The sequence below is a fragment of the Monomorium pharaonis genome, chromosome 1, assembly GCF_013373865.1.
Source record: "Monomorium pharaonis isolate MP-MQ-018 chromosome 1, ASM1337386v2, whole genome shotgun sequence".
Taxonomy (NCBI): Eukaryota; Metazoa; Arthropoda; class Insecta; order Hymenoptera; family Formicidae; genus Monomorium; species Monomorium pharaonis.
Genome location: NC_050467.1, coordinates 29,006,630 through 29,078,718, shown reverse-complemented (window position 1 = coordinate 29,078,718; position 72,089 = coordinate 29,006,630). Strand labels below are relative to the sequence as shown.

General features: G+C 40.7%; 4 protein-coding genes across 4 annotated transcripts; 3 read left to right on the top strand and 1 right to left on the bottom strand.

Annotated features, from left to right (window-relative positions):
* The first annotated feature begins 35,137 nt into the window (after positions 1-35,137).
* Positions 35,138-38,911, top strand: LOC118646768. Its single transcript, XM_036290398.1, has 2 exons — positions 35,138-36,252; positions 36,349-38,911. The coding sequence occupies exons 1-2, from the start codon at positions 35,138-35,140 to the stop codon at positions 38,909-38,911; spliced, it is 3,678 nt and encodes a 1,225-aa protein (XP_036146291.1).
* A 477-nt stretch (positions 38,912-39,388) lies between these two features.
* LOC118646767 lies at positions 39,389-39,790 on the bottom strand. Its single transcript, XM_036290391.1, has one exon. The coding sequence runs from the start codon at positions 39,788-39,790 to the stop codon at positions 39,389-39,391; it is 402 nt and encodes a 133-aa protein (XP_036146284.1).
* A 6,104-nt stretch (positions 39,791-45,894) lies between these two features.
* On the top strand, positions 45,895-47,098 carry LOC118646762. The gene is made up of 2 exons (XM_036290377.1): positions 45,895-46,189; positions 46,245-47,098. The coding sequence occupies exons 1-2, from the start codon at positions 45,895-45,897 to the stop codon at positions 47,096-47,098; spliced, it is 1,149 nt and encodes a 382-aa protein (XP_036146270.1).
* Positions 47,099-55,187: 8,089 nt separating this feature from the next.
* LOC118646760 lies at positions 55,188-55,690 on the top strand. Its single transcript, XM_036290374.1, has 2 exons — positions 55,188-55,431; positions 55,518-55,690. The coding sequence occupies exons 1-2, from the start codon at positions 55,188-55,190 to the stop codon at positions 55,688-55,690; spliced, it is 417 nt and encodes a 138-aa protein (XP_036146267.1).
* Positions 55,691-72,089: the final 16,399 nt, after the last annotated feature.

Here is a 72,089-nt window from a genome sequence, read left to right as displayed (position 1 = left end):
CCTCACAAAAAAATGAGCAAAAAAGTATCTAAACATAAGCAAAAAATAAATAACCGTTTCCTCCATCTGCAACCCATACCGTAGCACGTCTAGCACAATAAAAAAAAATTATTTATCTCTTAAACTCAAAGGGAAGATAACCTACGCGATAGGTCGGATCCCTTCGATAAAATTGAAAGAATGTGGGAAGAAACAGAAACTTTCGACAGATTACTCAACGTATCATTGGGCAAAGAGGAAAAACTATTTCTCCAATAAGAAAACTTAGAATTCACCTATCACACAATCCTGAAAAAGAGTCCTACCGGTTAGAATATTTAAACCACCCACATCTGGAACCTCCCTCTGTAAGACTCTGTATATATAATATCAAATCTTAAAGAGCAGTCAGTAATGGTCAGTAATAGTCAGTTGAGAGTAGTTAGTTGTGAGTTCAGTTACGTTTAAAGTTTTAGAGTTACGTTTTTAGAGTTAGTTAGTTAGTAATCATGTAGAATTAGTGCGCAAGTAAACTTTAGTGCCGTTCCATCCGGTCAAGAAATCCCTTTGATTCCGACAGATTTGCTCGAGAACCAACAATGAGTAAGTCCCACAATCATAAATTCTTTTGTTTTTACGTTACTCATCTGCTCCCTTCCGTTTTAATTCTTTAAGACACTCTCCTATTATTTATAAATAATTCCCTCACACTCACAAAAACCTGAGGTTCCCGGGTGCGAATCTCAAGTTCCCGACACCACCTCACAACCTTGAGGAACCCTCGTGTGATCCTCAGGATATCCCGTCACCATACCACAACCCTGAGGAACCCTTGTGTGATCCTCAGATATTCCGACACCATGCCACAATCTCGAGGAACCCCCGTGTGATCCTCGAAACGTCCCCGCTCCTCCTGTTTCTCTTACTTATTCCTAGATATGTTCCATCCCACTCTCTTCTACGTTATTCTTTATCCTCTTACAATTTCAAGCATCTCTGTTCTTTCCATGTAACCATTTAATAAACTTTTCATCTATTTCTTTGCTCCGCGTTTACCGTTAATATTATAAATAAAAAAAATCTTTTGTTTCCCTTTCTCCGTCCACCATATACTTATTTAATATTTGTACAACTATATACATACTCACAATGCATTTTAAATTCGATTATACCGTTATTACAAATTGTCAAACCACGACTTCAGCGCTTATTTGTATTTTATTTTTATTTTTATTTGTTATTAGAAAAAATACTTTTGTTAATTTTATGTGAAACTTTATCATTTATTTTAACGACCTCGCCTATTTCGAACAAAGACTGCATCCGATCCCGAGTTAAAGCGATTCAATTCGTTGACTCGAAACTTGGACCAACGGACGTACGACTCGAAACGGGTTATAGCGGGCCTGTCGGCACGTTGACCTATATTTTTGAGTCATAAAAAGTGCGTTCGACCCGAGGCACATACCCTCTCTTAAACTGTGTGCCTACGGAAATTCTACACGTTTTGTTACGTTCTTCCCTGCCTTACCTGTTCTCCCTGAAATATCCTTCCTACCGAATAAAGAGTTAAATCTTATAAGGCTGGACGTAACATCTTCTTTAACACATATTTTTTTCAAATCAGTTGGAGTGGTGGAACATGGTTAAAAATAATAATTCACCCCGCGCCGTTGTGCCGCGCCGCGCCGGCTGGGCGATTGGGCCGCGGCGCACGGCAATTGTTGTCATGTTGAACTTACATACTAGTTACAGTGTTGCAATGTTTAGTTGCCAAGAAAAATTATGATATAATAATATAAAATATAATAACACATATAATATTTTCAGGACGTCTGCAGTTAGTCTATGAAACTTATCGTTTCGGCAGTTTATCACGAGGAGATTGCAGTACGTTTTTAAATTCCATATGTTCGGGGTGCTTTTTTAATGTGAGTCCTCTCACCTCTCACATTATCTATCATTGGAGTGCTTTTTTAAAGTGAGTCCCCTCGCCTCTCACATTATTTATCATCGGGGTGCTTTTTTAATGTGAGTCCCTTCGCCTTTCACATTATCTTTTTGGCGAGTGGACTCACATTAAAAAAGCACCTCGATGATAGATAATGTGAGAGGCGAGGGGACTCACTTTAAAAAAGCACCCTGATGATAGATAATGTGAGAAACGAGGGGACTCACATTAAAAAAGCACCCCAATAATAGATGTGAGAGGCGAGGGAACTCACATTAAAAAAGCACAACGGTGATAAATAATGTGAGAGGCGAGGAAACTCACAATAAAAAAGCACCCCAATGATAAATAATGTAAGAGGCGGGGAGACTGACTTTAAAAAAGCACCCCGATGATAAATAATGTGAGAGGCGAGGGAACTCACTTTAAAAAAGCACCCCGATAATAGATAATGTGAGAGGCAAGGGAACTCACATTAAAGAAGCACCCCGATGATAGATAATGTGAGAGGCGAGGGGACTCACTTTAAAAAAGCACACCGATGATAAATAATGTGAGAGGCAAGGGGACTCACATTAAAAAAGCACCCCGAACATATAGAATTTAAAAACGTACTGCAATTTCCTTGTGATAAACTGCCGAAACGATAAGTTTTATAGGCTAACTGCAGACGTCCTGAAAATATTATGTGTTATTATATTTTATATTATTATATCATAACTTTTCTTGACAACTAAACATTGCAACACTGCAACTAGTATGTCAGTTTGTAACGAGCCGTTATCCGCGACCGGGATAAGCCGGTAAAGACATATGAGGCCGTTACCCTCTACCTCGTGTAGGCATTCCGCTCCTTACTTTCCTGCCCCTCTCGTCATCCTGTGGAGGGTATAAAAACCCTCCACCGATCGAGAAAAGGCAGATCTTCCCGATCAGCGGACTGAGCTGGTCGTACCTCCGAGTGGATTGAGCCTGGCCTCCTAGAGCACGGATTGAGTGCGGACCTAACCTAAAATTCCCGTCGACACGCAGTGAGTGTCTCCCGAGTCGCGAAGTGAGCGACGACACACCGGCACGATCCTCGTTCCGGCCACGAGGTGAGTGGTCCCGCACCACCGCCGGGGACCCCAGAGTGAGGAGATAACCGACACCGCGAAGATCATCCTTGCGGGATGATCACCGACCGCGCGAACAGCTGATACCGGTAAACAGCTGACTCCGCCGAAGCACGCGCTCCGCCGTCTACCGCACCGCGAGCACCGCGCAGCCGCGCACCGCCGTAGCCAATCGCGGCGCCGAGACGATCGACGCGGCCAATACCAGCGACGCTCCGTACCACGCCGGCGCGACCGAAACGAAAGACTAATCCCGACACCGCCACCGCCGACGCAAGCGCCGCCGCACACCGGGTAACGGTAACTGCACTGCCTCGAACGTGCAACTTCCGAGACCGGCCGCAACCGCCAATCGCAACACCGACCGCCACCGCGACCAATCAGAGCATTGTACGCGCCCGCGCCTCACGACATTCGCTCCCCGCAGAACGGGGCAATATCTGTACATATTAGAGTAGGGCATTGTATTATAGTAGCGTAGGACATTCTTAATAGATATAATAAATCGCATTATTAACAGCATATAACACTCGTCTCTTTACTCATTGAGTCCACCGCCCGGACCCTTAATCCCGCGGCTATCCGCGCTAACAATTTGAAACACGATTCACGGTTCAACATGACAACAATCGCCGTGCGCCATGGCCCGGTCGCCCAGCCGGCGCGGCGCGGCACGGCGGCGCGGGGTAAATTATTATTTTTAACCATGTTCCACCACTCCGATTGATTTGAAAAAAAATGTGTTAAAGGAGAAAATTTAGAAATTTTTTTGTGAAAATATAAAAGTGGTATCGCAGAACTATCACTCCCCAAAAAATTCATAAAAAATTAAAAAATTTTTTTATCGGGTTTTTTTTACTAAAAAAATTACTTAAAATTTTTTTAAACTTGTCTAAACGATGTTTACATTTTTTTTTTCATTAAAATCGGTCCAACCATTTTCGAAAAAAACCATTTTCTTTATTTTTCTTTCCCCCTCCATAACTCCCCCAAAAATGCAATTTTGTAGCTAATTTTTAGGGAAGTCTTACATCTCAAGGGTGCCAACTAATGATATCAATTTGAGCTCGATTAGTGCGGGGGCAGATTTCACCTGCTTATTCCGCTACGCCCTTTATTGAAAAATTAAAAAAAAAATCATGAATATTTTGCCAATGATTCAGAACCCAGATTTCTTACCAATGCACGCACACTGTTAAAAACAGAAATTAAAATAATGAAACAAATTATTGAGCCTGGTTACAACATCCACATAGGATTGCAAAATTAATTATCAAAAATTGCTTCAAAATATCTAAAAACTGTAACTTCTTTCAAATTATTAGTAAACGGATTTGACGGATTACCTCTTTAAAAGCTCACCTGATCAAGTTTATCCGATATTATGCACAATAGTATCTATTCCAGAGTTACGTAAAAAGTATTTTCCATCGGAATTTATTACGGAAAAAAAAAACCTGTAAATTTAGAGAACTTTTTAATAGCTTTTATTACAGAAATTAATAGTCTCTATGACAATGGCTTACATTTTGAGAATCACATTGCATGGTTAGATGATAGGGGAAGGCGGCGCAAAACGGGGATCGTAACATTCAATGCCAATTTGTGTATCCAAAATGCATAAGTTTTTTCGGAAACACTGCGTTTATGTTTATAGTAACACATTTACAAAAATTTAGAACGTTTCAAATTGTGAACGGAAACTATGTGAAATATCCATTTTACAAATAAGTTACATTCTCCCCATTTTGCCCCAGGGGTGGAGCACAACGGGGACCGACTTATATTAGCAATAAACGTCAATTTATTTAAAATATTCAACTCGTTACAGAGGCACAAAAGCCCGCAATAAAAAAATAATAAAAAGAAATAAACTTTTATTTCACTCAGCCACTAGCTAATCTGTTCTAAGTCGAAAGTCGACTCCGAACTCTCTTGGCAGCAGATGGACCCTGGGTTGGAGATCGACCTCGACTTTTCTTGGGAGCCGATGGACCCTGGGTTGAAGGTCGACCTCAATCTTTCTTGGAAAGGTCGAGAAGCTCCCGAGAAACTCCCTGTTTTGCCCCTCGCCGTTTTGCCCCCATGGCATATTTTCAAGTTACGATCTGTTTTGCAATTGCAAATTAACATACAACAAGTAATAGCAATATCAGAGTTTCAAGGAGCATACTTTTGAATAGCAAAACCATTTTTGGTATGAACGGAGAGTTTTTAATACTTACTTGCACTTCAAAATACGAAAAAATTACATTAAGGCTTCTAAAATACTACATATCACTGTTAGGCCATAGAATATCGAAACGAGTTGAGACGCATAAAAATATCCCGGAGGCCTTTTCTAACGAAGTTCAAGCTATTGCCATCAGATGGCACTTCGTTGTTAAAAAATTATTCCTAACTTACCATTTTGCCCCGCTCCCCGTTTTACTCCGCCTTTCCCTATCTATTTTGTTTGCAATGCCGTAAAAAGTTTTGTAATGGGAAGTGTTTCGCATACAGGTTTTTATTCCTGTACTTGATGTACTATTGAAGGTACGACTTCGGATAATCGAAGGGTTTTTATTAATTTAGAAAGTCCTGCTCGCACTAATGAGGATTTTTTGCAATAGAAAGATCTAAATTTCCGTCGCCTACATACACCTCTTATTAATATTAGGGATTTAAATTTTGTACATTATTTTATTCTCGACTATTTACACTTGCAATATCTTGGCATAATGCGTTCAATGCTAGTTCAATCAATATGTGGTATCAATGAGTAATTCCTCATAAACTTTTGGCAGCACAAATTGAATTTGTATCAAATCTTCTTCGACGAGAAGGACCCTACGTTCTTCCTGGAGAGGATCGACGAGCTTAAGATAGAATACGATTACGACGACCGCCAGCTGCTCCGCGGGCTCCCCGAATTACTTAAGGGGAAAGTTCTCCTTTGGTATCGAAATAACCGCTAAAACTGGGGGACGTGGAACGATTTTGTTCGCGAATTCCGCGAATACTACCTGCCCCATCGCTTCATAACGCAGCTTCGTCGCGAGATCCAGGCCCGCACACAGAAACCTGGTGAAAAATACCGCAAATTTGCCACCGAAATTTTGACTATGATGCGGCGTGCAGGGGGGTACTCGACCGTCGAACAGTTCAACATACTATATGAAAATATGAAACCCCGTTATAAACTGTACGTGCGCCGCGAGGAAATAAATCGGCCCAATGACCTGTTGAGATGCGTTGAAGATTACGAAGCACTCGAAGAACAGTGCAAAGCCCGGCAGACAACGCAAAAAGAAACCGCCATCGCCGGAGCGAGTTATGACAAAAACGAATACTGCTGGCAGTGCAAGCAATGGGGGCACCCGCGATTTGATTGCCGGTGCATTCCGCGTAAGTTCTGCTTGCAATGCGGGAAAGACGGGGTGCTTACGAAAGATTGCCACCCGCCGGCGGGAAACGCCGTCAGGGCCGAGGGAAACGCGGACGCGCCCCGTCCTTCACTATGGCTACGAGGCCATAAGCGCCTCAAATTCAGGCGTTATTTAATGGGAGGGGGGATATAACAAATCTCCCGTCCGCCGGCATCATCGACCGCGCACGGCCCGGCCGAACACCCGACGGGCTGCGACCCGTTCTAAACTTTTTCCACGAATAACGAGACGATCTTCGTTTCCGTTCCGCGTATTTCCCCGTTGCTCTCCCAGCCTCCACAAGAGGGATCGAGCACGGAGAAAACCGAAGATCCACGAGGATTTCCGATCTTCCACCCGAGCGGGTATAAAAGACCGCTCCGGTGGAGGCTGCGAAACTTCTCGATCCGACCGTATCCTGGTACACCGATTCCGTTAGAATACGCCAAGAGAAGCTTCTTGCGAACCGGTAGTGTTCAGTGCCCGGCTTAGGGTAGAGCGTTCTCTGCTTTAGCCAAGAGTTCTTGGTACCGCTCGCATCTAACTCTTAATTTTTTATCTTAATTTTCCGGCTCGACATATTAAGGTGGAGTGTTCTCCGTCTCCTCCGAGAATTCTCGGGATCAACGCCGATATTCCTAGAATTCGGTAAAACTCGGTAAGCGCAACGTCGAACGTCAAAAAAAGACCCGTCTTGCGTCTCGTACCGCGCACAACTGATCTCGGGCATCGGCAATTACCGGCTGCCGCACCGCGCCACGAAACTCGAGCCTCTCGCCTCAGGGCATTGCCCGCTGGCTCGTCGCCGCACACTACGACCGTTGTCGAATACACACATGCGATCAGCGAACAGCTGTTTCTGAGAGTTGCGTTTTTCTGTAAACTTTTTGTACATATTGTAAATACGTTATCTTAGTTTAAATATATTATAAGTTTTCGATTTAAAGAAACGAGTCTATTGTCTTAGGAATTTTTAGTAGGAAATATAAAAGAGTTTTAATTAGAGGGCTTTAAGGGTGATGCGGGGCGCGGGGGAACGTTGCGGGGCGCGGCGGGGAATGACGTCACGCGGTGCGGGGGAACTTGTAGGCGCGGGGCCTGATGTCACGGGGAAGAGGGAAAGTCTAGGTAGGGATAATTCCATGTCTTCGAGAGATTTATGGGAAACTGCCCATGTAACATAATAATAAAGGATACACCTGTGGCATTTTAAAGTCAATAAATTTTGGGTAGGCGGTCGATTCCTATAGCCCTTATCGGCGCCTGACTACTCGCTCGAGCTGATCACGCACGGAGCATATGACACCGAAACCGCCCAGCGCTGAGCGTCGCGAGAAGAAGGTACGGGATGGTGATAAATGTGGAAATCACACAAAATTAATCACTCAAATGTATAATGATTTACTCTCTTTAATATACTATAATTTCCATTAATCACAAACGAGTTAGAATATACTAAAAGACGCGAGATAGCGGGGCGCAGAACAAACGAAAATCTTGAACCCTCGTAATTGCGAAAGATCGGCGCGACGGAAATCTTGTAGAGTGTCGTATTCACACTTTGCCGGAGCGGAGATCTTGAGCGCGTTTGATGAAGATTTCGCGGATCGCAAGAGGGTATCGCGACCGCGAGCCACCGCTATCACGCGCGTCACCACAGTATGATTGATCGAATCTTGAGTGATCACGATAATTAGTTCCGATCGGAAGCGGTCCGCAGTGCAGTAGGCACCCGACCGGCAGAGAATGCACGGATGCACCGCGAGACAATATGTTGTACTGGTCGCGAATATAAGAGAGATATCGAGAGATATGCGTGTGTTCAAGAGATGCAAAAGGGCGCAACTGATCACGGGCGAACGCTTAGGCGAAAATTTCGGCGGGACCGGAGTACAATCCCATTGGCTAAGCGCGATTAGTCAACAGATTTTCACGTGTCGCACCCGAAAAACGCTGGCTCGCGTGTCAAGCAACAGCTGAGAGCAGCAGCCCGACACGAAGACTCGCCCGACACGAGCAATAAAATCGCAAACAGTCCTTTTCATTCTTTCGTGCGCTTTGACTTGCTCTTATAGCGCGTTCTGCACTGAACATGTTTTATTATCCTAGCATAGGATCACAGTTGATGTGAGACCTTTGACGAGAAGAATCAGAATAAAGCGTGACTTGAAAAACTGGCTGGTCGTTTTAATAACATGGAAGTTGTAAATATCGTGAACAATGTAGAAATTATAGATATCGCGGACAATGTGGAAATTGTAAACAATGTGAATGATGGTGAAATCGTTAATTTTGAATACGACGATGAAGATATTAACATGAGCGATGTAGATATTGATGACATTTTTGAAAACGCGAGTGTTAATGTCAATAATGTTGTAACCGTGAATCCTGTGTGACGATTGGCTACGGATAGCCGCGGGATTCAGGGTTCTGGCGGCGGGCTCGAATAAATGAGAAGACAGACCGGTATTCGATAAAAGCGTTTATTGATTAATAATAACAACCTTGTGCTAATATGTACAATTCCCTGCGCTAATATATACAGTATGGTCCTCGCTGTGTGAGGTGTCCGCGTGTCGTGTGCTATGGCGACGATGTCGCAGTGCTCGTGCGCTTGCGCGTGCTCGGTACCGACGCTCTGGTTGGTTGCGGCGGTGTGCCTGCGGTCGGTCGGTGCGCAGACTGTGATGGCGGCGGATCGCGGCGGTGCGACGGCGCGGTGCGGTGATGTGGCCTTAAGGCCTGGCGCTAGCGGCGCGACAATGTACAGTGGCCAGCCTGACTGGCGACTCAGCGGCGTGTAAAGCGGTGCGGTTGGCGGCGCGGTTCGCTACCTGGTCCCAGCTGATCGGCGCATCAGCTGTTCGGTCAACGCTATCGCTTGTCACCCCGCGTGGGTGACAAATCGCGGTGTCGGTTCCTCCTCAATGCGGAGTCCCCGGGACAGGACGACGCGCGACCGCTCAGTTCGCAGCCGAGAGCTCGAGTACGGAGCGTGGCGGTGTGTGGCCTCTCAATACGCGGCCAGGAAGGCACTCACTGCGTGCCAGGAAGGATCAAGTGCTAGGTTATGAGAAGCTCTGTTTCTTATCGCGAGTGAAGGGTTTATATACGCGAGTGAAGGGTGGTGAGGGAAGCAGAGAAGAGCGGAGGGAGCGTGCGAGGTAGGGGTAACAGCCTCCATCCTAGCGGCAGCGGAGGAACGGCTAGTTACAATGTGATGGGCGATGAGGACGAAGAGAGCGTAGTATCCGAGGACAGCGATTATACGAGTGATTGCAGTGAAGAGCTTAATGATACTATCGAGAAACACCTAACACATGCGGAAGTGAGTACGATAACCAAACGTACGAAACATTGCGCCATATATTTTTATTACACTATAGGCGGTACTTATTCAGCGTGTGCCGAATGTATAATGCGAATAGCGGACACAGATTTTAATATAATACACGCCTTTTGCAAACACGTAACTGATGCGTTCGGTAGGCTAGACGGCAAGTACTGTTCGAATTGCAGACAGTCTATATTTGTGCTAATTCCATGCAATATGTGCCCAGTGTGCAAACAGTAAAGACTGGTTTTAGTATAAAAATTATCACACGATTATTCATCGCGTGCAAGTGTTTCGTAAAAAACTGCGATTACTAAAAAGTGCTAAAAAAGACATTATTTTAAAGAACATAAAACATTTTGTTCAAAAGGAACGTAAACTCTTGGAGCAAGCCGGCAGAATCACTTCTTTGGTTGAGTGTTTCGCGTGGTTGCAGCGATATGATGAGTTTATACAGCAGCTCGAGGAAAATAGTCGTGTGAAGCGTCCTCGGCTCGCCGTAGATAATAACACATAAACAATCGTTGGTGGCAACTCGAGGGTGAAAAGACGCGATTACAAAGACGTTTCGTGCACGTCGTGGTAATTACGCGAGTGATAACGCGAAAAGACTCGTGTGGCGAGAAATAGATACCGCGTTCGAGAATCGCGTTCTGAACGGTGCGATAATTAACGCAGACCATATCAATCGCGACAGTTTCTCGAAGACGCCGATGGTATTCTGTTCAAGCGTGTGCGGGACGTTATAGAAAAACACAACAGTGTGAAAGTGAACACCGCGTTCAACGGTGTGTTTGTGAACGGTAAAAAACGCGCCAATAAAAATATAAACACTAAAAATTGTGAACTATTCCGAACGTCGAACTTACACGAGTGGTACGAGCGGCACGTTATCGAGCCTACGTTGGCGTCGCTCGAAGAGTTTCAGGAACGCGATAGCGGATGGGCGCAGTCACGAATCTTAAATTTGACTTTAATTATAAACAAGTACAATCCTCTGCATGGGGGTGTCACGTGACATTACCGGGAAAAATAATGGCGAAAAGAACGGTAGTGAACATAAAATCGAATGACAAAGCGTGCTTGGCGCGGTCAGTGATCGCCGCTCTGTATTCTGTGGAAAGAAACACAGGGTTGTAGTTATCTTACCCTCATTATACGACGGTTCTAAAGTTCGAGGACATCAAGTTTTTCGTTACATTAAAGAACATCGGGAAAGAGAAACTAAATGACGTGTCGATCAACGTCTACGGGATCGGAAAGGAGGATAAAATTATTCCGCTGCAGCTCTCCAACGATAAAAAAGAGAAGCATGTCAATTTATTATACGTGCAAGATCCGCGCGAAGACAATGTGGGTTATTTTGTCTGGATAAAAAATCTATCCCGCCTGGTGGGTTCACAACTGAGCAAACATAATAGAAAAAATACATTTGCGATCGGTATGTATATTATATAAAGATAAATACTCTCGTATTATATAAAAATAAATACTTTCTGCAAAATTAAAATTTTTTTTCTATGTAGGTGTTTGCACTATTTTTTATTTTGCGAAAAGCTGCAATCGCACGCTGTAGACTGCCAGAATATAAATGACTACGCCATCACATTGCCGACTGAAAAGGACAAGTGGCTAAACTTCCGGAATGTTAATCACAAGGAACGAGCGCCTTTCGTCGTCTACGCTGACCTGGAATGCGTACTGGAGTGGCACCGTGGTGCTGTTTGGAAGCAAATTATCGCAAAGATCAATAATTGAGATTGTATTAAAAAAGTATAGACGATATTGTGAAAGTATATTTGTAACAAAATTTATCGTGATTAGCGATTAATCAGTGAAAAAAGTATTACATATTTGATCAATCTTCATTTAACATTTAACGAATACTACTATGACAATTTACATTCCAAAAGAATTTCTATTGTTGTACATCACCGTCGTACATCAATCTCAAAAGAATTTATAGACTGCATATGTGGTACAAGAATTCGTATAAAGAAATCTTGGGATCAAAGTTTAAAAGAGCATCTTTTAAATTGTCTTCGGTCAGACATAATAAAAAACAATATACGATCGTATTAAAGATTTCCATCTACAAGAATGTTTCAGAATTGACAAAGTCATTTGAGATAATGTACATTATATCGCGTTTGTACATCTTTTATTTATTACATTTGTTTTTACAGACAAGAAAGTATTTTTATAATTCGCAATGGCGCTGGTACTTATTAGTGTGCTAAATGTTCGAGAATTTCAGTCGCGTCTTGCAATAAGTCATTTGTTAGGTCGTTTGTCAAAGTCGTCTGTTGTGTATGAGTGTTTTGGATTTTGTTTGTGATTTTTTTGTTTTGATTATTTTGGGATTATACTTAGATCTTCGCCTGGATCTGTTGCTTGGTGAGTTAATTTATTCATCGATAAATAGTTTAAAGCGGTTCGCGTATATGCGTATTTTCCTCCGTCCCGTTTTTATTGTGTAGTTAACGTCATTGTGTTGTAACCGTGAATCGTGCTTTCAAATTATTTGCGCGGATAGCCGCGGGATTTAGGGTCCGGGCGGTGGACTCAATGAGTAAAGAGACAAGTGTTATGTTCGGTTAATAATATAGTTTATTATATCTAAGGTGAATATCCTACGCTACTATAATACAGTGCCCTACTCTACTATGTACAGATATTGCCCCGTATTGCGGGGAGCGAATGTCGCTCTGATTGGTTGCGGTGGTGGCCGGTCTCGGAAGTCGCGGCGCTCGTGGCAGTTGCTGCTGTGCGGTGTGCGGCGGCGCTTGTGTCGGTGGTGGCGGTGCCGGGATTGGCCCTTCGCTTCGGTCGCGCCGGCGTGGTACGGAGCGTCGCTGGTATTGGCCGTGTCGATCGTCTCGGCGCCGCGATTGGCTACGGCGGTGCGCGGCTGCGCGGTGCTCGCGGTGCGGTAGACGGCGCAGCGCGTACTTCGGCGGAGTCAGCTGTTTACCGGTATCAGCTGTTCGCGTGGTCGGTGATCATCCCGCGAGGATGATCTTCGCGGTGCCGGTTATCCCCTCATTCCGGGGTCCCCAGCGGTGGTGCAGGACCACTCACCTCGTGGCCGGGACGAGGATCGGGCTGGTGTGTCGTCGGTCACTTCGCGACTCGGGAGACACTCACTGCGTGTCGACGGGAATTATAGGTTAGGTTTGCACTCAATCCGTGCTCTAGGAGGCCAGGCTCAATCCACCCGGAGGTACGATCAGCTCAGTCCGCTGATCGGGAAGATCTGCCTTCTCTCGATCGGTGGAGGGTTTTTATACCCTCCACAGGATGACGAGAGGGGCAGGAAAGTAAGGAGCGGGGTGCCTACACGAGGTAGAGGGTAACGGCCTTGAACGTTTTATTTATTTACTGGATAGGACGGGAAGAACGCACTGTTTTATGGTTTTATGTTGAACCCTTTATTTTGCCACTATCGGTACAACGACCATCTTAGATCTCTGGTTTGGTTCGCACTGGTGCCAACAGATGCAAAAGTAAGATTACGAATCGGCGAGAAAGCGCCGCGTCGGTCGCGCCAAGAGTCCTGCATCACTGGTCAAAGCGCGCAATATTCAAACATTACAATATAACGCAACAAGGCGCTGGATATTAATCCAGAACTCACATAAATCAGACAGGCCTCATATGTTTTTACCGGCTTATCCCGGTCGCGGATAACGGTTCGTTACAGTGTTTCTCGATTATCTTGTACGGTTCGATCCATTTTGCATCCAGTTTTTTTGATCAGCCGCGTCTTACCGTCTTGTCACAAAGTAGGACTTTTTTTCCGACCTAAAAAATTGCTGGCTTTGAATTTTTGTCGTATTGCTTCTTCGCCTTTTGCTTTTCCTCTTCTGCCTTTCTTTCGCTATTTTGCTTGAGGCTCTCAGTTTTTCTCGTAATTCCTGTTATAATCGGGGGCAGCGGTGGGATCCACTGTCGAAAAACCTGGAAGGAAAATACTCCTTAACGGACACAGAGCCAAGAAGAGAACAGCCAAGAAAGAAAAGCGTGGAAGCCGATCAGAGCGAACCTGCGTATAACCGGGGAGGGTACCTCCGCGGTCACTGGCCTTTGGTCAATGCACTTGCTTAGCCAGCAATTGCTAGCTATGCAGATTCCATCCCAAAATTAGGAGATTTTGGGTGTTGTTTATTAAGCAACCGGTGCATTGCCCGGTGCGACGCCCGATAGGCCATTTGATACCTTATATCGCTTGCGACATTTCTTGTGTGAGTGCATCACACTCACAACAGTGTGAAGGGGAGTGTTAATTAATATTACAACGTTATTATTCATTAATGAGTATCAGATCGTTTGGATTTTGCTTATATCTGCTGTACCCCCCCCCCCCCACACACACGGGATCAGACTTTTTCCACGTCCACGCCGTTGATTCTGAGTAACGCCAAGAGCAGTATTATACACACGTGCGCGCACGCACGCACGCACGCACGCACGCACGCACGCACGCACGCACGCACGCACGCACGCACGCACGCACACACACACACACACACAAACACACACACACACACACACAGAAACAGAGAGAGAGAAAAAGAGTATCACAAACATTTATACATGCAAATATATATGTATGTATTGTTGTGCCTTGCGGTACAACAAATGATTTTTGCCGTACCTTGCGGTGCGACAAAAAATCTTTAGAGATTCGTTGCCCAAGGAGTAGGAACTCGCGGAAAAAGGCGGCTTTTGTTGGCAGGGTTCTCAAATCACTGATTTTAAGTGAATTTAATAAAAAGGTTTATTCTGTTTGTAATGTACAATAGCGGCGGTCGGCGAAGGTGCCGCGTCGAGTTACACTTGATTAGATACGGCGCGTGACTCGGAGTTAACGGGTCGTCTCTTCGCTCGCTCGAGGTTTGCTTGTGGCTAAGTCCCGAACTCGTGCGTATTTTACTCGCGCGGGCCGTACGTATCGGCTTGATAGCTTATCACTGATCCCACGGGCCGCTGTTCGGCAGCAGCTTAAATAGTGTCGCGGATTTGATTATTAGTGGGGGCATCGGGCCCTCCGCATGACCATATATGGTCATTCCCGCACGCATCCGGCGCGCGGGAAATATTCGCGAGCTTAGCCACAATTGCCAAAATGCAGGTATGCATTTCCGGTGGCATGATTGTTGCTAAGCTGGCTTCGCTAAATTCCTTAAGGTGGCTGGTGCGTTGACCAGTGCGATGACCGGCCGGCAGCGCACGAGGCATATGTCACCTGACACCTTGTGATAGCGAGCCTTCCTCGGCGAGCTATATGATAATTTTAATATTAATATTCTATATTATTTTATAATATAATTTTATTGGTTGCGAGTGTTTCGCTCACAACAGTATACATATGCGAGCAAGTTGACAAGTGCACGCAGTAAACCTTAAAATAGAAATTTTCAAAAATTTTTATTTCCCAAACTAGACATAGAAGGAACGCAGAAATTATAATTTTTCATTAGGGCCATAAGTACTACAATATATAAAAAATTTAAGGAAATTGACCAAGCTTTTTTTTTCATAAATTGTGAGGGGTCCTTTGGAAAAAGCACACAATCTAGCATCCAATTCTGAATGCTTAGTGTAGCGATATTTTACAATTGAAGATTTCATCGCAAACTGTAATTTTTGTGATAAGACACGCAAAAGTTATTACATGAAATTCTCAAATGAACATCTGAGATGTCACCATTCCGAAAAAGTACAAAAATTGCTCCAAAAATTTCGAAAAGAAATTAATGCTATTGCATTTTATTATAAATTTGATATGGACACACTTGAGATGACATGTACTCAATGTAAAAAAAGTTTTAATTATTCGATGGAAATACGTGAGTTAACCTCACAAATGAGGTTGTATTAAAAAAGTTGTATTAAAAAAATTAATGAAATTGTATTAAAAACACAAAAGACGCAATCTGATACGGAGCCGACAACGTACGCGTACCAGCATCAGGTATTCAGTATCGGATATTACGTGCAATGCTCGTATGACAACGCGTTATCCATGTACCGGTTTCGTCGCGATAAAGATTGCATCACGTGGTTTGCCAAGTGTTACATGCAGGACGAGCACGCGGCCAAATTATGAAATCGCGGCTACTGCCCTGTACTCTGAGGTGATTATGACACGTGAAACTGGACAAATTTACAAAATTAACAGACCGGATCTTCAGAGATCGCGACGATAGTAGCTTCAATAAAGTCAGTTGGAAGATCGTCGCTCTGTTCAAGATAACGCAGGAATCCTTCAAATATGCTAATACAGGCGCGACACTTGTGTAAGATACTGCGGGTGGCTAATAATACATTACAAACCGAGCAGTATTCTTGGCAGTCACCGAACCCGATATGTATGTAGTGGCGCAGTTTGTATGTGTAAAGCAAGTGGGTCTCGGGGGGAGCTTGGAGGTAGCAATTATCGCACAAGTAATAAGTTTTATCAATACGATGTTGATAGAACAATGACGCGGTGCAGCATGCAGTGCTTATCCAATCAAAATAGCCGCGCGTGATAGGCATCGGCTTGACCAATCCGGGAGACGAATAGTTAATAGAATTAGTAGGGCACATTTTCACGGAACATTGCGAACGCGAATGGGAATTTATTATTATTAGAAATGTGTGAGTTGTTATCCTACCTTTAGGTGACTCTCTTGATTGGCTGTCAGCTTGGTCGGCTCAGGAGGCGTCGTGTTGTGGCTACCCCTCGGTGTAGACCCTTCTGTGATTGGACGGTCGCAGGAAATGGTCTTCACAGTTATGGTGAACTCGCGTGATATATGTTGAACGTGATTTAAGGAATGTTGAAATTGAATAACGAATTCGAGTCACTGAATCTATCAGTTTATTATAAAAGTAAAATTATTGGTTACAATTACACTTAAGGTTAAATTAGAATATAAAGTTAAGTAGCTAAACAATTATACTAAATTAATTATTTAAGACTTGAATTAGAATTAGAAGTAGAATTAGATTTGGAATGGAATTGGAACTTGAACTAGAAAAGTGAACCGCTCGCGAGAACTGATTACTTCTAACTGCGCGCCTTATTCTAAGACATGGCGTGGGGACGCCGCTTAAGATATCCCCACTCCCATACGCGGGGTTGCGTTACATTGGCCTATCCGAGGGTAGCGTCTGGTGTCATTATGCGCGTCATGCCTGGCGCTATTAAGTGATTTTACTTGTTAATGGGAGGAAAAAGAAATGTCCATAAATTTGGACAAATGGTTAGGACGTGACACCTCCCCCCATAGGGTAAAAATGTTGGACGTACTGTTCAACATTTTTTTACATGGTTGCAAGTACCTTAAAATTATTACATGTTTATTATTTTACGCTAAAAATTTAATTTTTGAACGCTTTTCTTTTTTATCATATTAGTTTAATAACAGTTAAGAGCTATTCATATTGATGTTATATTCTAAACATTAAAGTTTACTAAATAATAAAATAGGATAGTACAGGGTTATATATGCTTATTTAAATAAAATTAAGATATACATATATAATGAAAATATATATATATATATTTTTTTTTTATTCTACCTTATATGACGCGATGCTCTTCAGTTTTATCGAGTCGATTATGCAACGCGCTATAGGGGCGCGCGTCCGTTGTTTCCACTTCCTCAGGCGCTCTTGGTCGTTGATCCGCTGCTGCTGGCTCTGGTGCCCTCGTAAAATCTAGCTTTATGTGCCGACTGTCGGTCGCTGCCCGTGCGTTCAGGATTATGTACTGCTTGTCCTGCTGAGTCGTCTCGGGTTTCGTTGATTGTCCCGTATGGAGGAGTAAGTTTGTAACAGAACTCCAGATGGCTCCAAGTAGATGGAGGTTCCATCCATAAACGGAGTGCAAAGCATATCCGTGAATTAGGGTGTCCATTACTAGCTTCACTAAGCGGGCGATGATGAATATGGCAAGCACCCCAGCGCTTGCTGAGCCAAAAGTTATGAATCCGCGCCATATCCGCTGACCAGCATTTTCAGCGATGCGGTTGAGAGATTGTTCGTCCAGTAGATTCAGCATTGAGATGCTTCCTGCCGGAATTGTTTGTCCCATCGCTCCTCATGCAATGGTATTTAGCATTGATGGTTTTTCCACAGGAAACATAATGTGATTTCTCAAACGATCGAGGTCTTCTGCCGTATATATTCCGCTTACTGCTAAAGAGTCCGGGCTGATGTACTTCCAGGTTGGTCGCGTCAATGGTTGAATGCTGGACGGAGCCGATGCTTCAACCGGCTTGTTATTGATGCGGAACCAATTTTCTTGCACCTTATACATTGTTGGAAGAAGATCGCTGCAATCCTTCGGAGTTCCCTTTCGAGTCAGGATGCGCGAGCGCGGGAGTAGAAAATATGAAGTGTTTTTATGCGTGACCGGAAGCTCTTGGAAACATTGTTCGGTATGTCGAATCTTGCATTCAACCGGAATACACTTAATTAAATGGATGACCTCTCCTGCGGTAACAGCGGTATAACCAGGTGATCGCATGATTCGGAAGGCCATCTCGTCCGGCGCGATGCTGGAGAGTGAAAGCGCGTTCTGCAGGATCTGTCGTTCCAGTGCGCATTTTTGCTCCATAAGGTCCCGGTAAAGACGAGTAAGCTGATACCTCATATGCTTTTCCACATACACAAACTTAGAATTAACGTATGTGAAAATATCAAGGTTGTCCACGGCTATCCTCGCGCGGGTTTTAAAGGTGTGTCCTCGCCGCGTCTCCAGTATCTGAAGTTTCGGGTGCTCCGTGCGATATAACGTGTACCCGCAAATGTTTACTTCGTCAGTCTTCGTGAGCGCAAAGGTGGTATCCTTAGCGGTCACTGTATAAACAGTAGGAGAGATTTGGCCAGGCTTCGGTGACAACTTGTTAGCTAGGCCCTCGTACAAAACGTCGTATTCGTCTAGATGACAGCTGTCAACAGGAACTGCGGTCCAGTAGGTCTCGGATCCGTCGGCATCCATGCATACTCGATCGGTCGCGGAGCATCTGGTGTCAGTTAAAACCATCGGCTGACGCGTTTTCAGGCGCACTAATTTCTTCAATTGACATTCCCGGCATTCCCGTATATATGCTAGTACATCTTCCTTCATTCGGGGCCACTGATACTTGTACCGTATTCGATGTAAGGTTTTAGTGACTCCCTTATGACCTCCTATTGCTGTAGCATGGTTCTCTTCTATAATTTTAATTCGATCTTGTGTCGGGGGTGTGATTATTTCGTTAGAGCAAATAATGAGTCGCGTGGGAGAGTCGCTGAATCCACGAATAAGAAATCCGCGCACCATTCTTCGTGAGCGAAGAACCAACCATTTCTCCACGGTACGTCGCCCACGCAACTACTTGACAAGAATACCGATCTTAGCCCGAGTTCGCGTGTGACATCATAGAGGGAAGCTATCGTTTCCTTTAACGTATTAACTTGCGTGAGTGTGGAAATTCGATCCTGCACAACGAGTGCTATTATATATTTTCCTTTTCTTTTAACGACTTTAGCGCGTCCCACGACACCGTCAGCAAGGGTCGGCAGTTTATCATGCTGTTGTAGTAAACGCGATCCTGCGTCGCAGGGTTCCCCTCGTTCGTTTATGAAGACGACAATATTATCGTTTCGGGATAATATGTTATGACGTGTTTCACTGACTCTGGCGCGTCTGACTGGGTCCTCGTCGTCTGTCATGCCAGAAGAGGGTTCGTCCGTTTCATCTGTTTCAGTCGTAAAGTCGTTATTGTGGTCGTAAAGAATAGGATCGTTTATTGGTTCAAGCATGTGGTCAGGGTTTATGGGCACTTGAGTGGTTTCCTTCGGAAAAGAAACGGGAGATTCTGTGAGTTCTGGAAAATCTCTTGACGCCTCAGGCATGGGAACAGCTTGAATTTCTGTCCCTGATGGCGAGCGGAAAATTAACACACTTGGTTTTTTAGAAGTAAGAGGATATATTTTTTGAGAGGGTGGATTCCGTGACAGCGCGTCTGCATTAGCATTTATCTTTCCGGCTTTATATATGACTTCGTAGTCATATTCCGCTAGTTTTAATCGCCATCGAACGAGACGTGATGTCGGATCTTTAACAGAATGAAGCCATACAAGAGGCTTATGGTTAGTGACAAGGAGAAATCGGTGTCCATATAAATAAGGACGGAAATAGTTCACGCAATGCACGATCGCCAAGAGTTCTCTTTCTATCGTCGAGTAGTTTTGCTCCGCGGAATTTAACAATCTAGATGTATACGCGATCGGTAAATCCTTCCCAATTTCTCCTTGGCTTAGTATACCGCCTATGGCGACATCTGACGCGTCTGTAGTAACCACGAATGGTTTCGTGAAGTCGGGATATTGAAGCAGCGGTCGGTTACAGAGCGCGTCTCTTAATTGGATAAAAGCGCATTCTTGATTATTAGTCCACGTAAATGCGATTTCCTTCTTTAGAAGATTTGTTAGAGGCTTAGCTATCTTCGAAAAGTTTGGAATAAACTGACGATAATATCCAGCCAGACCGAGGAATTGTTTTACATTTTTGGCGTTGGCCGGCCGAGGGAAGTTTTTTACGGCCTCTATTTTATGAGGATCGGGTTTCACGCCGTCCTCCCCGATAACATGTTCTAAATAATTTACTTCTTTTCGAAGGAACTCGCATTTATCGGGCTGGAGACGGAGATTTGCTTGTCGAAGCCGCGCGGCAAGTTTTTCGAATTTGATCTCGTGTTCGCGCAAGGAACTGGCATATACGACTATGTCGTCTAGATACACAAATAATTCGGTCCCTTGGAGACCTACGAGGACAAGATCCATCAACCTCTGGAATGTCGCCGGTGCGTTCTTTAGACCGAAGGGCATGCGTTTGAACTCATAGTGGCCGTATGGCGTCGAGAAGGCTGTTTTTTGTGCGTCTTTTTCGTCCATTTGAATCTGATGGAATCCGGACGCGAGGTCAAATACGCTAAAATATTTCGCGCTTCCAAGTTGGTCCAATATTTCGGTAATATTGGGTAAAGGATACGCGTCGCCAATTGTTTTTTCGTTTAACGCACGGTAATCGATTACCATACGCCAACGCTTATTGCCCTTTGAGTCTGGTTTTTTGGGGACGATCCACAAGGGCGAATTGTAAGGGGAAGTAGAAGGTGTTATCACCTCGTTATCTAAAAGTGTTTTTACTTGTTTATCTATTTCTCCCTTGTGAATTGCCGGAAACCGATACTGTTTGGTATGTATCGGCTGCTCATCGGTGAGCTTTATCGTATGCTTTAAAGTGTTAGTAAATTCTAATCGATCTCGAGGCAGATGGAAAATGTCGCTGTATTTAGCAATCATTTGATTTACATGCTTGTGCTCCTCATGATTTAAGTGTTCTAAACGTAAAAGAGATTTTATTTCTTCGGCTCGATTCTCAATAGACTCGGAGATAGAATAAATTTTTTGACTTTGAAAGATTTGTTTAGGATTCAGTGATTTTGTCACATCTGGTGGCCCTAAGGTCGATTTTGATGTGCGAGGAGGCTCGTGTAAGGTTTCGAATTCTTCGAGCCTTATAGTGGGGACAGTAAAGAGAAAATCTTCACTCCCCGTATTGAAAATTCGCAGATACGCTTTACCATTACGATTTGTGACGACAGCGTCTCCTAAGTAAACGTCGTCGTTTATGTTTAAGCGCGGTACATAACCCGTTGAAGGACCGTCATTCGCGACTTTTACATAACACACAGAATATGAACGTGCGGTTATCCGTATTATTTCCCGATCGGCAAACGGAAATACCGCCTCATGCCACTCAACTGTCTGCTCCACAAAATTTATTTTTCCGGCGTCGCATAGAAATTCGGATCCTAGGATCCCGTCGAACGATATAGGAAAATCTGCCGGTACCACGTGGAAAACTAATGAGCGTTCAAGCACGTTTACAGCGATGGCTCTTAACGTTTTTACTTGACCGTCTGTAATTCCGGATAAATTGAGAATTTCCCTCGAATCTATAGCGATTCCCCGCTTAAGTTTGCTTATTTTAATTAAATTAGGAGCCGCGCCCGTATCTACCATAAGGATTACTCCCGGCAAAAACTCGTTGCTGGGGAGCATTATAGAAGTGGCGTGACTAAAATCTCTTACTCGGAGGATTCCGATTCGGGCGGTTCTATCTCCTCCGGCGTCGTTTCTATGCATCTTACCGGACGCGTCGATGACGGCCCTGCTCGAGCTGGGTCCGGACCGCTCGAGAGGCCGCGTCGGTTTCCCTGTGAGTTGTTGTACTGACGTTTACGGCATTTGTGGATCTCATGTCCAGGGTATTTGCAATAACGGCACCATACAGCGCGGTTATCGCGATTGTTCGCGGGAGAGGTATTGTTTGAATCTCGCGTTTGTCGCTCCCTTACGTCGTCCGTTCTTCTAAAATTTTCTCGCCGCTCCGCGTCACGGGGCGCGTCTCGCGGAAATGTGTCAATGACCGGTCGCCGGTATGCATTGACATTTGGGCGCTCGTGGGTGTGTCTAGGGCCGTCGGAAGACCACCCCGAGGGTCCCCGCTCTGATCGTCGCATAGCGTCATATCTCTGTCGTTCCAATTCGTCTCGCTTGGCGAGCATTTTTACGACAGAGAACGCCTCGAAAGGTCTAGTGTAATGTTCGGGTCGTAATTGCAACCGAAATTTAAGAGGGAGTCCGTCGCAGAAGGAACGAGCCGTTAACTCATCGGTTTCCGCCACAACCGCAAGTTCGAGCGCACCTCGGGATCGCCGTTCGGCGTCCAAAATGGCGGACCGCAGTTCCTTCACCCTACTAATGTAATCTAGAACATGCTCGTTGTTTCTCAGATAGATATTGCTGAGTTCCCCGCGATACTGAGCTATGGTATTCGCGGAACCGAAAGCTCCATTCAAAAGATCGAGTAATTGCGTGACTGTATCGCAAGGTTCGTCTTCGACAGCAGAATATGCCCGCTGACTTAGCCGACTTATCAATAATTTCGTTAACTGTCTTTCATGACGGGCGGGAACTATATCGCGTGCTCTCCTACAAGCCTTCGTGAATTGCGACAATGAGATGTTATAACCATCAAAGCGCGGCACGACATCAATGGCTTCGCGTAGCGAGATTTTGGGTACGAATTGAGGGTCGTCGTTAACATTATTAATATCGTTTGAAGCTGGCGGGGGAGATGGTGAACCGAGAAATCGTTGACCTGGTGGGGGACTTGGAGTTCCGGAGGGCTCTCTCCGAAGAATGTCAACGTCCCGGCGCAGCAAATTCATTTCTCGCATTAAATCGTCTCTCATATTAATGAACAAATTACTGCACTCACGCATGCTTCTGAATGCAGTCTCCATATTATTCTCCGACTCCGCGCGTTCTCTATTAAATCTCTCGCGTTCTTTTGCAAGTTCGGCGCTTTCCTGGTTTGTTCTCTCGCGTTCCGCGGTTAAATTTGACGCCATTTCGCGTAACCGTTTGTCTTCAGCGGTTTGTTCCTGACCCGCGATTTCTAACTCCTCTTCCGAGAGGGGTTTCTTAGATTTGGCGCTGCGGGTGGCCATCGGACCTTTCGCAATCCCACCGCTGTCACCAGTTTTGTTACGTGCAGGACGAGCACGCGGCCAAATTATGAAATCGCGGCTACTGCCCTGCACTCTGAGGTGATTATGACACGTGAAACTGGACAAATTTACAAAATTAACAGACCGGATCTTCAGAGATCGCGACGATAGTAGCTTCGGTAAAGTCAGTTGGAAGATCGTCGCTCTGTTCAAGATAACGCAGGAATCCCTCAAATATGCTAATACAGGCGCAACACTCGTGTAAGATACTGCGGGTGGCTAATAATACATTACAAACCGAGCAGTATTCTTGGCAGTCACCGAACCCGATATGTATGTAGTGGCGCAGTTTGTATGTGTAAAGCAAGTGGGTCTCGGGGGGAGCTTGGAGGTAGCAATTATCGCACAAGTAATAAGTTTTATACGATGTTGATAGAACAATGACGCGGTGCAGCATGCAGTGCTTATCCAATCAAAATAGCCGCGCGTGATAGGCATCGGCTTGACCAATCCGGGAGACGAATAGTTAATAGAATTAGTAGGGCACATTTTCACGGAACATTGCGAACGCGAATGGGAATTTATTATTATTAGAAATGTGTGAGTTGTTATCCTACCTTTAGGTGACTCTCTTGTTTGGCTGTCAGCTTGGTCGGCTCAGGAGGCGTCGTGTTGTGGCTACCCCTCGGTTTAGACCCTTCTGTGATTGGACGGTCGCAGGAAATGGTCTTCACAGTTATGATGAACTCGCGTGATATATGTTGAACGTGATTTAAGGAATGTTGAAATTGAATAACGAATTCGAGTCACTGAATCTATCAGTTTATTATAAAAGTAAAATTATTGGTTACAATTACACTTAAGGTTAAATTAGAATATAAAGTTAAGTAGCTAAACAATTATACTAAATTAATTATTTAAGACTTGAATTAGAATTAGAAGTAGAATTAGATTTGGAATGGAATTGGAACTTAAACTAGAAAAGTGAACCGCTCGCGAGAACTGATTACTTCTAACTGCGCGCCTTATTCTAAGACATGGCGTGGGGACGCCGCTTAAGATATCCCCACTCCCATACGCGGGGTCGCGTTACATTGGCCTATCCGAGGGTGGCGTCTGGTGTCATTGTGCGCGTCATGCCTGGCGCTATTAAGTGATTTTACTTGTTAATGGGAGGAAAAAGAAATGTCCATAAATTTGGATAAATGGTTAGAACGTGACACCAAGCAACTCGAAGAATTAGCACATAGTGTTAAAACTCGTTTATACACAAATGTCTCCATGGAGATATTATCGAAAGAACAATCGCAGGCACATCATAGCGCAACGCTTTGTCATATTGTGATAACCCGTTCGCGCCGAATGATACGCGGGTACGGGATCATTGCCATCTGACCGGTCGTTACCACGGTCCGGCGCATTCAAATTGTAACTTAATTTATAAACATTTGTTGCACATACCGATAGTCTTCCATAATTTATCCGGATATGATTCACATTTCATTATTAAAGAAATAGCCACAGCGTTTAAAGGGAAGATCGACTTATTACCCACCACAAAAGAAAAGTATATTTTTTTTACAAAGCATGTCATAGGTACTGCCGATAAATTAGACACGCAAAACCACATATAGCTACGGTTTTTAGATTCATATAAATTTTTAAATGCCAGTTTCGAAAAATTAGCATCATTTCTGGGTAAAGAAAAACTAAAAATTGTTCGATCGGAATTTTCACACTTATCCGACGAAGAATTTGATTTATTGACACGAAAAGGCGTATTCCCATACGAGTACGTCAAATAATTGGAAGACATATGTTTACCATCACTCGAATCTTTTTATAGTTCTCTGACATCTGATACAGTATCCGAGAGCGATTACGCACAAGCCGACATTTTTGAAAATTTCCGCGATAAATGTTTAGAAGTTACGATCTCGATCCCGCGCATTATTATACTTTCCCGGATACACGTGGGACGCTATGTTAAAATATACCGACATTACTTTTAAATTGCTTACGGACATAGACATGGTAATGTTTATCGAACGCGGTATACGCGGTGGTCTGAGTCAATGCCCAGGCAGATACGCACAGGCTAACAACAAGTACATGCAGACGTACGACCCATCGAAACCATCGTCGTATCTTATGTACTTTGACGTTAATGATTTGTACGGATGGGCGATGTGTAAGCCGTTACCCTACACCGAATTTCAATGGATCGAGGATGTCTCAAATTTCGACGCTATCGCTCCGGATTCACCTAAAGGATACATTCTCGAGGTCGATCTCAAGTTTCCTCGAGACCTTCACGATCGGCACACTGACCTACCTTTCTGTCCGACGCGCGATAAACCGTCCAGCAAGCGAGAATGTAAACCTTTCGCCACGCTCTACGATCAAAAGCGTTACATCATACATTACCGAAACCTACAGCAGTGTATGCGTCACGGTCTTCGTATCGCGAAGATACACCGCGTATTAAAATTCGCACAATCTCCATGTAAATACATAGAATTAAACACGCAATTCCGAACTCGCGCCAAAAATGATTTTGAAAAAAACTTGTATAAATTAATGAATAACGCGGTATTCGGGAAAACCATGGAAAATGTGCGTAATCACGTTGACGTTAAGTTATTGACGAAATGGAAAGATCAGTATGGTGTAGAGGCAATGATCGCGAAACCGAATTTTCATAGTCGTAGCATTTTTTCAGACAATCTTAAAAATAAAAAAATACCGGGTCTAATGAAAGACGAGAACAATGGTGCGATAATGACCAAGTTCGTCGGACTTAGAGCAAAAATGTACGCGTTGAAGGTGGACGGAAAAAAGGACACCAAAAAAGCAAAAGGTGTCAAAAATAACGTAATAGCGCGAGCCATAACGTTCGAAGATTACACCCGCTTGAGAGATGAGATCGAGATGACGCGTCGTCAGTCGTGTATACAATCCAAGTTACACGAAGTATACACGGTGGCCGAAACGAAAATTGCTCTAAGTCCGTACGACGACAAGAGATATCTTGTACCCGATTCGATCAAAACGTTACCGTGGGAACATTATCGGATATCCCTATAATATATATTTGTATATATTTTATCTTTTGCGCATGATGTACTTTTAATTTACCATGTATTTTACATTTTACATATATTTGTTAATTTTATATCTAGCATTTCGTATATTTTATAGTTTATATTTTTTATTTTTTACATTTTACACTTATTTTATAATTTTACATTTAGCATTTCGTGTATTTTATATTATACACATATATTACATTTTATGTATTTTTATGAACTTTTTTTATACTATTGTAATTTGCATTTTATAGTACGCATTTTTTTATGTTAATTTTCTGTAAAAAATTAGTACTAAGAACAATTAATTTAAGTTGATTACATTTTATAGTTTTACATTATACATTTTATAATATGTATTAGAATAATGTATTAAGGAGAGTGAATGGATGGATAGGTAATAAAAAAGTCTCGTACATATTATTAAAAAAAAACTGTATTTTATTTTACATTACACTTTTATATGATTATAATAAAGAAAATATTCTTATATGACATTGTCTTTGTGAATCCGCGAATTGTGTGATCCATCGAATCCCAACCACTTGACGTAAACCTTGTCACGCTTCCTGCGCAATACTTTCTCCACGAAATACACGTTCGGGTGAGTCGCGCGATGCAACTCGTGCTCGTAGAACGCGCCAGCTATAGATGTTCCGCGATAGTCCTCTAATAAATAAGTTACAGGATTGGTACGCTGTACTTTAATAATTTTAAACACCTCGGTTGTCCAATTCGATGTGTAGCCCTTTTCAAAGACTGTCTCAAATTTGCTCACGCGTACAGAGTCATCGACTTTAAATTTCGCTCGACAAGCAATCTTTATTCAGCTGTACACCGTATTCAAAAGTCTTTCAGCCACAGCAGGGGTTACGTCGACGGGTCGCACACCGATCGTTCGGTGTTTCCAAGAATTGTAATTTGACACGAGATCCGGTAACAGGTCAATCCACTTGTAATTGCCGTTGAGTGTAAACTTCTTCCACATGTCCTTTTTCAGCGTACGATTAAACCGTTTGACGACCGATGCCTTCATTACCGAGTACGTGGAATAATGATTGATATCACGGTTTTTTAAAATTTTCTGCACATTGGCATTGTAAAACTATTTTCCCTTATCAGTCTGTAAATTTTTCGGGCATCTTGCGTTCTCTCGAATTATCTCGACGATAGCATCAGCTGTCACGCTTCCACCCTTGCTCTTGAGCGGAACGGCCCACGCGTGCTTGCTCAACACATCGATGACGGTGAGTATGTAATGGTAGCCTCTGTTGAAACGTGAGTACGGAATGATCTCGACGATTTCGGCCTGCCATAGATCGTCATAGCCTCGAACTATGACGTGTCTTCATGGAAAATTTCTTCTCGCCGGAGCATGCAGTTCCTCGACGTGTCGTCGCCTTTCGGACTAACTAATATTGGATTACGGCAGTTTCATGGGTCACATACCGATCGTTCCTGTTTTTTCTGTTCCGTTTCTATTCTTTCTCTGTTCTGTTCTTTCTCTGTTCTTTTCTGTTCCGTACCGGTTTTGTACCCGTTCCGTTTTCGTTTTTTTTTGTTCTGTTTCCATTCTGTATTCGTTCCGTTTCTGTTTTTTTCTGTTCAGTTCTATTCCGTTTCTGTTCTTTTCTCGTTCTGATCCTGTTTTTTTCTGTTCCGTTTTCGTTTTGTACCCGTTCCGTTCCTGTTTTTTTTTCCGTTTCTATTCTTTACCTGTTCCATTCCTGTTTTTTCTGTTCTTTTCCTGTTTTTTTCTGTTCCGTTTCTGTTCTGTACCCGATGTTTCGCGTTCGCGATCACTGCTTTCTATCGTCTTTCAGCAGTGGTTCTTTGTTTTCCGGTACCGATTGATCAGACAATCGTTCATAACTACTCCTGACTTGATTTACAACCGTTTGATAACCGTCCGACAATCGTTCCCGAGTCGTTTGATAGCGATCCTGCACCGTTCGGTAGCTATCCGACAACCGTTCCCGAACCGTTCGTTGTTGATTCAGGAACCGCTCAAAATTGTTCGTTAAACGTTCGTAACCGTCTCTTCACCGTTCGTTATTACTCATTGTTTTTAATCTTGATACGATATGGGTGACATCGATCAATCGACTGACTCGTTTCGCGATTGCGCAAGTTAATTTATAATAAGACCCGCTTCGCGAATTTCCTCGATAATGGACAGAATCTCGTTGTCGTGCGCGTTGTGACCGGCTCGACGCGATGCTTCAAATAACCGCAGACGATCTATCAGTTTGTTGGGATCGTCCCAGTGCACGTAATCGATCGTGTTATCATTTAACGTCATAGCGTGAGGTAATCCCTTTCCGGATTTCTTCTTTTTCGGCGTAAGTTCGATCAACATCAATGGTGCGATCAGGTATTTGTACTTGTATCCTCTAATTGACTGTCCTTGGTGTAATTGTTTCTATGCACGTTTGTAGCAAACAATATGCTTTTGTACTTTTGTAAATCATTATCTGTGTAGATGTCATCAGCGGGGATTTTCTTGAAGATTAATTCGTAAAGACCAGGTGTACCAGTGTAACATACATTGTCGATAATTATATGTTATCCTTTTTGTCCGCATCGAAATGTTTATTACCGAGCATCATTCCATTATTCTCGAGACGAACACCGTATATATTGTCTACATCACTCTCTCGGTTACCGCTCAGTCACGACATATTTTTGACCCAGCGGACCAAATTGAGCTTGCAACGCTTTTCGTTCTTGCGACGTATGTAACTGATTTCGAACAATCGTTACAAGCGAGTCATCCGTCGTTTTGAAAACATTCTCAACCGATTCCATCGGTTGTACGGTTGTGGGACGCGGTGTAAAGGTTATCATTGGTACGTCGTTTAAAATTTGTAAATAATTAGATTTTTACGGTGTCGCGGACTGGTCGCGGAGATATCGAACGAGACGTTCGACCGTTTTCTCTTACTGACATATTCTTTCCCCTCTTCCTTTTCACGTTTATAGGTGAACAAAACGTTATCGATCGGCTCCTCTTTTATCGCGCGTACGCCGGAATTGTCAATAATCTTTTGCAGCGGTTCGATTAACGGTTTAAAGTGTCTCTTAGTCGCGATATTTTCTTCGATCCTGCCGGTTTTTAGAGCACGATGTTTCTTTCGAATCGATTCGCTCGTTTTTTCAATTTCTCTCGCAATTTTTTCGCGCTCACGTGTATATTTGTTCTCAGCCATGTTGACAGAGAATGTTGATCGCACGTTTCACCCCGACAAGGTATCAATAACGACTAACTGTTCCGCGGTATCGCAAACTCGTTAAATGCTTTTCTGTATCGCCCGTTAGCAAGTGCACTGTCCTTGCCTGTCATCAAAGATCCATAATCACGCTGCCAACAATTGCGACATAATTCACTAAATCATCATATGCTATGTCGGTGTTTACGTGATCGTTGTCGACACGTGTTTCAAGTTGGTAACGTCCTGCTTAAACAGAATCAGCAGATTGGCGCGTATAAGATGTTTAGGTATTCTCGCGTACGACTGACAGAGATAAAAGCAGTCGACATTCGAGTGTTTACCAATTGAAAAATATTCTCTCACGACATCCTGCTTATCGCAAGGTCATCGTAGACAAAAATCGAGTTTAGATGCGCCTCGCTTGATGGAATGACGTCACTGTTACTGGAGAACGTAAAGTAACCGATCTCGTCCATCGACGACAACAAATTCTCCAGATACCGATATTTCGACTGTTGTTGCGATTTCGAGTACACGTACACGTTCTCGAAATGTACCGTGTGGACATTCCAACAAATTTATCAAAACGTTAGTTTTACTGCAATTCGACGGACCGCAAATGATGGCGCGTATAGTATTCAGCAACATCGCGCCATGCTTACGCCTTTCCCCGTCGCCCCCCATCGATTGAAATTTATCGTCGTAATTCGTAATGCAAATCGTCAAAGGTTGCCGCACGAATCTCATGTTTTTCGAATCTGATTACATATCGGAATCGAACGTCCTATTTATAGGTGTGTGAGTGCGGTGTACGCTCTATGGAAATGCGCGTTTGTGTATTTGCACATGCGTGATAAAGGTATGTGTGTGTGTTTGTGAATGCAGCGCACGAAGAAAGAAACGTATGCGTGCGCTCGTGCGTGCTAAAGAAGGCACTTGCGCATGGTATACGTAACAGAGATGACGGTTACACGTGTATGCGTGCTAGAGAAGGCGTGAGTATGTGCACGTATGTATGAACACAGCGTGTAAAGAAAGAAGCGTATCGACGGTCGTGTGCTAGAGAAGGTGTGTGTGTGTGTGTGCGCGAGTGTGTTGCAACGTTACTTTTTTCTTGTTTACAACTTCGTCATGCTCGGGACTCTCGTTACTGTAAGTTAGGCGCCAGGCGCGGAATCCGCGCCGCACAAAAAAAATCGCAAAACTCTCGGTATTTTGCACGACGGACGAATGCCTGCTAGCCCGCCTGTACACGAAGTGGCAGAGGGGCGAGATTCTTTCTCGGTACGCGGAACAGGAGAGGAGAAGTCTCGCGTTAACAATTCGACAGAATTAATGAAAATAAGAATCGTATATTGAAAACGGAGATATCAACAATTTTATCTGACATATATGTAATGGTCGTTCGACATCACTTTATTGCACGGCTGTCGCATACTTGACTTAATATTTACAACGTATCGAATACTACACTCTATAGGCTACACATAAAAGTTAACAATATAACACGCGACTTTAATAATAGACGGGATAGGCTTCGACGAATTGCGCGTATTTCTCGTAGGTATTCTCTCCTACGGAAGCTCGTCTCGGTAATGCGTACATAGCTCGCACTCTCGGTATGCGGCAAGTGAATCCCAGTAATATCAATCTACGCACTATCCCGTCGCAAGACTTTATTTTTTACACATATATCGACTGTCGGCTCGACATACTCCCCGAGGGAAGAGACATTAGGCAAAATTGTTATTAATCGCTAAGAGATCGACACAGCCCTGCTACGCGGTGACTCTACTCTCGGTATTCCGAATGCAATTATTTCCCCCACCGAACGCTCGGTAGGATAATTAAGTCTTACGAAATGCCGGGCCGGCCGCCTCCGCCCTTACCGCGTGGTCGAAGTGGTGGCCTTACAGGAACTGCTCTGTCTGTTGTCTTGCCGAACAGTGACGAACTGTCGGGGGCGCCGCGGACGCCGGTAGCGGCCCGCGCATCGATCGCGCTTCGATCCGCGCACACCGATCGCTAGTTGATGGCGGGTCCTCCGCCAGTCCTACAGGATCTCCGAGGGCGCCTCTGGTCGTGACGCCGCGCAATTTAAGGGCTGCGGATTGCACGCCTCGATGTCCTTTCTTGCCGTATCGGCTGCTGCTGGGCCGGCTCGGGGTTGATCAAGCACCGCACGGCTTACTCTTCGAGGCTGTGCCGACCGCTCCGGCTGGGGTTTCCTCTACCCTGATCGGGTGTAAGGGCGCACGCTCTCTCCCCGGCGTCGTCTCAGGCTGCACCGGACTGCTGTTCCTTTCTCTATAATAGAATATAGCGGCAGTGTTTGTCCCATGACTTTTCTTACGTACCTCGGTACTGTACGCAAATACTTGCCCTGACTCACTGTCATCCGGCTGCCCGGAGCCCCGCCGCTCGATCGTCCAAGCTTCTTACTGGCTCTCCCTTGACGGCTGCTTCATTAATCACAAAGAGTAATCGTGGCACACGTGGTTCTCGGAGAAAGAGCAGCCGCCGCTGCCATTTGGGCCATGAAAGCCAAGACAAAGATAGGTATGAAGAAAAAAAGGTAGCGAAAAAAAACGTATACTTCTGACAGCGAGACGAGAAGGCATATTACCAATTTTACCGATGTTGGGCGCGCTTGGATCATTGATCGGCGGAGCGGCTGGTGTGACAAAGGTGGTAAACGACAGCAAAGCTGCGCGACGTCAGCTCAAGGAGCTGCAACGTTACAATCGCGCGATGCAAGGGTGCGGAGTGAATCTCGCCCCGTACAGAGGCGGACGAGGTCTGTACCTCGCTCCGTACAAGTACGGAAAAAGTGTAAAAACGAAACGAAAAAATATTTCAAAGAGGCGTTAAAAATACCCACAAGTGTGATGACGAACGTGCAATTATATCAATTGGCAAGACAATTGCGTATCCCGTATTTCAGAGGAGTGTTTGTGCGTAAAGCGTTATCGACAAGCGGTGCGCGTCGAAACGAGAGCGGCATCGTAAATCTAGACCATGCAGATGGTCCCGGTACTTACTGGGTAGCGTACGCAAAGAGGAGAAACCACGTTGCGCATTTCGACAGTTTCGGCAATCTGCAGCCACCCAGAGAACTCGTGCGATATTTTGGGGACGATGTGACAAAGATATCATATGTATCAAACTTACGATCAAAGGAATTGTGGACAACTTCGTCTGTTATTTTTACACACGATTTAAAGACTAACGTTGCGCTGTTTAAACTCAGTATTCGTTCAAACATATCGCTGACACTTACGCTGAGCGGCAAGAGCAGCATTCTCGCAGCAAGCTACTCCGGCTATAAATTTAAGCGACGACGACGAGCTCGGTCTAGCGATCTTTGAAACATATAACACGATACCGAACGTGAATGCTTCAAACAATAAATTTTACTTTGGCTAAGACAACGCGGAGATTACGATTCCCGGGGGATCGTACGAGTTGCATGCCATTAACGAGTTTTTGAATCGTGAGATTTCGCAAATACGTCCGCGACGTGACGTCGCGGCTGAAGGTAGTAATGGTGGGAATAAAGATGCAATTACAATCCGCGCAAACTACAATACGATGAGATGCGAGATCAGATGCGCATACAAAATGAAATTTAGCAAACCAAACAACATCGGCTCGCTCCTGGGATTCACATCGAAACGTATACTAGAACCGCGAATATGGCATGAGTCGAACGTGTCGATCAACATAATGAACGTAAGTAGGGTAATAGGGCCGGTTCTGAGCCATGGGGCAATGCGCGGGGAGCGGGGCGGGGGGGTATTTGGTGGTGCGGGGGTGACAACGTCACGCGAGGCGGGGACGCTTATCGGGTGGAATTTACTAATTTTTAATGATATGGTAGTTTTTAAGTGAAGGGTACCATTAGGTACATTAACTTATCGCATAACAAAGGTGAGTAAAAAAAGGAATGCAATTATCTGTTCAAAACTTATATTAGACATTATTAGACACGTGTTTTTAAAAATGTTATAACAAAGGTGAGTAAAAAAGGAATGCAATTATCTGTTCAAAACTTATATTAGACATTATTAGACACGTGTTTTTAAAAATGTTATAACAAAGGTTTGTTAAGAAAGGTATGCAATTATCTGTTAAAAAACCTATAAATGTAAAAGCTAAGTTTTCTTCCGTGATGATAATGCGCTATCGATATTTGTCATGTTCTCATAAATAATTAGTATGAAACAAATATGATGTTGAAGTTTTGGAGGGGGAAGCGCTAGACGAAAATATATAACGATGAACTAAGCGTGTCAAATTATGGATTTGAAAGTCATCCGCGTATTGGTTGGTAAAAACTGTGAATTATGCGACAACATTACATGCAAGTACTGTGAAAAAAGTGTGTGGAAAAAATTGTATAAAACAAGGAAGACTTTGAGCAAACTGAACGTGATCTGTTGGAGTGGTCCCATCAAGTATATTAATTTTAAAGCAGTAATGGATGAATTGTTGGACGAAGACAGCCCGTTATCAGATGACAGTGACTATAACAGCGATCAAAGTGAGATCTCCACCAATAAAATCGTTAAGGTAGTGTCTCGCAAACAAATTCATGCATTAACCGAACGTTCCAAAGTGTGTGTTATGTATAGTTATTATTCCACGGGTAATGATGTTGTATGCACTTCATGCATGATCAATCTGTCTGACCACGGTGATATAGAAGTGATATACTCTGTTAAAAGACATGAGATCGAACTACATGCTGCAGTGAATGAACGTTATTGCTCAAACTGCAGAAGAGCATTGTATTTGATATTCCAATGCAACATGTGTCCTGTATGTACGCAGTGAGAGAAACTGAATGTTGCATTATAATAGTGTATACCTTTACGTAGGTAATATGGAAAAATTCAACCAGTATGACAACGCTTTAGACTATATATTGAACAATAATAATTGTGATCATGATGCTGAATACAGACAAGATATCATTGATATTCTGAAGGACGAGGATCTACGAGGAGAAAGATTCACGAGTGTACAACGAATATCACTGGCACAGTTTTTATGCGATCGCGAACTCGGTATACGTGGAACCAGTGAACGCATCGTCAGACAAAGGGTTGATATTGAAACTGAATCCCCATATGACTGGCCATATCACGTGCGATGGGAAGTATATAGATGGATGTTGGATGAGTGCAAGAGAGAGGTAGACAAAGAATTTGAATGGCACTATATATATGGTGTACTACGATATTACAATGAAAAAAATTATGATTGTAATGATTGGGCAATGAAAATCATTCAAAAGATTGAGTACAACGAAGTTCTATATATTGCGATTCATACAGGCATTGGAAAGTGCATCGAATTGATAATCATAAATTATCATGATTATAATATCATTGATGCAGTGTGGTATTGTGAATTATGTGACAGAGTCACTTGCAAGTGCTTCGAAATATAAAAAAATTGTGTGAAAAAGACAATGTAAAACATGGAAGATCTCGAGCAAACTGAACGAGATCTGTTGGAGCGGTCCCACCAAATCATCACCTTAAGCGAATATTTTGCATGGGCACAGCGATGCGAGGAGTTTATTAAACAGCTTGAAGAACGCAGTCGTGTCAAGCGTTCACGACTCTCAATCGGACATAGACAATCTTTGGTTGCTAGAATCACACGACTCGAGGGTGCAAAGACTCGCTTGGAGAGACATTTCATGCACATCGGTGGTGAATACGTGGGCACTAGTGACTATAATAACGCGAAAAAACTTGTTTGGCGAGAGATCGATACAGCATTTGAAAATCGTATATTGACTGGTGCTGTAATTAACGCTGATTATATTGAACCGCGACAATTTTTGGAAGACGCTGGTAGTGTAGTGCTCGAGCAAGTGCAAGACGTTATAAAAAGACACAACAGTGCAAAAGTGAATACCACGTTCAATGGTGAGTTTGTGACGGGGGATAAACGTGCTAATAAGAGTATCAACACGAAAAACTATGAACTCTTTCAAACATCAAACTTATACGAGTGGTACAAGCAGCATGTCATCGAATTCATATTGGCATCCCTCGAAGATTTCCAGGAACGTGATAGCGGGTGGGCGTTATCACGAATCCTTAATCTTACGGTCAACATCAACAAGCACAATCCATTGCATGCAGGGTGTTATATCCAGTTGCCTCGGGAGATAATGATGAAGAAAGCGGTGATCAATGTAAAATCTATGGATGATGCATGTTTTGCATGGTCAGTGGTCGCTGCTTTGCATCCTGCCAAAGAACATACATATCGGGAATCTTCATATCCACATTATGCGACAGTGCTAAATTTGCAAAACATTAAGTTTCCAATGACGTTGAATCAAATAAAAAAATTTGAACAATTAAATAATCTCTCAATCAATGTATATTGCACAGAAAAAACAAAGGAACAACTTGCAATTTTACCACTACGGCTTGCTGATAAGAAGAAAGAGAAGCATGTCAATCTGTTGTATCTGCAGGACCCGCGAGATGACAATGTGGGGCATTTCACATGGATTAAGAATCTATCCCGCCTCGTGAGCTCACAACTCAGTAAACATGAACATAAAAAATATTTGTGCGATCGATACGTATATTTCAATAAAATTGTAAAATTTGTATAAAAGAAACAAATTATAATAAATTATAATAATAATAAATTATGTTTTTGCAGATGTTTGCACTATTTCAGCACGAACGAGAAATTGGAAGCCCACGTCGTTGATTGTCGAGAATTAAATGACTGTGCTATCCAACTACCGAGCGAAGATAACAAATGGCTGAGTTTCAAAAACTACAACAGAAAGGAACGAGTTCCTTTTGTGGTGTATGCCGACTTGGAATGCGTTCTAAAGAAGCTAAATACAGACCCGAGAATGCCGACATATGCGTCTCAGCATCATGAAGTATTCAGCGTTGGATATTACATGCACTGCACTTACGATGAGTCTTTATCAAGGTATCGATTTCATCGCGGTAAAAATTGCGTTGCATGGTTCGCAGAGCAATTAAGAAATATAGCGCATAACGTTAAGGATATTCTGTCGGCTAATGTCCCCATGGATTTCACGCGAGACGAATGGGAAAATTTTAATAGCGCTACGCACTGTCATGTGTGTGAAAAACCGTTCGCGCCAAACGACACACGGGCACGCGATCATTGTCATTTGACCGGTCGTTATAGAGGTCCCGCACATTCAGATTGCAATTTAAATTACAAAGATTCACATTGCATTCCCATAGTTTTTCACAACTTATCTGGGTATGATGCACATTTCATCATCAAAGAGATAGTTACCGCGTACGAAGGGAAAATCGATTTACTTCCCATCACAAAAGAAAAATACATTTCATTTACTAAACATGTTAAAAACACTGAAGATAATGAGCGGAAAATTTGTGTAAAATTACGGTTTATCGATTCTTTCAAATTTCTTAATACGAGTCTTGACAAATTAACATCCTTTCTCAGTAATGATAAACTATCAATATTGCAACGTGAATTCAGTAATTTATCTGCAGAAAATTTTGATTTATTGACGCGAAAAGGCGTGTTTCCCTACGAATACGTAGATTGCGTGGACAAGTTGCAGGATACATGGTTACCGCCGCGCGAATTGTTTTACAGTTCTTTGACCGGCGACACTGTATCCGAAAGCGATTACGCACACGCTGTCAACGTGTGGCAGCAGTTCTCCATTCAAACCTTGGGCGAGTACAGCGATCTGTATCTGAAAACCGACGTATTGTTGTTAGCTGATATATTTGAAAACTTTCGTGACAGTTGCGTTGCGAGTTACGGACTCGACCCCGCATATTATTATACTCTACCGGGTTTTACATGGGACGCGATGCTGAAACATACTTGCATCAATTTCGAACTACTCACAGATATTGAAATGGTTATGTTTATCGAGCGTGGCATACGCGGTGGCCTGAGCCAATGTTCGTGCAGATATGCGAGGGCCAATAACAAGCACATGCAGTCGTACGATCCATCGAAACCATCGTCGTACCTCATGTACTTTGACGTAAACAATCTATACGGATGGGCAATGTGTCAACCATTGCCTTACGCCGAATTTCAATGGGTCGAAAACATCTCAAACTTTGACGTTACCACAATCGCTTCAGATTCGCCCACAGGTTATATTTTCGAGGTCGATCTAGAGTACCCACAAAATAAACACAACGCGCACATCGATCTACCATTCTGTCCAACGCATGAAAAACCGCCTGGCAAGTTGCAGCCCAAGCTCCTCGCGACTCTGTATGATAAGAAGCGTTACGTAATACACTATCGCAATCTGCAGCAGTGCATGCGTCACGGTCTTCGTATCACAAAGATATACCGTATATTACAATTCGCACAATCTTCATGGCTTCGCAATTACATTCAGCTTAATACAAATTTCAGAACTCATGCCAAGAACGATTTTGAGAAAAATTTGTATAAATTAATGAACAACGCGGTATTCGGGAAAACCATGAAGAACGTGCGCAATCATGTTAATGTAAAATTATTAACAAAGTGGGGCAGGCGGTATGGCGCTGAGGCAATGATTGCGAAACCAAATTTCCATAGTCGAAGCGTCTTTTCGGAAAATCTAGTCGCCATTGAATTGCGAAAACTTAAGACAAAATTCGACAAACCGATTTATGTGGGTATGTCTATTCTTGACATATCCAAGACATGTTTGTATGAATTTCATTATGAGTATATGTTACCATTGTTTCACAATAAATGTAAAGTCATGTACACCGATACAGATAGTCTTATATATCACATCGAGTGCAATGATGTGTACGATATCATGAAGCGTGACATTAGTAGATTTGACACGAGCGATCCGGTTGACAATGCATATGGTATTCCACGTGTCAATAAAAAAAAACTAGGGCTGATGAAAGATGAAAATAATGGCGCGATAATGACAGAGTTCGTTGGACTTAGAGCAAAAATGTACGCATTAAGGGTAGACGGTAGAAAAGACACTAAAAAGGTCAAAGGTGTCAAGAGTAACATCATAGCGCGTACTATAACGTTCGACGATTATATGCTGTGTCTGCGAGATGAAATTGAAATGACACGACAGCAGACTTGTATAAGATCGAAATTGCATGAGGTGTACACCATCCACGAGACGAAAATTGCTCTGAGTCCATACGACGATAAGCGATATGTAGATTCGACTGTAAATACATTACCATGGGGACATTATCGGATACCTTTATAATATATCGTATTTTATACATTATGTATTTTGTATTTGTATTTTACATATATTTGCTAATTTTACATCTCACATTTTATATATTTTATACGTTGCATTTCATGTATTTTACATTTTACATTTATTTTATAGTTGTACATTTAATGTTTCATGTATTTCACATTATACACTTATGTTACATTTTATGTATTTTTTTATACTTTTGTAATTTCATAATATACATTTTACGTTTTTATTTTCTATTAAAAATGTGTGAGTTAATACTAAGAACATTGAAATATGTATTAAAAATGATTGTATTTTATACATTATAGCCATTTTATATGCATTTTACATTAAGAACGTGTATGTATTAATAATAAGAAGAATATATTGAGGAGGGATAATAAAGAAACCTCATATATGTTAAAAAAAAAATGTATTTTATATTCATATGTTTACAATATTTTTTTTTATATAATTATAATAAAGAAAATATTCTTATGTAATATTGTCTTTGTGAATCCAAGAATTGTGTGATCCGTCGAATCCCAACCACTTGACGTAAACCATGTTCCCCTTTTTGCGTAATACTTTCTCTACGAGGTACATGTTTGGATAAGTCGCACGATGCAACTCATACTCGTAAAATGCTCCAGCGATAGATTTACCACGATAATCATCGAGCAGATATGTTACAGGATTAGTGCGCTGTACTTTAACAATTTTAAACACCTCCGTGGTCCAATTTGGTGTATAACCTTTCTCGAAGACTGTTTTGTATTTGCTAACGCGTACCGAGTCGCCTACTTTGAACTTTGCTGGACCAACAATCTTTATCGTGCTGTACACGGTAGTCAACAGTTTTTCAGCGATCGCGGGGGTAACGTCAACAGGCCGCATACCGATTGTTCGATGCTTGCGCGTATTGTACTCCGCGACAAGCTATGGCAACGCGTCGATCCACTTGTAGGTTCCGTTGAACGTAAACATTTTCCACATGTCATTTTTCAACGTGCGATTGAATCGCTCAACGACCGATGCCTTCAACATCGAATATGTGGAATAATGATTGATATCATTTTTTTTTAAGAGTTTTTGCACGTAGGCGTTATAAAATTCCTTCCCCATGTCAGTTTGTAGGTTTCTTGGACATCTCTTGCTCTCTCGAATTATCTCAGTGATTGCGTTAGCCGTCTCGCTTCCGCCTTTACTCTTGAGTGGTATGGCCCATGCATGTTTGCTTAACACATCTATAACGGTGAGTATGTAGTGATAGCCTCTGTTGAAACGTGAGTATGGAATCATCTCGACGATATCGGCTTGCCATAGATCGTCATATCCATGAACTATGACGCGTCTTCGCGGAAAATTTTTTCTCGCCGGAGCGTGTAGTTCCTCAACGAGTTGCTGCCTTTCATTACTAATGAGTTGTTCCTTTTTTCTCTCATTAGTTTTTGTAGATCTCTTTATCTTTTTTCCCATTATGAAGTGTTGTTTAAGAGTTGTTACGTATATTTCGTCTTACTTTGAATATCCATTGATTGACATTTCAACACTGACTGATATCGGTATGACTCAAACTTTTATTTACAATCAAACCGACTTCGCGAATTTCCTTGATAATAAATAGAAGCCTATTGTCGTGAGCATTGTTGTTGTTGTTAAGCTTGATGATATGTCAATTTAACTGCAATATTCTATTTTTTCTGAAATTTCAATATCATAGACTGTAAAAAGTCTACGTATGTTTCCATGTTCTGATGAAGGGTATTTATTCTCTGCATGTTTTTCATCTCAAAGTCATTTTGTAGATTTTTTAAAATTTCAACATTTTTCTACATACTGCATCGTTTCAGCTATACTAGTATTTAGTAGAAGTTTAACATTATTTATGTTTTCAACTATACTATTATGCAGTAGAAGTTTAACATTATTTAAGTTTTCATCCACATAATTTTTGTGTGCAGCGTCATCGAAGGCTTTCGGCCACGATACATGATGTATCCTAAACCTTTTTGCATCAAAACTTTTATCATCGGCAGTTAGACAAAGGGCATTTTCCTGTATGTATCGTTTGCTTGCAACATCATTCAAATGACCTGTCACACCTGCAATACGCTCTTCCACGTATCGTTTGGTTGCAACGTCACTATCAGCTTCCGGTTGCGCTACATGTTGTATCTTGCGCGACCTTGCATCAAATTCTTTTGCATCGTTTAGACAAAGAGCATTTTCGTGTACATAATTTTCAGCGTATTCATTCCATTGTTGTTGTTGTATTCGAGTAGCTCTCGAGCCATTATCCTCATGCAATGTTCCGAACTTATTCATCGACATTTCGACGCAAGCAGTATTAACTGACTAATTCATATCAATGCAGCGCTGTTTAATTTATATAATAAGACCAGCTTCACGGAGTTCTTCAATAATTGATGAAATTTCATTGTTGTGAGCGTTGTTGCCGGCTTGGCGCGAAGCTTCCAGCAATTGCAAACGATCTACCAACTCGTTCGGATCATTCCAATATATGTAATCAATCTTGTTATCATTTAGTAACATCGTAGTCTCTTGTGGTAAACCTTTTCCTACCACTTTATTGCTTGACACATGTGATACTAGGGGAGCGATTATATACTTATACTTGTATCCTCTATTACCACTTATAGGATTCTGTGAGTTGTATCCACGTCTGTGAGCATTCGTTGCAAACAGTATACTTTTGTATTTTTGCATATCAGACTCTGTGTACACAGCATCATCGGGAATTCTTTTAAATATTAGCTCGTAAAGACCTGGTGTTCCCTTGTATGTTATTCCATCTATAATTATATTATCGTTTCTGTCCACATCGATATCTTTATCCCCAAGCGTAATTCCATCGTTATTAAAACGTACACCATAAACGCTATCTATAGTATCTTTTTTACCACTTAGCACAGCTCCCATGTATATTTGTCCCAACGGACCAAGATAATTACGCAACTTTTGCTGTCCTTCGAGCATTTGTAATCGATGTTTCACGGATGTTGCAAACGGTGAAACTGGGGTTTCAAAAACAGTATTCTCATCAACGGGTGGACTGTTGATCGGCAAAGATTCATGTGATTGTTCATATTCGAAAGCAGTATTCTCATCAACGGGTAGAGTGTTGATCGGCAAAGATTCATGTGATTGTTCATATTCAGAAGCTTCCATCGAAGTAGAAACTAGTGGAGGATTATATAATTGTTTCTGTTTTGGTGAGGACAATGTGGACATATCTGAGTAATCCCATGACATGTTAGATTTCCATTTTTTTACCTTACGTTTTGCATTCTTTTTTCCAGGTTTTAATATTACCTTCTTTGCATTAACATTTGTACTCATCGATGATGCCTCAGTTTTTACATCAACGTTACCTTCTACATTAGCGGTTCTTTCCACGATTTGCTTTAGAGGTTCGACAATGGGTTTAAAATGTCTCTCTAATGTAACATCTTCATTCAACCTACCGGTTTTCAAAGCTCGATATTTCTTGCGGATTGATTTGCTTGTTTTTGCAATCTCATTCACTATTTTCTCGCGATCCTTGATGTCCATGATACGATTCATGATGTATACCTCGTGAACGTTAAAATTACAATGACATTAGAACGATGTTTGAATAACGTTAAACCACATTGACATTACAATAATATTGGAACAATGTTTGAATAATGTTGAACTACATTAACGTTACAACGATGTTGGAACGATGTTGGAACGATGTTGGAACTATGTTAAAATCACATTGATGTTACAACGATGTTGGAACGATGTTGGAACTATGTTCAACCACATTGATGTTATAACGACGTTGAAACAATGTTAGAACCATGTAGAAGGTTGAAGTTATCACGTTAAAGTTACAACAATGATTGAACAATTCATGGTATAGCATAGTCGTTAAATCCCTTTCTATATCGTCCATTGTTTATAGGACTATCCTTATCAATCACTGTGAAACCGTATTTATGTTGCCAACATTTGCGACACAATGCACTAAAATCCTCATATGACATATCTGTGTTCACATGATCGTTGTAAACATGTTTCAAGTTGGTACCATCCTGTTTAAAGAGAATCAACAGATTTGCATTGTCTCTTATAAGATGTTTAGGTATCTTTGCATACGTCTGACAGAGATAGAAACAATCAATGCTCGAATGACGCCCCATAGCAAAGTATTCTTTTATCATATCTTGCTTGTCACATGCCACGTCATCAAATATAAATATTGAATTTGGGCGCGCTTCTGTCGTTGGAATTACATCGATGTTATTGGAGAATGTAAAATAACTAATTTCATCAATCAATGTCAGCAACTTTTCCAAGTAACGATATTTGGGCTGTTGCAATGATTTCGAGTACACGTACAAATTCTCAAAACGTAGACCGTGAGGACTTTCTAGCATGCTCATCAACACGTTGGTTTTGCCGCAATTCGAGGGACCGCATATGATTCCACGAATCGTGCTTGGAAGCATGTTTCCATGTCGACGCGTTTCTTGCTCAAATACTGATTGTGTTCTATCATCGAAATTTGTCACACTTATCGTTTTTGGTTGCTTTATGAACCGCATGTTTCCTCTACAAACTGCAAAATTGAATTCATTAATAAACCATTACGATTGAACTATATATAGGGGTGCATCGTATCAAAATCGCTCAGTATAAAAATGTTTCTTCTTCTGTCAGATACTGATGATATTTAGAAATGTTTCTTCTTTTGTCAGATACTCGCGATATTCGAGATCTAACCTCTGAACAGTTAAAATACATACCGAAGATTGTTTTGTTACGCGAATTTTCAAAATATATTGAGGATTTGTGGGACAAACTCCCCAAACATATAAGAGCCGATTTGGAGATTCAGCAATGTCGTCAATGTTTGAAACATTATAATCGTCCGTGGCAACAAACGCATATCGACGGTCCAGCACCGTTGATCAGAGATTGTAGTGAATGTTACCAACAATAAAAACTGGCAGAGGTCTGTTGAATCGTGCAATAAACGCACTTCCTATTGAGCTGCATATTCCAGGCTATCAGTTTTGTGGTCCGGGAACTCATTTGAAGAAACGACTATCTAGAGGCGAAAGAGGTATTAATCAGTTAGACGCAGCGTGTCGTGAGCACGATATAGCCTATTCACGTAACAATAATCTAGCCGACAGACATATAGCTGACAAAATACTTGCCGATAAAGCGAAAAAACGTATAGTAGCGAAAGATTCGACTCTGGGTGAGAGAGCTGCTGCTATGACCGTTTGGGCAGCTATGAAAGCTAAAACTAAAATCGGTATGAGCATAAATAAAAAGAACAAAAATTCGACCAAGAAAGTGACCAGAAAAAGAGCCCTTCCAATAAAAAAACATGGTGGTGTCTTACCAGTTCTACCGTTACTAGGAGTTCTTGGTTCTTTGGTTGGGGGGGCAGCGGGGGTTGCAAAGACGGTGAACGATTGGAAAGCTACACACGTCAGCTGCAAGAGATGCAACGTCATAATTGTGCCATGGAAAATCGTGCCATGAAAGGTCATGGAATCTATCTTGCTCCGCACAAGCGTGGTCGAGGTGCAGCAATGGAAAAAAAAAAAAAAAACGTCGAAGAAATGATAAAAATGCCTACTGGTATGACCACAAACGTTCAATTGGAACATTTGGCAAAGCGCTTGCGTATCCCATTCTTTAGAGGTGTTTTCATGCGTAACGCATTACCAAAGTCGCCGCATATAAACGAAAGTGGTATCATAAATTTGGACGATACTGAAGGGCCTGGTACTCATTGGGTAGCATATGCAAAGAGAAAAGAACGTGCGATATATTTCGATAGTTTTGGAAATCTTCGACCACCCAAAGAATTGATTCAATACCTTAAAAGAGATGTGATGAAAATTGAATACAATCGCATTTCCTATCAACGTTTTAATCGGAACATTTGTGGACAATTATGTTTACAGTTTCTCCATACGGTAGATGATCGATATGGATTTAAATGATGACATTCCACTAGTAGCAACCAGTATTTGTTTGACAGTTTGCAAACATGTCTCTAACGCTTACGTTGACTGGCAACAGTAGCATTCTTACGGTGAGCTACTTTCCCGCTATAGATTTGAGCGATGATTATTATGAACTTGGTTTAACAGATTTCGAAACGTACAATACGATACCAAATGTAAATTCGTCAAATAATAAATTTTACTATGGCACTAATGACAATGAAATTGTGATTCCGGAAGGCTCATATGAATTGCATGCTATAAATGGATATTTAAAACGCACAATTTTACATTCTCAAGAAACAGTACGCCCCAAAAACAATCTATATGGGTATGATGAGGATAAATATCCCATAATAATTCGTGCTAATCATAATACGATGAAGAGTGAATTAAAATGTGTTCACAGAATAAATTTTAGCAAACCAAACAACATTGGTTCGCTTTTGGGATTTTCATCGAATCGTATATTAGAACCACAACAATGGCATGAATCAGACGCATCGATTAAAATTATTAATGTGAATATTATTCGTGTAGAATGCAGCATCGTCAGTGGTGCGTACAGCAACAGTACTCGTGTACACACGATACATGAATTTTCGTCTAAAGTATCGCCAGGATATAAGATATCGGAAACGCCTGCACATGTCATTTACCTTCCAATCATCGCACAGCACATTATCGATTTGACGGTGCGTATCGTTGATCAAGAAGGACGATTGCTCGATTTTCGAGGCGAAGAAATTACCGTCAGACTGCACGTGCGACGACGACAACGTTAATACGAATTGCATATTTTGGAAACACCTGAGATGCTTGTACTACATGAGACAGATCAGGTAATATGTATGAGAAAAAATTGTATCGCACAAAAACAAACGACTGCAAACAATAGTGGTTTTATGAAAAGAAAAGAACTCAGTACGACAAATATTGAATTTTTGAAATCTCTGGGATTCATCGTAAGAAACAAGCGAGATGATTGACATTTTGAACATTGAAAGTGAACCGGTCTTTGACAATCGCATTGTCAAGATTGAGACACACACATACAATCCATATGCTAACACAACGTTTGGTCACAGCGATGAGATACGAATACCTATACAACAGCAGGATTTATACACGTTACCATGTGAGAGTTATCTGTATGTTGAGGGGAAGGTAACAAAACAAGCAACAGTAGATGGTGCCACTGTAACGTTAGGATATAATTGTGTTGCGTTCATGTTTGACGAGATTCGTTATGAACTGGATGGTGTGGAGATTGATCGTAACAGAAACATGGGAATAACTTCCACGCTCAAAAACTATGTATCGTTATTCAGATAAAAGTGCTATCATGAAAAATGCCGCATGGAATACCATTGACACTGTTTCAGTAGATGGATACTTCAACTTTTGTATACCGCTCAGCATGTTACTGGGATTTTGCGAAGATTACAAGCGTGTAGTGATTAACGCACGTCACGAATTAATTTTATTACGATCGCGTAGCGATAATAACAGTCTGCTAGGATCTTCAGCGTTGCATCCTAAGATTGAATTATTCAAGATACAATGGCGAATGCCTCACGTAATTTTAAATGATATCAATAAACTTTGCTTGTTAAAAACTTTAGAGACCGGACGATACATGAGTTTGAGTTTCCGTTCATGGGATCTGTATGAATTTCCTCTGCTGCAAAGCACGACCAAACACTTGTGGACCGTTAAAACAGCCACTAATTTAGAAAAACCGCGATATGTTATCTTTGCGATGCAGACTGGTCGGAAGAACGTAATGTCGGAAAATATAACTCAATTCGACAACTGCAATTTGATCAACGTGAAGCTCTATCTTAATTCAGAGTGTTATCCATACGATGATATGAATTTAGATTTTGCAAAAAATAGATACGCAATACTTTATGATATGTATAAGTGTTTTCGTAAATCATATTATGGATGCAACAGTACTGAGGTATGGTTAACAACTACCGACTTTCTGGAGCAAGGTCCATTCGTGGTTATCGATTGTTCGCGTCAAAATGAGTCTGTCAAGAGTACCACTGTAGATGTGCGATTAGAATTTGAATGTAAAGAGAATTTACCAGCGAATACAACCGCGTATTGTCTAATCCTGCACGATCGTGTAGTTGAATACAGCCCACTAACCAATATAGTGCGCAAAATCAACTAATAATAATAATTTAAAAAAAAACAATAGCAACGCTGCAGATGTATGTATGTGTGTGACAAAGAGTGATAAAAACATTATCCATAGCACATTCAGTTTATTTCTTCTTCTGAACGCGTGCAAGAATACTTCGTCATGGTTGTACCAACGTTTGTGGATTTACAAGGATTCGTTGTTGGAAAGACATTTATCGTGAAGGAAGTAGCGATACTCAGGAATGGAACTGCTCTCTCTCATTATACCTTTACTAGTCCCATACCATGGTATCTTCTCACAAGGTCTGACAAATCAAAAGCTTTCTGGTTGATGGCTAATCATCATGGGCTACGATGGGCTGATGGGATCATTAATTACAGCAGAGCCAAAAGTTTGATTACGGCAGCTGTGGTGGGTAATATGTATGAAAAACTGGAAAATGATGCATTTCGACTTATATACGTGAAAGGATGTGAAAAGCGGAAATGGTTGACAAATCTTCTGGATGACAATCTGAAAAGTAACCTGATCATTAAAACCTTAGATGCGGATTATGAGGATTGTCCTTTTCTAGATAAACTGGATGCAGATAATATTTTACGATGTAATAATCACATAAAGCATTGCGCGCTGCAAAATGTATTAAAAATATTCAATTGGTGGTCTCAACGTCAAATAAAATTGTACAATGTTTAGTATTGAAATAAATATTTATTTGTTTTAAATGTGCATATGTGTTTTTCTCTCATTTCTTTACCCTTTAAATATTTACATTATGTAGCGTAATAATTCTTCTTATACAAACAAAAAATTTAAGATACATCTATAAGATGACCTGCACTGTAAAGAAAAAAAATACGGATCCAACCGTCGGAGATAATCTTTTCAAAGAAAGGATGGGAAAAGTAACAAAAGTATAAACTTTGCGTATTATTCTTCATGTATATTACATTTCATGTATTATATAAAACAAATTTATTTTCATACATAATATTTTTCAGAATAACATTTGTCAGTTCATAGCTTCATACATAATATTTTTCACGCCACATGCTAATAGCTCGCAATCAATGAGTGACTCACAGTCGTAGTCATCGCTTTTTCGTATCGCTTTTACCGCATAGCTCATGTCGGTAATATTCTTTTCACAAAGAATATTTACAAATTTTTTGAATTTTGAACTAACAAGCTGAGTATTTTCAGACAACCATGCATACATATGATCGATGCAATGTTCATAACTAAATAACATGTTCATCGTAACAAATGTTAAATACATGCAGATGGTAGTAGTAGACGATGTAAGTTTTACAATTTTTGAATTATTTATCTTACAAAATTCCATCATCAGATCTCGAATCTGTAGCGGAGAGAACGCTTCATTTTCATACAGAAGTCGTTGGATATCAACACGTTTTCCCATCAGCTCTCTCCAGGTTTCAATATGTATTAAAAATTGATTGCCACGATTGTCGCCGAGAATTATTTCCACAGTAGGTATAGATCCTACGTTGATGCCAATCTCTAAATATTTATATGATGTTGCAGTTAAAACGTATTTACGTCCCAGGATTCGAACTGCATAACGCGATTGTGACTCTGGAACGCTATAAAAATAGAATAAAAGTTAAATACATATAAAATTTAAAAAACCTGTAAAAGTACACATACTTACCTCTCGCATTTTATCTTTGCTGGAGTTTCATCATCCTCATGTTGAACTGGTGAATAATAATTTGCACGTTTGGTGTTCACTTCACTAGCGTACATTTTCTTTATAATATGTGGAAACTCTATATTCTGAACTCTGTATTCATAGAGCGACTAATGAAACAATATGCACAAGAGCTTCTTTTTATTACTACAAAAATCCCCTCTCTTGTCAACATTTTTGAAAAGAGAGCATGACAAATATCGATAGCGCATTATCATCACGGAAAAAACTTAGCTTTTACATTTATAGGTTTTTTAACAGATAATTGCATACCTTTCTTAACAAACCTTTGTTATAACATTTTTAAAAACACGTGTCTAATAATGTCTAATATAAGTTTTGAACAGATAATTGCATTCCTTTTTTACTCACCTTTGTTATAACATTTTTAAAAACACGTGTCTAATAATGTCTAATATAAGTTTTGAACAGATAATTGCATTCCTTTTTTTACTCACCTTTGTTATGCGATAAGTTAATGTACCTAATGGTACCCTTCACTTAAAAACTACCATATCATTAAAAATTAGTAAATTCCACCCGATAAGCGTCCCCGCCTCGCGTGACGTTGTCACCCCCGCACCACCAAATACCCCCCCCGCCCCGCTCCCCGCGCATTGCCCCATGGCTCAGAACCGGCCCTATTACCCTACTAACGTAAACATTATCCGCGTAGAGTACAACGTAACCGCGGACGCGTGCAGCAATGACAAAAGCGTGCACGCGATACACGAATTTTCACCGAACGTTCCACTTGGATATAAGATCTCGGAAAGGCCGTCGCAGATCATTTACCTGCCGATCATCGTGCGGAGCAGTAGGAATAGGAGGGTGGTTCTGTCTACCGGGCTCCGAGGGAGGTGGGTGAGGGGCGGGGGAGTAATTGTGGGGATGGGAGTGACGTCACGCGGGGGAGGATGAATGACGTTACGCGGGGAGGGGGGAATGACGTTACACATACGGGTGCCGCCGTTTATCAGTATAAACAATTTATGTAAACAACATGCTAGTTGTAACCTGATATAAACAAATTCCAGGCGATCGCCGCTTATCAGTATAAACATTTATGTAAACTACAAGTCAGTTGTAACCAGATATAAACAATTACTTGTCGGTCATCGCTTATCAGTATAAACATTTCTAAGTAAAATAATATGCGAGTTGCAACCTGATATAAACAATTACAAATTTCTAAGAATATTTATCACACGGAGCGCCAAATCGTCGGCAGCTAAAATTTCCAAGAATATTTATCGTACGGAGCGCCGAATCGTCGGCAGCTGGTAAACGATAAATTTATTCGACTGCTCTTGAAATAGCTATAAACAAAAATCGCTAACCATGTTAGCTTTAAGCAGCTTGTTATAAACAAATTTTTTATCGCGACAAGGAGTGCCGAACCGTCGGCAGCTTAAATTTCTAAATAATGAATCGGCAGTGAGCGCGTTAAAATTAGATTTGTGAAGAGAATAAAAATTAGATATTTTGTGGAGGGGGGATAAAAAAAGGGATATTTTTGTGGAGGGGATAATAATATAAAATAGAGCTCCCGACAACGTTATGACATCAGTCAATTAGTAAAATACGAACGGTAAAGCTTCATCTACGCTATCGCAGCAGTTGATTGGTGGAAGTCAGACTGTAAAGCTTTTGAATAAAGAAACGTACGAGATGAACTATTACGTTCCGATCCAACAGAATGACGAGTATGATAAATCGTAAGTATTTTTAATTAAATTAAAATCTATATATTTACATCCTATATATTTTCTATATTTTTCTGTATTTTTTTATAACTTGATATATTCTTTTTACATAACGTTATCGCAGCCACACTATACTCCACGCATCCTGGGAAGGCGATTTGCTTTAACCGCTACTGCCTACAAATCTTTGGATATCGGAATCAGTGTGGGACTTGAATCTTTTGTGGAGATGATTCTTGGCGACAACAAAGGCAATCAAATACCGCTGTCACGTGACATATGGATCCGTCGATATGCGTTTGCTGCCACGGCTGATTATAATGCTCGTTGCAGCGACAATATTGCTGACCTTCGAAATCAGCCTTTATATGTTCCGGAAACTTGTCCCACACGTGTTCGATATAGGTTCCGCACTCGCGTAACAGAACAATCTTTGGTACAAATTGCAATTGCTCAGCACTCAAATTTAGGGTAAAGGCACCGATTATGAGATACCACTTCCATTTTCTTAATTATTTCTCAAATTTATGCAATTAGGAAAAAATATATATACTGTTTTTAATCGTCATTTTATGTAGTATTAGGAATCCTACTTCAATAAGTTATATCTCGTTCGAATTTTAATGTACATAAGTTTGTTTGAAGTAAGTCAGTTTTTGGATCAAAATCAAAAGGTCTCCTAATAAGAGATACTAGCTGATCCTAATATGAGATACTGTCTCATATTAGGTAAACTAAGTTCCATTTTTATTAACATCAAAAATAAAAAATATATAGATAAAAATAAATGTTTTTATTATTACCAGTCTTAATTTTACAGTGTTATAGGTGTCTTCTCGAAATGAAAAAATATAACTTTAATTGTAATATTTATTAGACTTAGGTATTTATAAACTCTTGCATCAAAATGTCAAAAAATATGAAGGAAGATACTTATATCTTAAATCAAACAAAAAAAACTATCCTTAGAAAAGAAGAATAAAATAAAATACATCCTTAAATATTACGAGACCTTCGGTATCTCTTATTAGGAGCTTACCATTTGACCGAGATTCAACAAAAAACATTTTGTTTTACTTATAAAACACAACAATGTGCACTAACATCATAAAATATACTATATTAGCGACGAATTTATTAATATTTTACAACATTCAAAACAAATTTTATAATATTTAACGTACCTTGAATCTAGTGCGGGAGAAATATGTGTTTTTGCTTTTGCAACAAATCAGTCTGCCCTCGCCTGTTTGCTATTGCTGACCGGCGCAAAGTGATACACGATTGGACCTGTTCATCTGAGGAAGTAAGCGACGCAAGCGCCACACATTTCAAGTGCACCGTTTTGTTAATCGACGCTATCTCATATTAGGGATACTATCTCATAATCGGCACCTTTACCCTATAATATCAGAAGGATATGACAGTATGAGATACATGTTTGCTATTGAGTTTGATGTACAATTTTGCACGCCTATAAATAGTCCCGCAAAGCTAGTGTTGCCTAGTAATTCTTTATTACTTGCTATAAAAAACAGTGCAAATATCATTATGAAATAAATAGTTTTCAAGCCTCGAGTGAATCGTCAAATGGCGATAGTTTACTCAAGCATCGATGACAAGCTCAAGTGGCATCTCCACAGCGAGGGAATAAGTACCAAAATCATAAAGAGTACCATCGAAGTCAGACTGACTGCACCGTCAGTTTGAGTTTCAACTCCGAAGACTTCGTTTCCACGAAAAGAAATGACATCGTTCGGTCGAAGTAAAACTGTGCGAATAGTGAGTATTTCGTATACTATTTATTCTTATGTTATTTTATATTAACTTATATTAATATATTTATATTAATATATTTTTATTTTTTACAGTGCCTCTCTAAACCAGAGACAAGAATAAGGCTGCCCGATATGCCGGGGATGGAGTCCATCCCCATAAGAAGCCGGCAGGCGGTGCGCACAGCGCAGCGCTATCCGACGACATTTCCGCGCCTGAGCTGAAACGCATGCGTGCGCGTACCAGCAAACATCGTATTTTCCCTCTTTTCCAAGTACCCCTCTTTTCCTACAAATACATTGTGTTTTTTTCAGACTTATATTTATATATCTTTTTTTTTTCAGTGTTACCGTTGCGGGGTCGTATCAATGCCAGGGATTGTTAGCGTCCGCGGTTACTTAGATATAAAACACCATCGATTTAAAGTTCAAATTGGCGGGGCATGACTCGTTTATATATGTATAGAGTGGTTGTGGAGGGAAAAGGGAATAGATGAAGGGAAGGAGGAGGAAGACATGTTTGATTTATTCGACCTAAGATATTCGGACTTGAAAAGGTTAAAGAAAGCGAACCAGAATGTGACTGGGAAATCGACATGTTCGTGAGAACAATTGTATATTATATTAGTTTAATATATGACAGAGAGGATTAAAAAATTATATTTTAAGTATTTTTTAAATAAATTTTTAATAAATTTTAAATAAATATATGTCTATCGCGTATCTTTTTTAATCACCCCTCAATCCTGCATGCTTTCCTTATCACGCGATCGTGGATACACTTCTGTCTCTGCACACTGCGTTTACACACACTCGCGCACGCACACACGCACGCACACACACCTTCTCTAGCACGCGACGGTCGAGAAGCTTCTTTCTCTACATGCTATGCTCACACATACGCGCACATACTCACGCCTTCTCTAATACGCACACGCGTGTAAGCGCTTTCTCTAGCACGTGATCGTCGATGTGCTTCTTTCTCTACACGCTGTGTTCACACATACGCGCACATACTCACGCCTTCTCTAACACGCACACGCGCGTAAGCGTCTTCTCTAGCACGCGTGACCGCCGATATGCTTCTTTCTCTACGCGCTGGTACACCTGGTCTTTACGAATTAATCTTTAAGAAAATCCCCGCTGATGACATCTACACAGATAATGATTTACAAAAGTACAAAAGCATATTGTTTGCTACAAACGTGCATAGAAACAATTACACCAAGGACAGTCAATTAGAGGATACAAGTACAAATACCTGATCGCACCATTGATGTTGATCGAACTTACGCCGAAAAAGAAGAAATCCGGAAAGGGATTACCTCACGCTATGACGTTAAATGATAACACGATCGATTACGTGCACTGGGACGATCCCAACAAACTGATAGATCGTCTGCGGTTATTTGAAGCATCGCGTCGAGCCGGTCACAACGCGCACGACAACGAGATTCTGTCCATTATCGAGGAAATTCGCGAAGCGGGTCTTATTATAAATTAACTTGCGCAATCGCGAAACGAGTCAGTCGATTGATCGATGTCACCCATATCGTATCAAGATTAAAAACAATAAGTAATAACGAACGGTGAAGAGACGGTTACGAACGTTTAACGAACAATTTTGAGCGGTTCCTGAATCAACAGCGAACGGTTCGGGAACGGTTGTCGAATAGCTATCGAACGGTGCAGGATCGCTATCAAACGACTTGGGAACGATTGTCGGACGGTTATCGAACGGTTGTAAATCAAGTCAGGAATAGTTACGACCGATTGTCTAATTGATCGATACCGAAAGACAAAAAACCACTGTTAAAAGACAATAGAAAACAGTGATAAAAGATAATTCAAACGTGAAACGAACGCGAACGAACGGGTACAGAACAGAAACGGAACAAAAAAACCAGGCACGGTACAGAGAAAAACGGGTACAAAACGGGAACGGAACAGAAAAAAACAAGATCAGAACAGGAAAAGAACGGATACAGAACAGAAATGGAACAGAAAAAACAGGAACAGAACAGGAAATAACGGGAACGGAACAGGGAAGAACGGGTACGAAACGGAACGGAACAGAAAAAAGAGGATCAGAACAGGAAAAGAACGGGTACAGAACAGAAACGGAACCAAAAAAACAGGAACAGAACTGGAAGTAACAAGAACGGAACAGGGAAAAATGGGTACGAAACAGGAACGGAACAGAATAAAACAGGATTAGAATAGGATCTGAACAGAAAAAGAACAGAACGGAACAAAAAAAAACAGGATTAGAACGGGAAAAGAAAAGAAACGGAACAGAAAAAAGAGGAATGAAATAAGGAAAGAACGGGTACGGAACAAAAAAAAACCAGGAACAGAACGGAAAAAGCAGGCACGGAACAGAAAAAAACGGGAACAGAACAGGAAAAGAACAGAAACGGAACAGAAAAAACAGGGAAAAAAACAGAAACGGCACAAAAACGGGACAGAAAAATACAGGAACAGAACAGAAAAAATCAGATAGAAACAATCAGTATGCGACCCATAAAACCGCCGAAATCCAATATTAGTTCCGAAAGGCCGCGACACGTCGAGGAACTGCATGCTCCGGCGAGAAGAAATTTTCCACGAAGACACGTCATAGTTCGAGGCTATGACGATCTATGGCAGGCCGAAATCGTCGAGAAGATTCCGTACTCACGTTTCAACAGAGGCTACCATTACATACTCACCGTCATCGATGTGTTGAGCAAGCACGCGTGGGCCGTTCCGCTCAAGAGCAAGGGTGGAAGCGTGACAGCTGATGCTATCGTCGAGATAATTCGAGAGAACGCAAGATGCCCGAAAAATTTACAGACTGATAAGGGAAAAAAGTTTTACAATGCCAATGTGCAGAAAATTTTGAAAAACGTGATATCAATCATTATTCCACGTACTCGGTAATGAAGGCATCGGTTGTCGAACGGTTTAATCGTACGCTGAAAAAGGACATGTGGAAGAAGTTAACACTCAACGGCAATTACAAGTGGGTTGACCTGTTACCGGATCTCGTGTCAAATTACAATTCTCGGAAACACCGAACGATCGGTGTGCGACCCGTCGACGTAACCCTTGCTGTGGCTGAAAAACTCTTGAATATGGTGTACAGCTCGATAAAGATTGCTGGTCGAGCGAAGTTTAAAGTCGGTGACTCTGTACGCGTGAGCAAATTTAAGACAGTCTTTGACAAGTTTTACACACCGAATTGGACAATCCCGTAACTTATTTACTAGAGGTCTATTGCGAAACATCTATAGCTGGAGCGTTCTACGAGCACGAGTTGCATCGTGCGACTCACCCGAACGTGTATCTCGTGGAGAAAGTATTGCGCGACAAGGTTTACGTCAAGTGGTTAGGATTCGATGGATCACATAATTCGTGGATTCACAAAGACAATGTCATATAAGAATATTTTTTTTATTATAATCGTATAAAGTGTAATGTAAACTTATAAAATACAGTTTTTTAAATAATATATATAGAGACTTCTTTATTACCTATCTATCATCCTTAATACATTATTCTTATTAATACATATTATAAAATGTATATAGTAAAATGTAATCAATTTTAATTAATTTTTAACAGAAAATTAACACAAAAAGAATGCGTACTATAAAATACAAATTACAATAATATAAAAAAAGTTCATAAAAATACATAAAATGTAATATATGTATATAATATAAAATACATGAAGCGCTAAATGTAAAATTATAAAATAAGTGTAAAATGTAAAAAATAAAAAATATAAACTATAAAATATACGAAATGCTAGATATAAAATTAACAAATATATGTAAAATGTAAAATACATGGTAAATTAAAAGTACATCATGCGCAAAAGATAAAATATATACAAATATATATTATAGGGATATCCGATAATGTCCCCACGGTAACGTTTTGACCGAATCGGGTACGAGATACCTCTTGTCGTCGTACGAACTTAAAGCAATTTTCGTTTCAGACACCGTGTATACTTCGTGTAACTTGGAATGTATGCACGACTGGCGACGCGTCATCTCGATATCACCTCTCAAACAGCGGGTGTAATTTTCGAACGTTATGGCTCGCGCTATTACGTTATTCTTGACACCTTTTGCTTTTTTGGTGTCCTTTTTTCCGTCCACCTTTAACGCGTACATTTTTGCTCTAAGTCCGACGAACTCGGTCATTATCGCACCATTGTTTTCGCCTTTCATTAGACCTGGTATTTTTTTATTTTTGAGAGACATACCGTACGTGTTGTTGACCGGATAATCGCTCGTGTCGAACCTAGCGGTATCACGTTTCACCGTCTCATAAACATCATCGCACTCGACGGGGTATACGAGACTGTCGGTGTCAGTGTACATGACTTTACATTTGTCGCGATATAGAAGTAACATGTACTCGTGATGAAATTCGTACACACATGTCTTAGAAATATCTAGAATGCACATGCCTACGTAAATCGGTTTGTTGAATTTCACCTTGAGTTTTTTTAGTTCGACGGCAATAAGATTCTCTGAAAAAATGCTACGACTATGAAAATTCGGTTTCGCGATCATTGCCTATACACCTGTTCAAGCAGAACCGAAGGAGGGGAACGGAAGTGACGCGTTAAGAGAAAATTGTTAATCATGAACAGCACAAATTGAACGTATATTTAGAAGTCAACAGCTACTATTTACAGTATATACAAATATAGTTTGAATAGCGCGAAGATGACTGTTCGGCGGGGCGTCGAGAGCCCGCACTTGCTACCGGTCAGAAAATCGATCGCGCGATCGACACAATAGCTGATTACTACTAGGGTCTCGAAGCACGAGACTTAGCGCGCACCGCGGTAGGCGAGCACTCGCTGTGCGGGGAGCGAACCGCGAGAATAATCACAAGCAGCGACTATTGATTCGAGCTTGGTAAAATCGCGACGATTAAAAGCGAGCTGACTTGCGAAGTCTTTCCTCGAGATTAGCAGACAAAAGACTCAGATCATCGACAGACAGAAAAGCCAGCCTCGCCGACCAGCCATCCCAAAATCCGGGAGGGGGGCGAAACACGAATCTCATCCGAGAAGGCACGACGCTAGTGCGTGAACACTCGGAGGTTTGACTTTTGACGGTCGCTCAGTTGATCTGTCACGGCCGTCGTGTTGATATGCCATGCTCCCCTCGCTACAACAGAGGGGTCCGAGAGCGTTGACACCAATGTGCAAATGCTCGAGATCAAGAAACAAGAGATTTACGAAACTGTACGAAAATATATAATTTACTCTGAGCATCGTCTCTCGATCCCGAACAACACCATACTGATCTTTCCATTTCGTCAATAACTTAACGTCAACGTGATTACGCACATTCTCCATGGTTTTCCTGAATACCGCGTTATTCATTAGTTTATACAAGTTTTTTTTCAAAATCATTTTTGGCGCGAGTTCGGAATTACTTGTTTAATTCTGTGTATTTACATGGAGATTGCGCGAATTTTAATACGCGGTGTATCTTCGCGATACGAAGACCGTGACGCGTACACTGCTGTAGGTTTCGGTAATGTATGATGTAACGCTTTTTATCGTAGAGCGTGGCGAGAAGTTTACATTCTCGCTTGCTGGACGGTTTATCGCGCGTCGGACAGAAAGGTAGGTCAGTGTGTCGATCGTGAAGGTCTCGAGGAAATTCGAGATCGACCTCGAGAATGTATTCTTTAGGTGAATTCGGAGCGATAGCGTCGAAATTTGAAACGTCCTCGACCCATTGAAATTCAGTGTAAGGTAACGGCTGACACATCGCCCAGACGTACCAATTATTAACGTCAAAGTACATAAAGTACGACGATGATTTCGATGGGTCGTACGTCTGCATGTACTTGTTGTTAGCCTGTGGGTATCTGCCTGAACATTGACTCAGACTACCGCGTATACCGCGTTCGATAAACATTACCATGTCTATGTCCGTAAGCAATTCAAAAGTAATGTTGGTATATTTTAACATAGCGTCCCACGTGTATCCGGGGACAGTGTAATAATGCGCGGGGTCGAGACCGTAACTTTCTAAACATTTATCGCGGAAATTTTCAAGAATGTTGGCTAACAAGACATCCGATTTCAAATATAGATCACTGTATTCACCCAATGTTCGAATTGAGAATCGATGCCAGACGTTGACGTCGTGTGATACCGTTTTCGTGATGATACCGAAACGAATTCACGCATTTGCGTAGTAGCTGTGAGCATAATAAAAATTATTTGCAATAAATAAACAGAAAAGTGATTTTCTACTCTTTTTGAAGTGCGATAAATCGGTGTGAATTCTTTCAAAAAGGTGTTTCATTGTGTTTGCAGTGTTGTTATTGTATTTTGTGATTTCATTTCGTATTCAACCAAAATTTTTGCACCGCATAATTTGTTAGTTTTTTGGAAAAATAGCTGCCATTCCCGGTTATGAGCACCTTCATGTAACCGGTTGTGGGCACCCTTGTTTTTTTTTCATTTAATGCGTGTGTTTGGTTGATAAACTGCGTAATATCGTTCTTTATGTTGACGTAACGTATTTTATCACAGTTTTTATGCATTTTACGCATTTTTAGCCACGTCAACCCCGGAAAAATTATTTAATAAAAAAAAGGATTTTAATGCGCTGTTGCAAGCCATTAAGTGTTGCTTAGCGGACAATAAATCTGTCAAAGGGACTGCTAAAACATATGGCATTCCCAAGGCAACAATATCTAGACCATCGGCTAAGCGCATCAAGACAAAGGATTCTCCACCATCTGACGATGATGTGGACATCTGTCTCATCTGTCTGGACCTACTGCCACAGAAATTGACCGCCGCAAACTCCATTAAATGGAATGAATGCAGTCGTCCGGTGCATTTAAAGTGCGCTGATATGCGTGTCAGCTACTTCACATGCAAGCATTGTGCTTCTGATTTCGAAGATGAAGAAGGCGATGAATAATGTGAAAACGTGTCATCTTTTTTTGTTCTTTTTGCCAGTGAAGGCTTCTAAAATAAATAAATTTTATTTTCCCTTTATTTGTGGTAATTTTCCTTCATATTTTTCCATTTTTAGTGGATTTTTCAAGGGTGCCCACAACCGGGTATAAATTTTTTTTGTCCAAAAATTGTCACTAAATTTTTGACAAAATTTTTCTAGTTGAAGAAATCAATTTAGTTCCTTCACTGACAGTTAGCTAAGACCTCTAGCTTTTCACTGGTACACATATGTTTGCATAATATGCATTTAATCAAAAGCTATGAGCTAAAAACAAAACGGTGCCCACAACCGGCGCACTTTCCTTATAATATATGAATATATAAAAAATTAAAATACTTATAACTGGTAAATAATATAAAAAATATAATTTTCTTACTCTCTATCATAAATCTTATCAATCAAATTAACTAAAGTTTTCAAAAACGTGTCATACTCCTAGTCGCGTTCTATCTCGCCTTTTTCGACTTCTTCATCTCCAAACAAATACCTCAAGTCGAATAAGTCGAAGAGGTCATACTCGTCTTCGTCCTCGCCTTTTCCCCCCTCTCGCCATAACCAATCATTGTACTGCTGCGTAAAGTCTCGCGTGTTTTGCACTTTTAACTAGTGAGAGGCTACGTCCACCGCAGACGTTGACGATCGTGCGCCCGATGACTAATCCGCAACGGTAACACTGAAAAAAATACATGTAAAAATATAAAATTATCAATTACAAAAACACAATGTATTTGTAGAAAAAGGGTACTTACAATGCCAGCAGGTATGCGCACGTATGCATTCCTGCTGAGGCGCGGAAATGTCTTCGGGTGGCGTTTTGCTGTGCGCACCGTCTGCCGGCTTCTTATAGGGATGAACCCCAGCGCTGGCATGTTGGGCAGTGCTATTCTCGTTTCTTTAGATATGCACTGCAAAAAAAAATTAAAATATATTAATATAAATTAATATAAATTAATATAAAATAACATAAGAATAAGCAAAATAAAAAATACTTACTATTTGTACGGTGTTATGCGGACCGAACGCTGCCATTTTATTTGCACACTTTTTAGATTTTTAGGCGAAGAGCGAATGCTTCACAGTTTGAAGTCAAACTGACGATGCAGTCAGTCCGGCAGTTTCGAAGGCATTGTTTATGATTTTGGTACTTATCCCCACGCTGTGGAGATGCCACTTGAGCTCATCATCGATGCTCAAGTGAACTATTGTGATTATAGTTATAGTAGTATTACATCTATATTTTTTACATTTTAGTGGTTCATTTAATTCTTTAGGTTTAAATAGAGATTACAGAAAAGTTTATTTTCATATTTATTTATCTTTTAATGATTTGTTAGGTTTTGTAATTATGATGGGAATTTTGCCTTTCGACCTTTCACTCGTGGCTTGAAAACTATTTTTTCATAGTAAATCTCACACGGTTTTTAAAAGAAAACCGTGTAACAATTGACGTGCGGTAACAATTGACTCGACTATAACTAAATATAACTGTCGGTGCCGGCTTTGTCCGAGAGGGACATACTTAGTTATTACTATTCGGGGCCGGTCGGACCAAGCTCTCGTGCGGCCACGAGACTCTACTTTCTATTTCGAGTTATTACTCAACATAAAACAACAGCAATAACGGTAACGGATGTCGGATGACCGGTAGCACAACAAGAAACGATATCCTTTATCCGGACCCGCACGAGAGTCGACCGCCTTATCCGAATCTTACGTAGATGGCTGCCGAGTGATGGCCTTACAAAACGGTATCTTGGTCCTTCGAAGTTGGTAGCTATTTCTCCACAATGCGGTAACTTAGGGCTTCGTCCTCGTCGAAGCGTAAGATAGCACGGCTTGCCGAACAGTACTCAGCCATGGCAGCAAACGCACATCGACAGATTCGCGCCGTTGATCAAGAATTGTAGCGAATGCCAGCTGCCGCAAAGGTAAAAAGCGGCTGCGGTCATCTTTTAAATCGCGCGATAAACGCGCTTCCGTTCGAGCTACATATCCCCGGCTATTAATTTTGCGGACCAAGAACTCACTTAAAAAAACGATTAGCTAGAGGCAATAGAGGTATAAATCCGCTGGACGCTGCGTGCCGCAAACACGACATTACGTATTCTCGGAGCAACGAGCTCACCGACAGACACGTGGCGGACGAGATACTCGCCGCGAAAGCACGAAAACGCGTAATCGCGAAAGACTCGGCTCTCGGAGAAAGAGCAGTCGCCGCTGCCGTCTGGGCAGCCATGAAAGCCAAGACAAAGGTAGGTATGGGTATGAAGAAGAAAAAAAAGGTAACGGAAAAAAACGTATGCTTCCGACAGCGAGACAAGGGGGAGCGTCCTAAATGCGCACACTAATAAACGGACACAGCAGGCTGAGTGAAACGGACACAGCAGGCTGAGTGAAACGGACACAGACCAAACAAACACAGTAACAAACGGACACAGTGCGAAACGGACACAGTAACAAACGGATACAGTAACAAGCGGACACAGTAACAAACGGACACAGTAATAAACGGACACAGTAAGAAACGGACACGGACCAAATGCACACGAACTTACCACATGGGTTGCAACTTCTCATGGCATCCCTACGGTGCGGGAGATGGGGGGGGGGGCGAAGCCCTCCTTTACACTTCCCCGTGTGTGTGTGTGTGTGTGTGTATGCGTGCGTGCGTGCGTGTGTGCGTGCGTGCGTGCGTGCGTGCGTGCGCGCGCGTGTGTGTGTGTGTGTGTGTGTGGAAGGCAGGGTGTGGAGGCAGCAGCGGCTGCCGAAGCAACCAGGAAATAGATATAGGATAAAGATAAGTTAATTTTAAGATAGGATAAGTTTATGTAGAGATTGTAAACCCCAAGGGGACACAATAAAGTTCATTATTATTAGTACTAAACATAAAATAGTTTTTTATACATCATGTTTGTCATACTTTAAAATAAACTATATTTCAAATGAACAAAAAATATCACAGTATTTTTACATATCACAATGTCTTATTGTCACAATGTCTTACTATTTACTAATATTTTTATAAATCACTCATTTTTTCAGTCTTACGTATTCTAAATGCCTCTTATATATTAGTTAAAATAAAGACAAAATATATTGACAATACACGAGGTATAATGACAAAAAATATATGTAGAGCAAAAAAATAAAACGAAAAATATTAAAAGTCAAATTAAAAATCAAGGTGTGCAACTTCAGATACTGTTTGCATAAGACAACATATATGCTGTAACAAAAAAAATTAAATGTATGAAACGTGTACATAATAAAATATTGTTATATTGTTTATATTATATTATATTATATTTATAATCAAAATTTATGAATTGAAAGATTTTGCTATATAAATAAAATTTAAATACAAACTGTAATCTAAACTACTTACTTTTTATACTTTATGAACAATCCTCTGACAAAGATCCAAACGTATCTACTACGGTCCTTATTTTTTGAATTTCAATAAATGTAGATTGTAGCACTTTCAAAAGTTGTTGTTGAATTTCTAATTCTTTTTCCTTTAATTTTAGTTTCTTCTCTTGGATATTAACCATTTTGATAGACATCGAGTTCTTTGAGTCTGAAAAATATTGAGTATCAAATGTTAAATATCATATAATTTGAGAAATGTTAAAAATTTCATAAATTTATTAGTATTATAAACGTATGTTACTAAAATGCGTTATTGGTGTTATCACTTTAATTATTTAAAACCATACCGTTTATACATAATTTTTTATGTGGTGGTATATTTTCAATTTCGTCACATTCGACATTTTGCGTTTCATTAAATTGTATACCTTCTTCTTGTATATTTAATACTGAATTATCAGAATAAATTTCTTTGGAATTATTGAAATTTTGTTGTAAATTTATTTCTCCTTGCGGTATATTTTCTAAACCCGCTGCCTCTGGGGTTAAAAAATCTAATAATTCTTGTGATGAGAAAAATATTTTTATTGGAGACTCCCCACCTTTCCTTGATAATAATTTCTTCGCTTTGTTTCTTTTTTTAACACGTACATTTTCCAATCCTTCCATGTCTACGAGCATAAAGATATAAAATTGTTTTTTTTTGTAATTTTATAGAAATTCCTATCATAATACAATTAGATTTAAATAAAACTTTACTTAAATTAGTAACGTATGTATAAAAAAATAAATAAATAATTATACTCTTGTGTAATAATTCTACACTCTTGAACGAATAAAAGACTATGAGAATTAAACGCAGTTCAATTGCAGCATAAATATAAGCGTAAATAAATTTTTTAATATTTAGTCTTTATATCATTCCATATAAAAAATGAATATTATACTCATACGTTATATATAAATGTTAATCTTATATATGGAATGACGTATTATGAAGATTAACTGTTAAAAAGTTGTATATTCATTTATATATTAAATATTATACGTAACAACTGCACTCTCATAGTCCTTTATTCGTTATTTGTAGCGTCAAGCTGCCTATAGCGTCTAAGTTTCCTAAAGCGTCTAAAAAAAATAGCTAACTTATCATTTCAAGACATTTAAGAGAGATATAAGATAGACATTGTGCGTTACTTTAAGACAAAGATTTAAAACAATGTTTCAAAATGATAAGTCAGCCATTATTCTTGTATTACAAATATAAACATTAGGCCTGTTCTTTGTCACTGCACTGCTGCACTAGTGCAAAAAATTAGCATAAAACAAATATATTTATTCTCATTCTAACTTATTGCGCTAGTACAGCAGTGCAGCGACAAAGAACATGCCTACATTAATAATTATATTACCTTTAATCATTCAGAACTGGATTTAATGGGTCCTTCATTAGCTACATTTATTGTATTTGCCATATCCTCTAGTAATTTATTCTGAAATTATATATTTGTATATTTAATACGTTTGTATTATTAAGGGTCGGCTATTCTAACCGAGAGATAATGTAGCTAATAAATAAAACATATATGTCTTTATTTACTAGAAAAAACAAAGACAGACATGTGATTTAACTGTTAGTTTACTACTCGGTTGGAATAACCGGCCTTAAAATAAGAGTATGGATCAAGAAATATTTACCATTTCCTTTTTACTTTCACCCTTTCGTCGCAATCTCCCTCTTGCCACCTCGGGATGTAACTTCATCCACTCGAGTAATAACATTTTTTGATTGTGTGTTATATTCATTCTAAAAAAATTAATATTATATTGTATAAATAATAATTCGTTAGAAATTAACTTCAAATATGTAACATAAAAATCTTAAAACTAGTTCCATGTTCCAAGAACATACGTTATATATGAGACAAATTTTAAAAAGAATGTATAATTAGATATAATTATAGCAATCTTACTTTATTCCTTGCACACTTTGCTTGCACACTTTAATTGATGTACGTAAAATATGTGACGACGCATGTAAAATCTATGATGAACCGATGAACGTAACTGCACAATGTAACTATTTACTAGCATTCGTTACTATTTTACTACACAATGCGCATGCTTAACTACTACATTATTTTTCACATTTTAACCAACTCATTTGATGGTTGAAAAGTTATGCGAAAAAATTCATATTTGTTTGTAAAAAGAACATACTTAAACGAATCTAACAAGTATATAATCACATGTTAAAGTTCACGTGAAAAATTACACAATTATAACAATCATACTAGAAAGACAAAGACTCATGATTACCAATTAAACCAATGGCATTTAATATGTATTATAACACTGAAATGTTTACAAGTTCATAAATTATTATATATTATCACATACATATTGCATATATTTTTTTTTTCTTATGATTTTTCACGTGAATTTTTTCACGTAAAATTGTATACTGAAAAGTGAAAAATGAAAAACTTCACGTGAAAGATTCATAATTGCTGCCCTGGACGAGGCGAAAGAGGAAGCTAATGTCGAAAATATCGAGGTGCATTACGAAGACATAAAACCTCTAAACAAGTTGGACATTACGTACATCTTACGTTGTCGGAATCATGTGAACAATTGCGCTTTACAGAATGTATTTAAACTATTTAACTGGTGGTCTAGCAATAAAAAATAATTTTTTTATGTGTTGTGTATATTTTATATTTTCATTACCCGTTTATATTTCAGTAGGTATAAGGGGCCGGTATTGCTCCACGGGGCAACGAACGGGGCGCGGGGCGCGGGGGGTATTTGGAGGCGCGGGGGATGACGTCACGCGGAAGCGGGGGAAGAATCGGACCGCAATAAAACCCTGCCCTAGATACTTGTCAGCAAGGTATCTCATTAGGAAGCGACCCTAAACAAATGTCGATATGAGATCTTTATAAGGAAGCGGCATCGATTGACGCCAGAATTTTTTTTTTTGTATTTTTTAACCAATGAGAAGCATGCATTGCGAAACATATTACGACATGTCGGTCAAATTTTGTCGAAAACCATATGACATACTTTTATGTCTCCATGTTTTAAATCGGCGCCAAAGCTAATGCCGCTCGTAAAATAAGCTTGTCACGATAATTGCTGACGCATTCTTTTTAAAATTACGAGACTATTGGTAAATAGTATGAGTATATGGTGAGTGTTTTATTCCTTTGCGCCCCACTACTATTGACACATGTGGAGGGGACATACAATATAAAAAAAGTTCTAACAACGACACCGCATCAGTCGTTTGTTACAAAACGGACAACGAAGCTCTTCCCGGGCAACGTTACCGCTCAGTCGATCGGTTGAAGATAGATTTCAAAGTTTCTTGAAAAAACGTACGAGATGAACTACTACGTTCCGATCCAACCAAACGAAGCGTGCGATAAATCGTAAGTATTTATAATTAAAACAATTTTTTCATATTTATTTTCTATATTTATTTTCTATTATTCTATAGCTCGCTATATTCTTTTTACAGAACATTATCGCAGCCGCGTTATACTCCTCGTATCCTAAGAAGGAGATATGCTTTGACTGCCACGGCATACAAGTATTTGGATATCGGAATCAGCGTGGGGCCTATATCCTATGTGGAAATACTGCTTGGCGACAACAAAGGCAACCAGATAATTTTGCCACACGCAACATGGAAAACGTTTATGGAGCAACGCACGGATATTGAGCGATTTGTGCAATCAACTCTTCAAGAGTTTTGGTTCGCGATCTGGTTATAGAACTTTTAAAAATACGCGACGAAAATATTGTAAAGTTGCGCGATAATATTGGTGTTGCGCGATAATTATATGTACATGAAACCGTCAACCTTACTGTTCCTATACGAACTTGAAAATTGTGTCGACTATTTATGTCATCAAATGCATCAAAATACGTACAACGCGCGTGATAAATAAAAACAGTTTATCACTATAAAATTATTGCGTGAAAAATATGATAAAACTTGTCTTGTAGAGTGCGAACTAATTGCTTACGCTTTGGATAATTGCATATGATACTTTATATGGTAAATAAATGTGTGAAAAAGAAAAATCGCATTACTTTTAGAATTATATTTCCTACTTATCGTTCTAAGTTAAATAAACGAGATGAGGGAAAAAGGAATATGAGCGGATAAAAGGAAGTAAATAATAGACAACATATACGTATATATTCGTTTACTTTTTATTTTTATTGTTAGACCACCAATTAAATAATTTGAATACATTTTGTAAAGCACAATTGTTTACATGATTCTGACAACGTAGGATATGTGTAATATCCAATTTGTTTAGAGATTCAATGCCTTTGTAATGCGCTTCGATATTTTCGACATAGATCTTCTGTCTCGCCTCGTCCAAGAGCAAATCCCGCAGCCATTCTTGCTTCTCATGTCCTTTGACGTACACGACAATTTCATTATTATCAGTCGTCGTTGTCGTTGTACCCGTCACCGCTTTTGTAATTAAACTCTTAGCCGTGTAGTATGGGATCATTCCAGCCTTCCAAGATATTCCATGATAATTGTGAATCAGCCACATTGCCTGATTTCTCTCTGCCTTGGTCAGATTATACTATGGTTCAGGGCTTTCAAAAATATAGTAAGACAGTTCGAATCCATCTTTGAGAGAAGCAAATTCTTTCACGACAAAACTTCTTCCAACGAGGAAACCTTCTAGGCCCACAAATGTTGGTAGAGACATGACTGTTATTATTGAGCAGACTGCGGTAAACTTCAGTGTGTTGTAAATGTTTATATCTTAAAAGAGTGCCGTCGCGACTTAGGTAATTTTGCGCACAACATTGGTCAATGGATTGTACTGAACCACGCGATCGTGTATGATGAGGCAGTACGCGGTGGTACTCGCGGGCACGTTCTCCTTACACTCGAATTCTATGCGCACGTCCACGGTTGCACTCTTGATCGATTCATTTTGTCGAGAGCAATCGATAATTATGAACGGACCTTTTTGCCGAAAATTCGCGACAGTTTGATTCGGCTCGAGATAATCGTATCCGTAATAAGTTTTACAGAAACATACGTACGTGTCGTAAATAGTCGACCACCTGTTTTTACCGAAATCTAGATTCATATCGTCGTACGGATAACATTCCAAATTTAGATACAGTTTTACGTTCGTCAATTTGCAATGATCGAATCGGCTCGTATCCTCGAGCATGACGTTCTTCCGACCAGCTTGCAGAGCGAAGACGACGTACCGCGGCTTCTCGAGCTGAGTAGCAGTCTTGATGACCCACGAATGTTTAGTCGTGCGCTGGTTTATGACATAGTCGAAACATCGTTTGCCCAGAAAGACTCGATACAGAGTAAGATAAAGGAAAAACGAAAAAACACTTTGACAGACCCCGGGTTAAGCGAATCGCACAAATCGATGCGGTATACGTCAAACGACGCAATGATTTTATCATCGATGCAGCATACGCCAAATGACGCGATAGAATTGCCAGCGATGGATTCGCCAGGGATAACGTCCATGCCGCGTACGGTAGCTGCAAAACCAACGGTACCAAAATCGTTCGAGAACGATGATGTTTTCGAAACCACAAACAATTCGTTCGAGGAGCTGTTCGAAATCGCCTGCAAACGCCGGAGGGTCGAAAAGCATTGTCGCAGCACTTGGGTCCGTTGGGTCAAGAGTACATAGGAGATTTTCTCGATGGTAGCGGTGAAAAAGAAAAAATAATTGATACCATGTATGGTATTTATCTGGACAAGAATGGAATGATGCTAGATAATAAAAAGTTTAACGTGGATAGTAGCGATCACATAATTGTAGATGATATGCGATACGTTGGCACACCCGGTCTCTATGAGTTGATCTTTAAGAGATATCCCGATGATTCCGTTCTACACTGAAAACGATAAACGAAAGTACAAAGACATATTGTTGGCTACAAACGCACATAAACGCAATCACGTTACACACGATCGATTATTAGCCAACAAGGGATACAAGTATAAATATGTAATTGCACCGTTATTTAAAAACAAATTTAAGATTGGAAAAGGATTACTTAACGCTATGACCTTAAATCATAATGTAATTGATCACGTACACTGGGATGATCCTAACGAGTTAGTGGATCGCTTACGATTGCTTGAAGCTTCGCGCCAAGCTGGTCACAACGCACACGACAATGAGATGCTGTCGATTATTGAGAAACTTCGCGAGGCTGGTTTAATTATAAATTAATTCGCGTGTCATCGAAACGAACCAGTCGAATAGTGTTACTCGCATCGAAAAAATGCCAATCAATAAATTTGGGCTATACGAAAAGAGAAACGATGACGATTTGTATTATCGTTGGAGCGGCATAGTGAGAAATTATGTGTGTGAAAACGCTCTGTGTCGCGTTGCAACGAACTTTGACGCAAGATTGCGCAAGATTCACCGTCTAGCGCAGCCTGAGGCTGATACAGACGCCGTCAACAAACTGTACGTAGATCAATGTATAAAAACCTCGATGAATCAACAGAAAGAATCAGATAAAAGATTGACTTCGCTTGAGAAGGACGTGCGAGCGTTGCAGACTGCGATAAACGAACTTAAGCGTATAATTATTAAAGTCAATTCAGAAACAACAACGACAACGAACGACAATGAGCGGCAATGAACGACGAAGGGACGGTTACGATCGTTTAACAAACGGTTTTGAACAGTTTCTGAATCAACAACGAACAGTTCAGGAACGGGTGTCAGGTAGCTATCAAATGGCGCAGGATCGCTATCGAGCGATTCAGGAATGGTTATCGGATGGTTATCGAACGGCTATAAATCAGGTCAGAAATAGTTATGAACGACTATCTAATCGATCGGTACCGGAAGACAAACAATAGCTTTTGAAGGATGACAACAGAAAGAAATAATAAATGAACGACAAAAGAACGTCAATATTAACAACAAAGAACGGTAAAGAATAATACGAACGATAAAGAACGTCAACAAACGTCAATACGAACGTCAACGGCAACGAACGTCAACGAACGTCAATACGAACGTCAACGAACGTCAATACAAACGTCAACGAACGTCAACCAACGTCAACGAACGTCAATACGAACGTCAACCAACGTCAACGAACATTAATACGAACGTCAACAAACGTTAACGAACGTCAATAATGTTTAAAAAACAAAATAAATTGTAGTGTAATTTCATCGTGCGCGTCATCTAATCGAAAATTGTGTGCGAAACATGAGAGCATCGAAATCAGATCGATACGTTAATTTCGAGAGACGACGACTCGTCGAGGAACTGCACGCTCCGATTAGAAAAGATTTTCCACGAAGACGCGTCATAGTTCGGGAATACGATGACCTGTGGTAGGCAGATATCGTCGAGATGCATCCATACTCGCGTTTCAACAAAGGCTACCATTACATACTCACTGTCATCGATGTATTGAGCAAGTATGCGTGGGCTTTACTGCTCAAGACCAAGGGCGGAAACGAGATTGCTAATGCTATCACCAAGATAATTCGAGAGAGCGGCAGACATCCAAAAAACTTGCAAACCGATATGGGGAAAGAGTTTTACAACGCCGAAGTACAGAAACTCTTGAAGAAACCTGACATTAATCATTACTCTACGTACTCCGTAATGAAGGTGTCGGTCGTCGAGCTGTTCAATCGCACATTGAAAAACGACATGTGGAAGATGTTTACGCTCAACGGTAATTACAAGTGGTTCGATCTCTTAACACGTCTCGTGTCGAATTACAACGCTCGGAAGCACCGCACGGTCGGCATGCGATTATATATATGTGTAAAATATATATAACATAAAGCGTAAAATGTAAAATTATAAAATACGCGTAAAATTTAAAATACATAAAATGTAATCTATAAAATACGTGAAACGCAAAATGTACAATTAAAAAAAATATATGTAATGTGAAATACATGATATAACAAGTACAAAACGTATAAAAGAAAACGTATTTATAATGGTATCTGATAATGTCCCTACGGTAACGTATCGGTCGAATCCGGTACGAGATACCGTTTATCGTCGTAAGGACTCAGGGTAATTTTCGTTTCTGACACCGTATATACTTGGTGTAGTTTAGACACGACTGGCGACGTGTCAACTCGATCTCTTTGTTGAGACAGTGCGTATAATCATCGAAGGATATAGTTCGTGTCACAACATTGCTTTTTACACCTTTAGCCTTTTTTGTGTCCTTTTTTCCATTCACCTTTAACGCATACATTTTCGCCCTAAGTCCCACGAATTCGGTCATAATGGCGCCATTATTCTCATCCTTCATCAGGCCTGGTATTTTTTTGTTACTGAGAGGGATGCCATACGCATTGTCGATCGGATACTCGCTCATGTCAAATCTATGTATGTCACGCCTCATGTTTTCATATATGTCTTTACATTGAATGTAATAAATGAGGCTGTCCGTGTCAGTATGCATAACTCTAGATTTGTCACGATACAAAGGCATCATGTACTCGTAGTGAAATTCATATAAACATGTTTTAGAAATATCGAGTATGCACATGCCCACGTAAATAGGCTTATAGAATTTCATCTCGAGATTACGCAATTCAATAGCAATAAGATTTTCCGCAAAAATACTACGACTATGAAAATTTGGTTTAGCCGTCATTGCCTCCGCACTATATCTACCCTTTCACTTTGTTAGCAATTTTACATTGACGCGATTGCGCACATTCTCCATGGTTTTGCCAAATACTGCATTATTCATTAGTTTATATAAATTTTTTTCAAAATTATTTTTTGCGAGGGTTCGGAACTGTGTGTTCAGTTCTATGTATTTACAGAGCCGTGGAGATTGCTCGAATTGTAATATGCGGTGTATCTGCGTTACGCGAAGACCGTGGCGCATGCACTGCTGCAAGTTACGATAATGGATGACATAGCGCTTTTTATCGTAAAGCGTCGCGAGAAGTTTCTCCTAACGCATACCGGGCGGCTTATCGCGCGTGGTGCAGAAGAGTAGATCGGTGTGCGCGTCGTGAAGATGTTGTGGATACTCAAGGTTGACCTCGAGGATATAGCCCGTTGGTGAATCGAGCGCGATTGATAATACATCAAAATTGGACACGTCGGTGACCCATCGAAAATCTCCATACGGCAGCGGTTGACACATTGGCCATCCGTATAGATTATTCACATCGAAGTATATTAGATACGATGACGGTTTCAATGGATCATATGACTGCATGTATTTGTTGTTAGCCTGTGTGTATCTACCAGAACATGGACTAAGGCCACCGCGTATACCGCGTTCGATAAACATGACCATATCAATGTCTGTAAGCAATTCAAAAGTAATTTTCGTGTACTTTAACATAGCATCCCACGTGTATCCGGGGAGAGTGTAATAATGCGCGGGATCGAGTCCATAACTTTTCATACATTT

What these genes read in the sequence shown, in the direction of transcription:
- LOC118646768 (XM_036290398.1), top strand. Translation starts at nt 35,138, where the DNA reads ATGGAAGATCTCGAGCAAACTGAACGAGATCTGTTGGAGCGGTCCCAC. An exon ending in CATGAACATAAAAAATATTT is followed by an intron (nt 36,253 to 36,348) that starts GTGCGATCGATA and finishes ATGTTTTTGCAG; the next exon opens with ATGTTTGCACTATTTCAGCA.
- LOC118646767 (XM_036290391.1), bottom strand. Translation starts at nt 39,790, where the DNA reads ATGCGGCCTGTTGACGTTACCCCCGCGATCGCTGAAAAACTGTTGACT.
- LOC118646762 (XM_036290377.1), top strand. Translation starts at nt 45,895, where the DNA reads ATGATTGACATTTTGAACATTGAAAGTGAACCGGTCTTTGACAATCGC. An exon ending in GGATGGTGTGGAGATTGATC is followed by an intron (nt 46,190 to 46,244) that starts GTAACAGAAACA and finishes ATCGTTATTCAG; the next exon opens with ATAAAAGTGCTATCATGAAA.
- LOC118646760 (XM_036290374.1), top strand. Translation starts at nt 55,188, where the DNA reads ATGAAGGCATCGGTTGTCGAACGGTTTAATCGTACGCTGAAAAAGGAC. An exon ending in TCGAGCGAAGTTTAAAGTCG is followed by an intron (nt 55,432 to 55,517) that starts GTGACTCTGTAC and finishes CTTATTTACTAG; the next exon opens with AGGTCTATTGCGAAACATCT.